The 72,089-nt window shown below is 41.1% G+C and overlaps 6 protein-coding genes and 1 pseudogene across 6 annotated transcripts; 2 read left to right on the top strand and 5 right to left on the bottom strand.

The window, feature by feature from the left end:
* Positions 1 to 1,478: 1,478 nt before the first annotated feature.
* arrb1 (arrestin, beta 1) lies at positions 1,479 to 10,202 on the top strand. The gene is made up of 8 exons (XM_078247276.1): positions 1,479 to 1,608; positions 1,960 to 2,044; positions 2,167 to 2,239; positions 4,591 to 4,728; positions 6,408 to 6,491; positions 7,589 to 7,668; positions 8,164 to 8,212; positions 8,858 to 10,202. The coding sequence occupies exons 1-8, from the start codon at positions 1,564 to 1,566 to the stop codon at positions 8,970 to 8,972; spliced, it is 669 nt and encodes a 222-aa protein (XP_078103402.1). The 5' UTR covers positions 1,479 to 1,563; the 3' UTR covers positions 8,973 to 10,202.
* A 3,954-nt stretch (positions 10,203 to 14,156) lies between these two features.
* Positions 14,157 to 15,107, bottom strand: or55e1 (odorant receptor, family 55, subfamily E, member 1). Its single transcript, XM_078247259.1, has one exon. The coding sequence runs from the start codon at positions 15,105 to 15,107 to the stop codon at positions 14,157 to 14,159; it is 951 nt and encodes a 316-aa protein (XP_078103385.1).
* A 15,490-nt stretch (positions 15,108 to 30,597) lies between these two features.
* LOC144515991 (protein NLRC3-like) lies at positions 30,598 to 42,926 on the bottom strand. Its single transcript, XM_078247240.1, is given in 10 exon segments — positions 30,598 to 34,405; positions 35,020 to 35,066; positions 35,164 to 35,337; positions 36,304 to 36,477; positions 36,565 to 36,738; positions 36,820 to 36,993; positions 37,091 to 38,832; positions 38,834 to 38,877; positions 39,379 to 39,664; positions 42,915 to 42,926. Coding segments are annotated over 9 exon segments (3,351 nt in total). The 5' UTR covers positions 39,656 to 39,664; positions 42,915 to 42,926; the 3' UTR covers positions 30,598 to 33,860.
* Positions 42,927 to 44,677: 1,751 nt separating this feature from the next.
* Positions 44,678 to 45,626, bottom strand: LOC144515947 (olfactory receptor 52E8-like; annotated as a pseudogene).
* A 6,648-nt stretch (positions 45,627 to 52,274) lies between these two features.
* Positions 52,275 to 53,204, bottom strand: LOC144515946 (olfactory receptor 52E8-like). Its single transcript, XM_078247144.1, has one exon. The coding sequence runs from the start codon at positions 53,202 to 53,204 to the stop codon at positions 52,275 to 52,277; it is 930 nt and encodes a 309-aa protein (XP_078103270.1).
* Positions 53,205 to 60,807: 7,603 nt separating this feature from the next.
* LOC144515945 (olfactory receptor 11A1-like) lies at positions 60,808 to 61,737 on the top strand. Its single transcript, XM_078247143.1, has one exon. It carries the CDS (start codon positions 60,808 to 60,810, stop codon positions 61,735 to 61,737), a length of 930 nt encoding a protein of 309 aa, XP_078103269.1.
* A 3,942-nt stretch (positions 61,738 to 65,679) lies between these two features.
* LOC144515944 (olfactory receptor 8J1-like) lies at positions 65,680 to 66,612 on the bottom strand. Its single transcript, XM_078247142.1, has one exon. The coding sequence runs from the start codon at positions 66,610 to 66,612 to the stop codon at positions 65,680 to 65,682; it is 933 nt and encodes a 310-aa protein (XP_078103268.1).
* Positions 66,613 to 72,089: the final 5,477 nt, after the last annotated feature.

Below are 72,089 nucleotides of genomic sequence, written 5' to 3'. Positions count from 1 at the left end.
TTCATGTTTTCAGATTCCTCTGAACCTGCCGTCTTCCGTCATCCGGATATTTTCGTGTCTTTTATTGAATGTTTTGTCTCTCTTTGATGTTTTTTCTACTCTTTCTACATTTTTTGACACGATGACATCCCCTAATTTAAAGGTCTTTTCTTCCTTCCGTGTGTTTTCAGATTCCTCTGAACCTGCCGTGCTCCGTCACCCTGCAGCCGGGCCCCGAAGACACCGGGAAGGTAAAGACGTGTTCACGTCCTCCTCAACGCCTCGCTCACCCTACTGAGCCAAAAAACTAAGGAAATAAATGAACATTTGTGTGTCTTCAGGCCTGCGGAGTCGACTTCGAGGTGAAAGCTTTCTGTGCAGAAAACGTTGAAGAAAAGATCCATAAAAGGTAAAAGTGAGGAGAGTGTTCTGGTGCCGGATGTCCTTCTTTTCGGTTGGATGTCCATCCCCTTCCTCTTCCTTTGTGTTGTAATTTTAAACTCCGGTGGATTCATGAGGACTATGGTTAACTGCTCCTCAGATCTCTGCAGGGTAAATCCAGACAGCTAGCTAGACTATCTGTCCAATCTGAGTTTTCTTTTGCACGACTAAAACTACTTTTGAACGTACACATGTTCCACCAAAACAAGTTCCTTCCTGAGACTATTTAGCAGAGGCACCGTGGCTCCGTCCGGAGCTTAGCACCACCCAAGATGATTGTGATTGGTTTAAAGAAATGCCAATAAACCAGAGCACATTTTTCTCCCATCCCAGAATGTTATGTGGACTAGCCAGACCTTCCTCCGCAGCGCTGTGGAGGAGGGTCTGGCGAGTGCCGAGTCATCACCAAGACCAGTGAGTGTCAAGACTGAGAAAAGCAACCCGTTCTCACTTCCATCACGCCAGAAAGTGTCACTAAATGGTCAAGTATCTTTGGCATTTGTCATTGACGCAAAAAGTCTCCTTTTGCGTCCCTTTTTGACACTCTGGGTCGGGATGTACGTTTGACTGACATGCAACACAAGAACGAAACGGTTAGCTTTAGGAGAAGATGATGGGTGGGTGTGTCATGTCCCTGTTCTTGTCCTGCGTGTCACTGAAATGTACATTTTGTAACAAATGTACATTTCAGTGACACACGGGACAAGAACAGGGACATGAACCCTGGTCTCCTGGATGAAAGTCCTGTGTTGTTTGACCCATCCACCACCCCAACCTTACATGGATTTTTGGTCAAGAAAAACAGCTGGAATCTTGCCTAAGGCACTGCATTGGTTAGGGTCAGCTCTGGTTAGCAGTGTTAGCGGGGAGTTCCCACATTTCTAAGATTTTTTTTTTTGGGACCAAAGGGCTGTGGGACCATAGGGCTGTGGAACAATTGGGCTGTGGGAACATAGGGCTGTGGGACCATTGGGCTGTGGGACCATTGGGCTGTGACCTATGATGCAGTATTATTAGCAGTAGCAGTGTTAGCCTCTGTGTTGTGGTTGCAGGAACTCGGTGCGTCTGGTGATCCGGAAGGTGCAGTACGCTCCGGAGAAATCCGGTCCTCAGCCGACGGCAGAAACCACCAGACAGTTCCTGATGTCGGACAAACCTCTGCACCTGGAGGCCTCTCTGGACAAAGAGGTTAACACATGCACACGCACTCTGGACAAAAAGCTAATACATGCACGCACACACACACACACACACACACACACACACACACACACACACACACTCTGGACAAAGAGGTAACGCACACGCACATGTCCCCCCGACTCATTTCCTGGTTCTCCTTTTCCATAAACAACATGAAATCAAGGAGAGGATTAACTTTTCCTGCTCCAGATTTCCCACTGTGGTCAGAAAGAACAGGGGAGACACTTTATTTCTCCGTTTCTGCGTAGAGCCTACGTACAATCATAAATCAGGCTTAAAAAGTACAATATTTACCTCTGAGGTGTAGTTGAGTACAAATATATGTTTCTCTCTCAGATTTATTACCACGGGGAGCCAATCAGTGTTAACGTCCACGTCACCAACAACACCAACAAGACCGTGAAGAAGATGAAGATCTCAGGTAGCTGATCTCTCTCCTTCTCTCCCTCTCTCTCTCTCTCTCTCTCTCTCTTTCTCTCGCTCTCTCTCTGTCGATCTGTGCAGCAGTTTGTGTTATTGATTGACTGGTTTGTGTTTCCACAGTGCGACAGCACGCAGACATCTGCCTGTTCAACACGGCGCAGTACAAATGTCCGGTGGCCACCGAGGAGTCAGAGTCAGTTTCATTTCTCTCTGCTTCGGTTTAAACAACACTTTCTCTCCCAACACTTATATTTAATATAAACTTAGCACAAATAGTAAGGAAATTTGTGTTTGGTAGATTATTTCTCTGTGGTAACAATGCTTTTTGGCAATAAATCTTATACCATTGGAAAGCCTGTTTAGTTCCCTTTAAAATGGTGCCCCATTTGTAAGGAACATGCATTTGACCAGCCTGGTCACACACTGCTGTGGGATGGCATCCCATTCTTCAACCAGCATTTGTCGCAAGTCAGCCAACGTGGTTGTGTTGGTCACTCTGGCACGAACAGCACGCCAAGGCTGATCCCACAAGTGTTCAATGGGGTCATCCCATTCTTCAACCAGGACTGCTGGTTGAAGAATGGGATGCCATCCCACAGTAGTGTGTGACCAGGCTGGTGACCAGCATGAGGAGGAGGTGCCAGGCTGTTGTGGCTGTGTTTGGTTCTTCCACACGCTACTGAGGCTCCTGTTTGTGAAATTAATAAATTGTTAAGTTGCCAATATGTTTTGTTTCTTCAAACTTCAATCATCCAATCCACCAAACACCAAACGAGTCATTAGCAGAATAAGCTGTTTGGCATTGGCAGAGAAGATTTGGCCAATTTTTCTTTGCTGCAACCCACATACTCAGCGCTGCTGCTCATCCCACAAATGCATGTTCCTTACAAATGGGGCACCTTTTGAAAGGGAACTAAACAGGCTTTCCAACAGTATAAGATTTATTGCCAAAAAGCATTGTTACCACAGAGAAATAATCTACCAAACAAAAATGTCCTTACTTTTTGTGCTAAGTTTATATAAAATATTTCTTTAAAGGAAAAGTTGAAGATGATGTTTTGAAGTGGGGTTGTGAGCTACTTCTCTAAAGTCAGTTTATTACCTGCAGTAGATGGCGGTCGGCACGCCCCCACTTTGGAGAAGAAAGCCTCCAGGAAGTGCACCGGGCTTTGAAGAAATTGGACATAGTGGAACTACAACTCCCGTGTCCGTCTCGTGATGCCCTCTGGCCCAAAAATACAGTTTCCCTCAGACTTACATGGAGAAAGAGACGTCTGTAAATCAGCAGATACATTTTTTTGAGCATCACAACCCCCGCGAAATGACTTGTTTCACTGTCATAATTTGATCCATTTGGTCCGATAACATTTGGAAAGTCTAGAAGAGCAGCACCATTAAATCATTTAATGCCCATTCAAGTTAGCGGAGCGCTAAAGAGGACGTAGCTGGCTTCTCCTGCAGGTTCGGAGAAGCCAAGGGGGTAAGCGAGCATCTGGAAAGTGTACCTCCTATGGGGAGATTCTGAGTCTACCAACCCATCACCTTCTGCTAGCATCCCATTGACTGCCATTCATTCTGATGTCACTTTGACAGAGAATACCTTTACATCTGAAGCGTTTAAAGACTCTATTTGTCCGTTGTTAATTCCTAAAGAAACACGACAATGTATAAAAGGCTCCATTACCTTGTAGCTCACGTTATGGCTCCGTAGCAGACGTTTTTATAACAATAGGCTAACGATTGGGTCATAACCACGAGACTTCCTGTCTCATAGTAGAGGAGTTACCGTATAGTACAGGAGAAGCTCTCAGGCAGTTTGGACTTCCATCAGCTGTTTAAGTGTAATGACTAATGTTAACTATCATTTTAGTGATCAATAATGAGCCTGTGTCTATGTTATCTCCTTACATATACCTACGCTCTCCGTCTCTGCTAGATTGGGAATGATTGAGATTTCTCTTGGCACAGCTACCAGAAGACTTCCAACTTTCAGACAGGTTGCTCACGTCACATCTACGTCTTCAAGCTCAGTTGGAGGCTGCTCAGTAACGCTCAGCCATCACCGGGAAAGAGACGTCACTGGTCTCCGTCGAAGTCTGTGGCGTCTCTGTGTCCATTTATTTTACTGTCTATGGGAGAAGCAGGCAGGAGTACCTTTTACCTTGAAGAACAGTTGAACACTTATTCACTGTCCTTTCTTTTCCTGACCCGAAATAAACCATTGAGGTGACCTATCAGACATCAGAAGAATCAGTTCTGTGAAATTATTGCACTTGGCCCCAAACACCTCCGAAGCTACTTTACCAACGATATAGCTACACTTATCTTTGTCTTTGATAAAGTTATCTTTTATGAGGATATATCCTTTAACGCCCACGTGAAACTATCTTCAAGAACAGCCTTTTTTCACTGCGTAACAAAGCTCTTAATGGTCAGACACCATCATATCATCATAATGCATTGGTACCCCAGTTTGAATAATTTGAAGTGAATCAAGTCAGAAGTTGACATCTGGGTTCATGTTTCGTTTGTTTCCGTCTTCAGTGACGTCGTCGCTCCCAGTTCGACTTTCTGCAAGGTTTTTACTCTCACTCCGTTTCTGGCAAACAACCGAGAGAAACGAGGCCTCGCTCTAGACGGAAAACTGAAGCACGAGGACACCAACTTGGCCTCCAGCACACTGTGAGTCCAACAGCAGTCTTGATGCCTTCCAGGTCTGTAGGAAAGTGGGAAATTCTGACATCATACTTAAGGGGAAAAGTGAGAGTGGCCCTTAAGAGTGTACAGCCAGATTGGAGAATATTTTGGAGATATTTTGGGGAATTTGAGGGATGTTTCAGGTACAATAGTAACATTATTAGCTCACTTAAAGAATAATTAAGTCTTTAATTATAGGAGGAACATTTGTTAAATCTGTTACAGGAAGAATGTTGAAAATTTGAATTTGCCAATTTAACTTTCCATATCCGAACAGAACCGTGCGTTCACATCTGTCTCAGAGTGTATGTGGCCCTTTAAAGTGCTCATATTATGCTTTTTGGCTTTTTCTCTTTCCTTTATAATGTTATATATTTTTTTGTGCACGTTATAGGTTTACAAAGTGAAAAAGCCCAAAGTACATATCAAAGGGACTTACCATCTCCAACAGAAAACACTGTTCACAAACTGCTCCAAACAGCTCTATTGTAGTCCAGCCTTTACTTCAGAGACAAACGTGGTCACTTTGGAACACACGTTATAATGCTCACCTAGCTGCTAGCATGGCACGCCCTCATACTCTGCTTCTGACTGGCTAGTAGTCCTTACCTAGGTACTGTCAGGGCCCTCATACTCTGCTTCTGACTGGCTAGTAGTCCTTACCTAGCTACTGTCAGGGCACGCTCTCATACTCTGCTTCTGACTGGCTAGTAGTCCTTACCTAGGTACTGTCAGGGCCCTCATACTCTGCTTCTGACTGGCTAGTAGTCCTTACCTAGGTACTGTCAGGGCACGCCCTCATACTCTGCTTCTGACTGGCTAGTAGTCCTTACCTAGGTACTGTCAGGGCACGCCCTCATACTCTGCTTCTGACTGGCTAGTAGTCCTTACCTAGGTACTGTCAGGACACGCCCTCATACTCTGCTCCTGACTGGCTAGTAGTCCTTACCTAGGTACTGTCAGGACACGACCTCATACTCTGCTTCTGACTGGCTAGTAGTCCTTACCTAGGTACTGTTAAGGCACGCCCTCATACTCTGCTTCTGACTGGCTAGTAGTCCTTACCTAGGTACTGTCAAGGCACGCCCTCATACTCTGCTTCTGACTGGCTAGTAGTCCTTACCTAGGTACTGTCAGGGCACGCCCTCATACTCTGCTTCTGACTGGCTAGTAGTCCTTACCTAGGTACTGTCAGGGCACGCCCTCATACTCTGCTTCTGACTGGCTAGTAGTCCTTACCTAGGTACTGTCAGGGCCCTCATACTCTGCTTCTGACTGGCTAGTAGTCCTTACCTAGGTACTGTCAGGGCCCTCATACTCTGCTTCTGACTGGCTAGTAGTCCTTACCTAGGTATTGTCAGGGCACGCCCTCATACTCTGCTTCTGACTGGCTAGTAGTCCTTACCTAGCTACTGAGAAAGTGCGACTCCCAACAAAGATTGAACTGTAGCTAAAACAGAGACCTGAACACAGGGTGAAAAGAGGAGCTGCAGAAATGTGCAATACAACAAAAATATGGTGTTTTTTGAAAATTAAACCTATTCTGGTACAACCTCTAAATACAATTATAAACCTGAAAAATAGCATAATATGAGCACTTTAAGGGTGGAAGGAAGGAAGGAAGGTGCTGATTGGTCAAACTGAATGTTTTCTGTCTTGATCAGGTTAAGAGAAGGAGCCAATAAGGAGATCCTTGGCATCATAGTGTCGTACAAAGTCAAAGTGAAGCTGGTTGTGTCTCGAGGCGGGTCAGTGCACTTTGTCTTTAACTTCTTTATCATATAATCATATCTTATCCGCTGAGACGAGCTTTAAAGGCCAATTGGAATCAAAATACATATTTTGCTGTTATTTCAATATTCTGTATGTCGTTACCCTGTGACTTTGTTCGTTACCCTGTGACATTTAAGTATGACTTGAGAGCTCAGTTTCAGTGTGAATCTTAAGTTTCTGTTCATCTTGCAGAAGGCTTCACAACTACATACTGTATGTCTAAATCCGATGATTAGTTTACAAAGAGTTGCACATCTCTTATTGTAGTTTCTACCCTGCAGTGATGCTCTTAGTTTTCACGGTTAGAAATGAATGTGTGATTCATCCTGAGACCCAGGTTTGATTCCCACTGCGATACATCAACCAATGTGTCCCTGAGCAAGACACTTAACCCCTAGTTGCTCCAGAGGCGTGTTACCTCTGACATATATAGCAATTGTAAGTTGCTTTGGATAAAAGCCTCAGCTAAATGACATGTAATGTAAATGTGTATTGATTTCAGGCTCCTGGGAGATCTGGCGGCGAGGTAACTCACTGAGATTTACAACGGTCACCTGAACGTCTCACGATAAGTGTCTGTGGATTGTTATTATTGGTGTTTTTATGATCCGGCATTAACCAATTTGGTGCCCTAGGCAAGATTACAGAGTTTTTGTCGGTGGGTTTTTTTTGACGATTTGGACGCTATTTCAAGACTTTTTTCGACGACATTTTTGATACTTTTTTGGTCGTTTTTTTTTTAAATAAAAAAAATGATGCTTTCTTCAACGTTTTTTTCAACATTTTTGCCGCTTTATTGGTTTTTTTGTTGCCTTGTTCGACGTTTTTGACTATTTATTCATAGTTTTTGTCACGTTGTCAAAATAAAAGTACGCTTTTTTTCAACATTTTCTGCGACATTTTTGTTGCTTTTCGGGCGTTTTTGACACTTTATTCTTTGTTTTTGTTATCTATTACCTTTTCTTTACTCATGTGGACTGCCAGCGCACCTAGCATTTGTCTATATATATTTTGACTATTCAGCCTATACCAAGGGCTGGCCCTGCTGTACATCGAATGGTTTGTTTTTCAGCGATGTCTCCGTCGAGCTGCCGTTCACTTTGATGCACCCGAAGCCGCTGGAAGAATCCTTCTACAGAGACGGTGAGTCGTGTTTACAACAAGTTCACGTATCAGAAATGTTGTTTCAAATGAACTTTTAACCCTTGTGTTGTCTTCCCGTTGACCTGCAACTTTGTGTTTTTCTGGGTCGAAATTTCAACATTTAGTTGTTATTTTTCGACACTTTTCTCGACGTTTTTGTCGATTTGATTCCAATTGTTTTGTCAGTTTCTTTCCAATTTTTTGCCGTTTTTTTTAATGATGTTTTTGTCAATTTTTTTGTTGCTTTTTCTGATGTTTTTCCCCCAATTTGTTGTCACTTTTTTGAACAACTTTTTGTCGATGTTTTGATGATGTTTGTTTTTTTTGACTTTTTCTGTTGAGGTTGCTGACCCTACGGGTTATGAAATGAAGCTTGGTTGCTAAAAGTTGCATTTTCGGCAATTTGAGTAATTAGCATAATAAGCTAATTAACACACTAGGCACTGCACTGTAGACAGTTAACGTCTGGGATCATCTTCTAACCTTCGCTCTCTCTCGCTGCAGCTCCAGATGAAGCTCCCATCGACACAAACCTGATCCAGTTTGACACAAAGTAAGCTGCCGTCTGTCTGTCTGCCTGTCTGTCTGTCTGTCTGTGTGTCTCTGTCTGCCTGTCTGCTTGTCTCTCTCTGTCTGTCTGCCTGTCTGTCTCTCCCCCTGTCTGTCTGTCCGTCTGTCTTCCTGTCTCTCCCTCCTTGGTTCTGCTGTGTTTTACGGCCTCTTTAGAAACTGTCAGGAAGCAGAGAGCTTTTTCTCTCCGCCTGCTGAAGCATTATCTGTGATGGCCTCGCCTCCAGAGTCTCTTCCTTAATGCATCTTAATGCTCGCTGCAGGAAACACGCTGTAAACTGGAAGCTCATCCTGCTGTCAGCAGACAGAGCATCATAAAACCACTCCTGAGTGAGCCCACAGACAGCAACTCTGCTGCATTTTACAGCTCATTACTTCACGCTCACACAGTGTTCATTTACCTGCCCAGAACAACACTTCAGTTCAGTTTGAAACAAGACAGAATAACAGATCCATAAACTACTATCCTGAAAAAAAGATATATATAAATACATATTAGGGCTGTCAAACGCTTAAAATATTTAATTGCAAATTTATCGCATGTTTGTTATCTGTTCTAAATGTACAAGTTTTTAATGCTCAAGTGGTATTTTAGACTCAAGTAACTACAACCCTCTCCCTCCCTCAGCGACGATGACATCATCTTTGAAGACTTCGCCCGCCAGCGGCTGATAGGTGGAGCGCCGGACGACAAGGACGAAGACGAGGAGCCGGTGGACTTGCCCAAACTCGACGACAGATAAAACCTTTTGAGCGCTGCCTTTCCGGACACCTTTCAACGCTCGGCGGTGCCGTGTTTGTGTTCTCGTTCATGTTCGTCCTCTGCGTCCTGCTGGGGTGTAAAAAGCTAGAATACCACATCGTTTTCAGACGGAGCAGCTCTCCACTCCTTCACCCGCGCGCCGGAGACTTGAACCGGCGACCGCGGGCGTTGTAACAACGGCTGGTAGCATGCCTCTAATGTCACTTTGTTGTACGTGTTTCCATTAGGGACCGAGCAGGAGTAGCGTTGTGTTGAGATTAGTTTTCGATGTGTCAGTCAGAGGATCTTTATAAACAACAACACCGGAACAGTTCAGCGTTCGAGGCCGCAGCGTGGACGCCGGCTGACCGAGGTCTTTGTCGAAGGTCAGTCTGTGCGAAGACAAAGAAGACGTCCCGACAGAGAGAGCCACCAATCAGCTGAGAGCAACTGGTGGCCCCGTTTGCATGAAATCCATCTTTATATGATTTATTAATGTCATGGATATTCAATCTTTGTAGAGGACAGCTGTGATTTTAAAGAAGCACAGAAGTGTTTGTTTTTGTGTTGGAATTGGCTGGTTCACACTTCTGTAAAAATCTGCTTTCAGAGTTCAACCTCTATGCTTTCTGATGAGATGTGTGCACAAAACTCAAACATGTCTCTCCATCAAACATTTTCGACAAAGCTGAAAACATTATTATGTATATTTCTCAAAGTCAGGATACTACACAATAGGAAGCATCCAACCAGGATGTTACACAATACTTTTAAATGCCTAGAAGCTCATCAGCTAAACCCAATCACATAGCTGCACAACAAAGATAGCCATACACAGACTGACTCACCATTTGAAAAGCCTAAACAGTAGGCCGCAATCACGCCCAATTACCACGGTGCCAGAAAACACTACAACGCCTAATTAACGCACGCGATGCAGTGGCCCAAGGACGTGCCACGAAAACACCACGACGCCCAATTAAAACAAACCTGAATAGCACATGCCAACGTTCATATCTCAGATGATAGCTCCCAATTGTTACAAAGCTAAAGCTAAATAACACACGCCAGCGTTCTTATGTCGGTGGTTTGTTCCCCCCCCTCTAATCCGACCCACAGGAGCGTTTCCTAAATTAGCACCCCCTAGTGGTGGCAGGAAATACATCCTCATATCTAAACCAGAGAAGGTAACGGTCGCGGTTTTAAACTTGTAACGTTGTGAAACGTAGGGTTGGGCATCGTTTGGATTTTAATAATTCTGATTCCAAAAGTGATTCTTGATTCCTGATCTTTGAGGCTGGAGTTGTCGGGTCACATGCTTATTTCACAAATAAGAGGAAAGTTTTATTTTGATTCAATTGGTGGTTTGCAGTTTTTCTGGTTTTTCAACGTAAAATAACGCCACACTAGAGTTCCGCTTACTGTGCTCCAAGGCTGCAACACAACAAGCGCCTGGCCGCTACGGAAACAAAAAGTTGCGCATATTAAATTTGGAACGGATGATTGGATTTGAAAACCAAATCCTCCAAACGTTTCCAATAAAAAGATTCCAAGTAGGAATCGGTTCTCGATGCCCAACTCTAGTGAAACGGTCCCAGTTTGGTTAGATTTAGGCACCAAAACTACTGAGTTAAGTTGGTAAAAAGATGGAAGTTTGGGTTCAAATCAGATGTGACTTCACTTCCTGGAGGTTACCATGTGATGCAGAACGTGACATAGCTACGTTAGTTCCCTAAAGTCCTTTTCTTTTCTAACGGGACATGAACACCGGTCTCCTGGGTGAAAGTCCTGTGTTTGTTTGACCCCCCCCCAATCTTCCTCCTTACCTGGACGCAAATTTACGAATATATACTATGGCCGCGCCAAGACCCGCCCTACGAAGCAGCTTGATTGGTTGGGGTTAGGCATTTGACCTCGAGTGGTTAAGGTTAGGATAGCTGATTGGTCAGAGGATATGACCTGAACAAATGGGGTTACGTTATCTTGGGTAAGCATGGACGCCTGGCCAATAAATGCTATTGAAGGGCGGGTCTTGGCGTGGCCATAGTAGGATTCGTAAATTCGCTAACTGGACATTTGGCGCTCTTCTACTTCCTCACTTTACTTCCTGCTTTGCTCCCATCAGAACTACTACGGCCACTAGAGGGCGTCGCCACTACAAACATCAATATAGGTCAGAGTGATGCTGGAACAAACCACTTATGGGAGAGTATTTCGGAGGAGAATAGTCTCTCTTTACTACAAGAGCGTCCTTGGTTCAGTGTTCCAACAGTAAAGCATTGAGTTAGTCAAAAACTGATGGATGATTCAGAAAATGACAAGGTGATGTAAACAGGAAGTGTTGATGTGTATGGCCCTTTAATGAACATTATGAGACTTGATGAGATGAAAACAGCATTTAATTACTGAACTTCAATTTAACATTCAAAGTAAAACAGGGACTGAAACATGTGTGTGTGTGTGTGTGTGTGTGTGTGTGTGTGTGTGTGACTGAAACATTACAGGATAAAAAGATTTTAAAGACACCCAAAAACATCTTTATTATTTTTAACATTATTTGAATAGGCTTTTATTTTGACAGGGCCAGAAGGAAACCTATATATTCCTCTGCATCTTTAATAAAAAGTAAGTTTGTGGCAACCTGTGTGTGTGTGTGTGTGTGTTTCGGCATTGTGATGTTTCTGACGCTTACATCAGCCAATATTATTATTAATATTTAACATCAACTCATTTTTGATATTGTGATCTGAAGTGTTTGGGACATTTTTCACTGTATAAACCAATCACCATCTAGTGGACAAACTCAGTAACTACATGACTTTACACATTTCTGTAAGATGTATACAATCAAATAATGAATTTATATGAAGGCGCTTCAACATTGGCTTTACTTTTCAGGGTCGGAAATTTCGTCATTTTTTATTTTACAGTCTATGCAACAACCTGATCTCACAGAATTCCATGAAATGAACACGACCCCTTAACTCAAAATCTGTGGCAGTTTCACGGAATCACCAAAAATTCCTTGATGGGCCCACGGAAGAATTCTGTGAAATGAACACGGCACCTTAAGTTTAGGAAAAGGTTGTGGGTGGGCTTACGTTTCCATGACACACGGGACAACAATGGGTTTAGGAAAAGAAGAACGGGACGGTTGGGTTTAGGAAAAGAAGAACGGGACGGTTGGGTTTAGGAAAAGAAGAACGGGACGGTTGGGTTTAGGAAAAGAAGAACGGGAGGGTTGGGTTTAGGAAAAGAAGAACGGGAGGGTTGGGTTTAGGTAAAGAAGAACGGGAGGGTTGGGTTTAGGTAAAGAAGAACGGGAGGGTTGGGTTTAGGAAAAGAAGAACGGGACGGTTGGGTTTAGGAAAAGAAGAACGGGACGGTTGGGTTTAGGAAAAGAAGAACGGGACAGTTGGGTTTAGAAAACGTGACATGTGGGACATGATCCCCAATCTCCTGGGTGAAAGTCCTGTGTTGTTTGACCCATCCACCCCCCCAACCAACCTCCCTATGTGGATTTTCGGCCTTTCATACTACTCTCTACTGTAGTCGCTCTTAATGCTACGTCATCTTCTCATTGGCCCTCATTTATGAAATGTGCGTACGACCTAAAACAGGCGTAGGACGGGTTTACACCGATTCCTACGCAAAGCAAGTCATTTATCAATTTGAACGTGAGCGTAGGCTGCGATAAAATCTCACATCTGGTCTGAACTCGTGTACGCAAGTTTTGGAGTCAGTGTGGCCTTGCGGTGTAGCATATAATCAGTTTAACAGGAGAAGGAGAAGTCATCAGTTGATCACTTATCAGCAATGGCAGATCTGGCTCTTTTAGAGGACCCCTACGCGCCGGTACAACAGTGCACACGTACGTGCACGGGCCACGGTGGAGTGCTCCATCGGATTGATTAAAGGCAGATGGCTCTGTCTTGCATCAGCGGGGGGACCCTAAGTCTGCAACATTGTTTAGCCTGTGGGGTTCTGCACAACATCGAGCAGGAAAACAGGGTACCATAAATGTGGTGATGGAGCCAGATGTTCTGATGCCCAGAGAGCAGAGTCCAGCACAGCTCCAACTGGGGGCTATACGAAGGAGACAGGATATTATTCCTCGCTTTTAAAAGGTATAGTGTTATGTTTGGCAATGATACACAAGAAACATGATGATGCACAACATTTTTATTTATTCTTCAGGTTTTCGTTTTTTCTTTTAAAGTATCGTTAATGGCCACAAGTGAACGATTTATTTCTGCCATTGACCGAGTTATTTCGGCTTGTTTTTCCAGCCCCTCTGCTGTCAGGAGACAGGGTCGGGGTGGTGGTCCAGGGGGGCGGAGGACACGCGCTCTCCCTCACAGCTGTTGCCTGGCTCTGACTCATGAAAAAAGCACGAGTAAAATAAAAGACACCACATAAACTCTGCTACTGTGTGTTTATTTAAATATAGTTAGGTGTAGGCCTAAGAGATTGCAATATAAGCCTGTATATTACTATTAGGACTATAGCATACATATGTCAAGGATGTATAAATTAAATAAACTTCAGCTGGAGTCCGATTTACCACGACAACACTGTTGACTGCATCAGTGATCTCTTTCCATTCCGCATTCTTTCTGCAGCCTTTTATTACAGTTTTCAGGCTGCCAGATAGTACACACGTTAGTGCAAATGAACCTGAGAGATCAGGGTTTCAATCTCCACCTCTGAAAAGTGCCGCTTCTCAGCCGGATTACGTGTAGGGGCGATACCTCAAAACCCAGAATATATTGGGGCGTGATATGTAAATTAGGATCGTTTCCAGCCGCTGCATTTATCAATGTACGACCATTCTTACGTTCTGATTGCTGTGATACCAACGTTTGATGAATCACACGTGAAGCCTGTCGTAAGATGATTTCTGTGCTCATATCTGCGCTGGTTTCTACATTAGGTTGATAAATGAGGGCCATTGACTTTACATTGGCATTGTTTTCGTGGTGGCCACACGGAATTTTCACACACTCCGTTCCACCACCACGTAATGCGTTGTTAACAGTTCGTGATCATTTCACGGAATTCTGTGAGACCAGGCTGCTATGCAAACACCACAAACTGAGATTCACAGGCATGTTTGGTCAGAAAAAATGTTGCCATGTTTGTCCTTTTCCAGCAGGAGACACCTTCCTTATTGTCACTCTATTCCTTATTTCACTCTGACTTTAAAAATCCTAAAAAAAACCTTCCGAATTTCTTTAGTTCGAACTCCGTAGATGACGGGGTTGACCGTCGCCGGGAACAAAATGTACATGAGTCCCATGAAGGTGTTGGCGTCCGTCGGTATGGGGATGTTCAAGTTGTGCGAGAGGAATGTGACGCTACCCACGAGGTAGAAACACATCATGGCGATAAGGTGAGTGCCGCATGTATGGAACGCCTTCCAGCGTTCCTCGCCGTCCGCTGTCGCTCGCAAAACCACGCTCAAAATCTTCATGTAGGAGAGGAAGATGAGTGGTATGTCCACGCCCACGAAGCAGACGATCACAGCGAGTCCTGCCGCTCTGTTTTTCTCCGTGCTGCCGCACGCCAGGCTCACCAGCGCCATGTGGTCGCAGTAGCAGTGCTTGATGGTGTCAGAGCCGCAGAAGCGCAGCGAACCGGCCAAAGCGACCAGCGTCGCCATGATGGAGCCGCTGCGCACCAGAGCGAAGGGCAGCAGCTTCGCCAACGCGGAAGAGTTGATGATTTTGGCGTAGCGCAACGGCTGGCAGATGGCCACGTAGCGGTCGAGTGCCATCGCAAGCAGCAACGTCGACTCCAGCGAGGAGAGGAAGTGAGTGAAGAACATCTGAGTCAAGCAGCCGGCCAGCGAGATCTCGTCCCAGTCGAAGAGGAGGCCAAGGAGCATGTTGGGGATGATGGCGGTCGCCACGAGCACGTCGACGACGCACAGCATGCAGATGAGGAGGTACATGGGGCTGTGCAGGCTCTCCATGCTGCGGATCACGTACACCAGCAGACAGTTTCCCAGCAGCACCGTCAGGTAGGAGGCGGAGAACGGCAGCGCCAGCAGACGGCGGTGTTTCTGCAGCTCGGGAAAACCTCTGAACACGAACGTGATGTGGGAGAAGTTTCCGCCCAGCGACCCCTCCAACATGGCGCCTGCTTCACCTAAAGCAAACAGAAGATGAAAAAGGCTGTGATGCTCAAAAAATGTACCTTTAACTCTTGTGTTGTCTTCCCGTTGACCGTGTGTTAGGAAAATTACATTATCAAAGAATAGACAGAAACCACTGGAATTATCTCAATGTTCATTTTTACTTGCGAACACAAGGAGCCAGTTTCAGCACTACAGCATAGTACAGAAACTATCTAACCTAAGGCTCAAACAGTAGCTTATTTATGAGTGAAATACAGTCATAATACAGAGTCGATGTCGTCAGTTGTTATCTTCAGTCATGGAGGGCATGTTCTCCACAAGGTCAGATTAGTGGTGTCTCCCAGAGTTATCTTGTGAGCGTGCCAGCAATATTTTGACTAGTTGTTATGCAAACAGTTTAATAATAACAAGACAGAAAAACTTTCTAACACCATGCAACTTTTAGTTTTTCTGGGTCAACATTTTAATAAAAACTCTTCTTTCAACATTTTGTTGTTCTTTTTTGACACTTGACGATTTCCCCGCTGTTGTGTCACTATTCACAATTTTTTAAAGGTTTTTCCCAATGTTTTTGCACACTTATTTCTCCAAGTTGTTTGTTACTTTTTCCAATGATTTTGTCGATTTTTTTTCCAAGTATTTTGACGTTTTTGTTGTTTTTTCCCCCCCGTGTTTTTGAAGGTTTTTACCGACATTTTTGTTACTTTTTTCAATGTTCTTTTGTCATTATTTTCTCCAAAATTGAATAAAACACCCAAATGCAATGAAAGTAGTGAACTGATCATTTCTTTGACTTGTGAAGAGCGTTGTATAGAACCATCCATGTGACTTTCTTTGACAATTTGGTTGAAAGAAACCCAAATTTGCAACGGCATACATAGAAACCTTTTTAAAATGGGTCAAATTAGACCCGAGGACAACAGGACGGTTAAATTAGAGATGGTCCGATACCATTTTTTCCTTCCAGAAACCGATTCCGATACCTGAACTTGTGTATTGGCCGATATAGAGTACTGATCCGATACCAGTGTGTCTTATATTTTATTACAGCTGTATACTACTATCCCTGTATGTAAGTGATATGATTTCCATCGTCGTTGTCAGGTTTAACTCTTTGTGAAACATGAACATTTATGAGTGAGTCTATACTATGACTTTTTTTGACATACAATACTATGACTTTTTTGGGACTTTTCTTCGACATCTTAATGGAAAAAGAACATAAATAAGCTAATTTAATGTAGATTTTCTTCTGAGCTAAATTACGTGATAACGGATTGGTGCATAAACTCCAGTACTTTCCGATACCAATTCCGACATTTTAGGCTGTATCGAAGGCATATCAGACATGTCTACTTTTAATACATTAGCAGGAAAAACAACATGATTTTATGCTATCGCTACTGTTCATATTCATGTGTTTCATTGTAAATGACAGCTGACATTTTGTTTCGATAACTGTTATAATTTATGAGCCATTATCACTAATAATTACACACTTATATGTGAAGAAGCTCATTACATTTTATGATTTATTATGAGTTTTAAAAGGTATTACAATCTATAAAGGCCCATTTAGGAGCATCAGGTTTCTTCATCAGTAACCTAGGATAACAATGAAATAATTCATATAAAAGTCATAGAATAGTACGTTGAATGATTTTCACATACTATACTATGATTTCTTTAGACATACTATACTATTTTCCAACATATTCTGCAATGTAAAAATATATGATTATTACATATATGATTTTTTCTGTGGTTGCAGGATGGCTTTGGTTTGCACTGATGCACATTAGACCAGCAAGTAGATGTTGCAGCCCTGAACTCTGGTTCAATTCCCAAATGTTTCTATGACTTTTGTCTACATAATATATTATGACTTTCTATGACTTTTTTCGACATACTATGACTTTTTATGACTTTTTTCGACATACTATACAATGACTTTTTAATGACTTTTTTCGACATACTATACTATGACTTTTTAATGACTTTTTTTCAACATACTATACTATGACATTTTATGACTTTTTTTTGACATACTATACTATTACTTTTTAATAGTTTTTTCCAACATATTCTGCTATGACTGTTTTCTATGTGTATATTTTGGTTCCATGATGGCTCAGAGGTTTGCACAGATGCAAATTAGACCAGCAAAGTAGGCTCTGCAGCTTTGAACTCTGGTTTGATTCCCAACTGTGTTGGTGTGGAGTTGGCATTTTCTTTCAGACTTTTTTCAACATATTATACTATGACTTTTTATGACTTTTTTTTGACTTTTTTTTAATATGACTTTTTAGACATACTATACTATGATTTTTTATGACTTTTTTCAACATACTATACTATGACGTTTTTTTTTAAAACTTTTTTTCGACATACTATACTATACGTTTTTTTGACATACTATACTATGACTTTTTATGACTTTTTTCGACATACTATACTATGACTTTTTTATCATTTTTCAACATGCTATACTTTTGAGTTTTTTTTTTGAGTCAAAGTATAGTATGTCGAGAAAAAGTCATAAAAAGTCATAGTATAGTATGTTGAAATAATTCATATAAAAGTCATAGTTAGTATGTCGAAAAAAGTCATTAAATATCATAGTATAGTATGTCGAAAAAAGTCACCAAAAAGTCATAGTATAGTATTTCGAAAAAAGTCACCAAAAAGATATACATATAAGCCAAACAAATTGGGATTCAAACAAAGAGTTAAAGGCTACAGAGTATATCTGCTGGTCTAATTTTTCATCAGTGCTCTGAGCCATCATGGAACCAAAGTAATTATGTAAAAAATAGCAGAATATGTTAGAAAAAAAAGTATTGTAAGTGTCAAAAGTAATACAAAGTCATAGTATAGCATGTCGAAAAAAGTCATGAAAAAGTTATAGTATAGTTTGTCGAAAACAGTCACAGTATAGTATGTCAAATAAAGTCATAACAAAAGCCATAGTATAGTATGTGAATGAAAGTCTGGAAGAAAATGCCAACTCCACACCAACAAACCCAACACAGTTGGGAATCGACCCAGACTTCAAGGCTGCAGAGTCCACTTGCTGGTCTAATTTGCATCAGTGCAAACCTCTGAGTCATCCTGCAACCTGAATATGTATGTAAAAAACAGTCATATCAGAATATGTTGGGAAAAAAAATAAAAAAGTAATAGTATAGTATGTCTAAAAAGTCATAACAAGTCATAGTATAGTATGGTGAAAAAAGTCATAGTATAGTATGTCGAAAAAAGTCATAAAAAGTCATATGGCGTTTTTCCACTACATGGTACCTGCTCAACTCAGTGATACTAAAACAAGTACCTGTTAGCAGGTACCAGGGACTTTTTTTCGTAATGGAAAACCAAAAAAGGCGAGTAGTAATGTAATGGAAAAACGGCAATAGTATAGTATGTCAAAAAAGGTCATAAAAAGTTACAGCATAGTATGTCGGAAAAAGTGATAGTATAGTATGTCAAAAAAACTGAGAAAAAAGTGATAGTAAAGTATGTCTAATAATGTCATAACAAAAGTCATAGTATAATATGTGAATGAAAGTGTGGAAGAAAATGTAAACTCCATACTATAAAAGAAAAAACAGTTGGGAATCAAACAAGAGTTCAAGGCTGAAGAGTCTACTTGCTGGTCTCCTTTACATCTGTGCAAACCTCTGAGCCATCCTGGAACTAAAGTATATATGTAGAAAACAGTCATAGCAGAATATGTTGGAAAAAAATAAAAAGTAATAGTATAGTATGTCTATTTCTATAGTTAATCGTGATTAATCACATATTTTATCACATGATTTATTATTTTGCATTTCAGAACAGTTTTTAAGTACATACTAACAATGGAAAGCAATTCTTACCAGCGTATATTGATTGGGAATCAAATGAATGCAAAGAAAGTTACTTTACGAACTTGATTTTAAGATTTGTATTTGTTTAGTATTTATTTACTGTAAACAAAAGAAAAATGTGTGAATCTGTCATTATTGCACAATTCCCCCAAGTACCTAACTAAAAAACTAAAACTCCCTGTCCTTACCAGAGTCCATCTAGTGTTCAGTAACTCCTAAATAATGTAGATTCCTCACTGACGTCCAGTGATCAGCGGTTAATGAGACAACGTTTGCATCACTTAGCAGCAGTTCCAGTGTGGCTGCTGTCTCCGTGTCATACAGGCTGTGTATCCGTGAAAACTACTGTCCCCCTTGACGGCAACGAGACAGGTCAACCGTAGTACCTCTTTAAGACCCGAGTCCTCTACGATGCTGACACGGATCTGCAGTTAGTTACACCTGCTGTCCGCAAGAGCTGTAGTAATTTCTTTGGGATTTGGTTTGCCATCCACGAGGTCGGCAAGTAGCACTCTCCCAAAAATACTGCTTTGCCTGGAGTGGGTAGCATGCTGGTGGGTAGCATCAACCAGAGTCACGTTAATTAGCTCAGTAGCTGGTAGCTCAAAGCTTGACGTGGTCGCGGTGATATTTTGGTGACTTTACGCAGCGTTGCATAGCAGAGCATAGGCTTTGAGCACGAGCCGTCTGGGAGTTTTGGAAAATAAAAAGCTCCATTTAGGATTTCATTGCTGCTGTGTTTCTCCATCATGCTGCAGCCTGCAGCAGCAGGATGTGTTACGAGGAAGTGGCAGCTTGATGATAAGTAACGGTGCTGCAAAGGGTTAAAATAGTAGCCTGTTAGGCACCACGCCAAGCCCAAGTGAAGTGTAAAATACATTAATAAATGCCGACATGTGATTAATGCGATTAAAAAAAAAATGTTATGCCCGGCCCTTAATCGCATCACGATTAATGCTTTAATGCTGACAGCCCTAACCAAAAGTCATAGTATAGTATGTCGAAAAAAGTGATACCAAAGCCATATTATAGTATGTCAAAGAAAGTGTGGAAGAAAATGCAAACTCTACACCAAAAAACCCAAAACAGTTGGAAATTGAACAAGAGTTCAAGGCTGCAGAGTCCACTTGCTGGTCTAATTTACATCAGTGCAAACCTCTGAGTCATCCTGCAACCTGAATATATATATGTAGAAAACAGTCATAGCAGAATATGTTGGGAAAAAAATAAAAAGTCATAGTATATAAAAGGTCAAAAACAGTATTTTGGAATAAGTAATTGAAAAGTCATAGTATAGTATGTCGAAAAATAAGTAATAAAATGTAGAAAAAAGTCATAGCAGAATACGTTGGAAAAAACAATTAAAAGTAATAGTATAGTACATCTAAAAAGTCAACAAAAGTCATAGTATAGTATGTCAAAGAAAGTCTGGAAGAAAATGCTAAATCCACAGTTGGGAATCAAACCAGAGTTCAAGGTCTACTGGCATCTGTGCAAACCTCTTAGCTATCATTGAACCGAAATATAAGGGTAGAAAACAGTCATAGCAGAATATGTTGGAAAAAAAATAAAAAGTAACAGTATAGTATGTCTAAAAAGTCATAAAGAGTCATAGTATAGTATGTCGAAAAAAGTTCATGAAAAGTCATACTATTGGAAACGAATCACATTTTCTTCTGTATTGTCCGTATTATGATGAGTTAAGAACACCAATCTTATGTGAAATGTCTGTCTAAAAGCCTGAAATGTTCTGGTGCACAGATGATGACCAATTGGATCAGTTGTTTACATTGAATATATTTAAGTTGGCGACTTTTGTTTCTAAAGCTTGGCAAAAAAGACTAGAAGGTTTATTTTTCAGGGTATGTTGTTGACTTTTCAACAACAACTTTCGTTGACTATACAATGAGTTTTTTTATGAGTTTTTTCAACATACTATACTAAAACTTTTAATGCAGTAGCACAATATCTCTGAGGATAGCACTGATGCAAATAGGAAAAACAAGTAGTCTCTGCAGACCACCGGTTAGATCCCCGGCCGGCCAGGTATTTTCTGTGTGGAGTTTTTTTGACATGCTATACTATGCCAATTTCATAACTTTATTCGACATACTATAATATAACTTTATGACATTTTTCAACATACTATACTATGACCTTATCACTTTTTTCTTCATGCTCTATAATATGATTGTTTTCAACATACTATACTGACGTTCTCATTACTTGATTTGAAATACTATAGTATGATTTTTTCAACATACTATCTATGACTTTTTAATCAGGTTTTTCGACATACTATACATACAATACTATGACTATATTCAGTGTGCCGCAATATTAGCATACTTGATATAATTCTTTTAATATTTCTGCATTTTCGTAAATGTTTCTCACAGCTCTCTCTCTTCTACTTGCTCATACTTTCAGCTAGAAAATAAATTTGAACCATACAATGTTCTACATCTTTTGGCATTATTGAACTTAAACGTTAAGTAATTAAGTAATTACTTTTTCAGTTTCAGTTTGGTGTTATTCCACATCTTTTTTTTACATTAGTAGTGCTATTCAACTTTTCAATGAAATTCATACTAATTAAAACCATTCCCACTTTTCCAGCTATTCTCAGGACTTTACCTTAATCTTACACAATTAAGTCAGCAATCCAGTTTAGCTTAAGCAATTTGGCTTTTTAGCATTCAGACGCATTTTCTGCAGGAAATGCATTTTCTAGTTTAAGTTGTAAACATGAGATCATTAAAGAGCAAGTTAGCAATCATGTCAGGTAATTCAGTTTTAAATTAAAGTACGTTCTTATGCTCATTAAAAACGGTTTCATCAGACTGTAACCAATCACTACGTTAGCGAAGTGCTGCAACACCCAAAAATGTATCAGTATCACGTTATTACGTGAAAACGTTTTATATTTTAATAAAGTTGTTGTATTTTCAATTTCAACATTACAACATACAAACGTATCACGTTATACCAAGAAAATGTTCTTGATATTCAGTGTAAATTAGCTATATTTTGCTTTTTTTATTTATCGGTGAGCATATCATGTCTTCATTCAAATAGCAGTTTGATGTTTTAACAAGATAAATTGTCATGTTATAACTTAAACATTATACAACATTATAAATTATCACATGTGAAAATTTCCCCCCTAATAAGGTGATCATTTCATGTTATAACATGATAAATAGTATATTGTAATAGTATAAGAAAGTTTTCTTGGTATAACTTGATAAGTTTGTATGTTGAAATAATGTGTAGATATTGTGTGTAAATGTGAAGTTTTTCCATAAGCTTCTGTAAATCACAATCAGTTATTTTCAAAATCATTAAGTAGCAGTGAGCTGTCCTACCTGCTGAGGTCCATCAGCCGTTGTTAGGAGGAACTTGGTCCTGTCTGGCTTCATCTTATACCCGCAGTCCAAACATCCCCCAAGACGACTGATCCCAAACATAACAGCACTCCGATTGGCTAAGCCCAGTTTGAACCAATTAAAAAGTCCCTGAGCCTATTAGAGGAGATTCTCTGGAGTTTAATCAACCATCACTTCATCTTCCCTTTGTTTCAAATCTGATCATTATCACAGCAGAAATCCTTCAGTCTTCCAACAGTTTATTTGAAACTGTGCTTCCCCGAAAAACACTCCCAGAGGTTGTTTGTTCAAGCAACAATTACAATTACTATATTTAAGTTTATGACGGTAGCAAAGCAGGAAGTAAACTGATGAATGAGGCAACCAAACAGGACTTTAACCCAGGATATCTAGGTTTGAGTCACATTTGAAAACAGGGGTGATTCTAAGATCAGACCTTTAGGGGGGGCTCAGCCCCTAATGAGAATGTGACACGGATACAGTGTCTTGCAAAAGTGTTACCCCCCCGCTAAATCAGTTATTTCATTAGCCAATAATCTCTGAGCTAGCTACTGAACAATAACGTTAGCTAACGTTTTTTGACACTATGATGGAACTAAACCTGACACTTTATAAGTCACAGTAATAACGACCAATTTCACAAAATGTTCTAACATTCAGCAATTTTAGTTGCTTACGTTTCAACGTGGTTCTAATACTTACCTTTGAACCTGTAATTGTTTGTCCTCTGTAACTAACAGACAAGTTTGCAAACTCTAACTTGAAGCACTAAAATAGATATAGATATAGATAGATATATTAAATTCTTATTGTTTTTTATTATTAGAATTTTTAGGGGGGCTGAGGTGAAATTTAGGGGGTGCTTTAGCCCCACTAAAAAGGGTCTAAAATCGGCAATGTTTGAAAATAAAAGGAAATGGAAAGTTTTTTTATTCTTAAAGGTCCAATGTGTGGGAATGTCTCCCGTCTAGCGTTGAGATCATATATCGCAATCAACTCTCTCGCTCCACGCAGTTCAAAGTACGTATTACAGCTACGGTGGCCTTCACGCTTCAAAAAGGGCCGGGAAGCTACGATACCCGTTAGCAGCATTAGCAGCACCTGTGAGTTTATCATGTGACAGCGAAAACGTGAAAGGTGGAGCAGTATGTCCTGTATGTCCCTTACCGGCTAACATATTTCAAGATGGAGCATGAATATGGAGCGTCTACCTCAGTTCATGCTAACGCTAATGTAAAATGTCAAGCCAATAGGAATACTTGGAATTGACAGTGATATATTCATGAAAAAGGACAAGTTTGTGAACAGGCAACACAGATTTTGATAGTGAACAACTAAAAACGTTACACACTGGACCTTTAACTTTATTCTTGTCTCTGGTAGATGTGGAAGTTTTTTAAATTTCTTATGTATCTTCTTCCTACCCCTTTTGAACATGAACAATATTATTTTAAAGCCCCTTCACACCAACCCGGCCCAAAAAGATGGAATTTGGTTTGATGAAAAGAGAATTTGTTCTCGTTCTGAACAAATTCAACCATGGTCCGGTTTTTGGATGGGTCAGACGTTTTGGACCAATTTCATAGCTCAGTGCTGTGTGCAGCGAGTGTATGGTTGACCACAACACACGAGTGATGGTGTCAGCAATCAGAGCAGAGAAGAAATTAACATTTAAGTTGTTACTGTAAGTCACCTGTCAAAGTCATGTGACTTAGTGTTACCATGGAAATGTTTACCGTACCCACGAACCGGCGACTGCTAGAACGAGCCGCTACCATTAAAGTCTATGGTAGTTTCTATACAAAGTCTTTATTGCAGATTTCAAAAGGTGTTTTTTTGCACAGAATCAAATGTTTTATGGTTACAATTCCTCTCGCAGCTGGTTGGCGTAAAACTTTTGAAGTCAGCAATTTTTGAACTGTCAATGGAGCAATTGAACGGGGAAAAACACTTCCGACACTGGAGCCGTTAAAAAAGTGGGCGCTCACTGTTGAGCTGTATTTCCTCTGCTGTTTGTGATGGTTAACAGATCTGCAGTGTTTCAGTTGAGTCCCCTGAAGTGTTCATTTATTAAAACTGAAGTCACAAAAATCTCATTACAGCTGCAGCTCTGAAGAGACTTATTAAGCAGAGCAGATAATTAATCCCAGCGTCCTTCTCAGAGGAAACTAAACTCTAGCTGTTTTGACCTCCGGGCCAATTAGCTTCAAGAAATGACAACAAAAAACTCAGAATCCTGAAGGGATGAGCCACAGACTAATTAGATTTTGCAGTTCAAACCTCAGAGGGAACATGTTCCTTCCTCTGATGCACTGTTTCAATATTTTAGCACAAGGAGATGTTTGTTTGATTTCAGTGATGTGCTTTGAGCAAAGGATGAATATTGAATTTTTTATCCTGCTGTCTATTACACATTGTTCTCATTGTATTTTGGAAGCGACAAATAAAGTTGAAGTCAGTATGATATCAGCCGAAAACAGAACATTAATTAAAGCTGTAAGCAGCGTTGAACGGGCCCTCGCCCCTCCCAGCACGTCGGGGGTACTGGCCATGGCCTCAGCGGAGCACGGGGAACAGCTGGGCCAAGTTTCCTCTGATTCAGAACGAAGTTGGTCCTTTATAACTTGGTAATTTTTTTAACTATCACAATTATTTTGATAACTTTTTGTCATGAGGGTCGACCGAGTTTACATTCAACATTTTGTGCAGATTGGATTAATTCTCTAGATGGAGTTAGAAAAAGCAGGTTTCGCATGCATTGCGATTTGGCTAATTATGCAATGCTCAATGGCCCATGAGGAACAACTGTGTCAAATTTCATAGCAATCGGGAATAAATGTTGCTAAAATACGCCACTTCCTATTTCGACCGACCCCTACAGGAAGTTGGTCCTCTATAACTTGCGAATTTTTTGGACTATCAAAATTCTTTTAATTACTTTTCGTCATGAGGTCCTCCGATGCTACTTGCAAAGTTTCGTGAAGATCGGAATTACGGCCTAGGCGGAGTTTGACAGAATGTAAACACATGGAAAATGCATATTATTAAAGATGGCCGACTTCTGGTTGGGCGGAGCTAATGAAGGTAAATAGGAAATATGTCCGAAATGATTAGAGCAATGTGTCTACTAAATCTGGTGAGGATCGGATCAACTATTTTCAAGTTAAGCTCTTCCACGCCTTAGGGGGTGCTACGGAGCCCGCTTACAGGTATGGGCCAAATTGCTGTACAGTCTCGCAAAGCTACCAGGTGTTTATGTGGGCACCAATTTTTGTGAGTTTTCGTATATATTGAGGCCGTCAAAAATGTGCCCAAGGGCTAAAACCAAGTAGGGGGCGCTATAGAGCCACCATACCACTCCCAAGCCTAAACGTGAACCATTCTGCACATGGCTACACAATTTTGAGAGTTTTCGTGCATCCTAAAGTCCTAAAACACCTGTTCTTAAAATGAAAAATGTTGCACGAAAACCAAGATGGCCGACTTCCTGTTAAGTGGGAACATTTCAAAAAAATGCTCCATGGACTTCAAGATGAGAACTATGTTCCCTCAAAATTTGGTATATTAACTTCTCATTTTTTTCAGAATCATGGAGCTCGTTAGGGGGTGCTATTGAGCCCCCTGGCAATGCCCGAGCACAATCACTACTTTGTAGTTTTCGCCAGGTCTGACGTGTGCAACTTTTTCCAGCATGATAAGCCCCTCAAAAAATACGAGTGACATGGTGGAATAATAATAATCCTTAGAAAAACAATAGGTTCCTCTCACTTTCAGTGCAAGGCGTTGAGGCCTTGCACTTTGGTGCTCTGGCCCTAAATATGGTATTTCCGTTAGTTGTTCATAAAGAGTGACCTCGACTAGTAAAAAAGTTATTTATTACATTTGGACTGGTATTTAACCCTTTATAACAAGTCCAGTACATTAGCTGACGCAATAGTAGCAAGTCAGGGAATGTTAAACCTGATTTTATAGTTGTGTTAAATGCTAATAAATTAGCTTAATTTACTAATCTAGGTCACTCTGTGAAACCTAGAGTTTGAACTCTGAGTAGTAACAGTTTACAAATCTTCTTTGTAGCATCCATGTTTGTTGTTATGGTTAAAATCAACATTCCGACTTTCCAACTTGAGAGCACGTGAACACACCGAAGTCGGAAGAACAACTTCCAATCTCGGGAACTCAGATCAGGGAGTCAGTCCAGGTGAGCTGACAAGCTGAAGGAGAGGGCCAGGCCTTGTGTTCAGAGAACCTGTTATTGTTTCAAACTGTTGAACAGTTATTATTATTTATTTCTTCTTCTAAGGGTGATTCAGAGCTGCTGAGGACAGACACAGGTTCAACATGTACATCTCTGAAAACACTTGAGGGTGAAGAGGATACCTACAGCAAACTAATTTCATGATGAGAGATGACTGAAAGATCAACAGTCTATTCTAATAAGTCGTGGGAAATGATGTGCTGCTGTGTTTCTTTACGCAGATTTGACAATTATTTTAACAGTTTGTGCCATTCTCCCAGTGTCAGTAAAATGAACCTCCAGGTCATCCTGGCAGCAGCACATGGGAGCAGCTTAGGACTGAGAGGACTTTGCAATAGACCTTTTTCACAGACATAGACAGGCCAAGTCTGAACAACCATCATTGTCCAGTTGCCCTTCAATTTAACCTTCCTTTGATACCTACAGTAAAAAAGCAGTAATCTTTTTAACTGATTTGTATTTTTGAGGTTCACATTTTGAAAAGCACACTTGCTGCCCTGTTTCTATCCAATATTAGTAGTTTCACTGAAACTGTGGGGAAAGTGAGGTCAGGAAACTGCTGAACGAATATCATTTATTAATTCTTCCCAGGATGATTCAAAGCGTCTGCACAAGTTCAAAATCTTCTCAAGGAGAGGCGGACACCTGTATCTTTATATACTTTTAGGATTAGGGTTGGCAGTGAAATCAAATAATCCCCGAGCAACGAGGCAGGAGAGATGTAATGGGCCCCAATCCCAATGTCCACACTCACAGACACAAGGGTATAGTCCAGGACAGAGGCTATTTACCCCACACACACCTCTTCACAGGAGTCTTCTTCTTCTCCGCCCACCATGGCAGTTCCCAGTTCAATTACCCTCACCAGCTCCCCCCCCTGTGGCCTGACATGTCAGATTTAACGTTCCCTGACTTGTTAATCAAGGGTAAATGCTAATACATTCTAAAACATTGCTTCAGCTAATGTGCCAGACTTGTTATAAAGAGTTAAAGGGGAACTATGCAGGTTTTTTTTAGCTTAATTTACCTTAACTGAACAGCTTCAGAGTTATTGGAATGGTTATATGACTTTCTTCGTGTTGAATGGTGGTCGTCTCGCTCCCCCCTAGCGCCTGTGAGCGGAAAAACCACACTTGGGTTTGGGCGAGTCGCCGGCCACAGCGTCAGGAAGGATCGCGTGATATCAGGTCTCGCAATGTAATGAATTGCTTCACGGCACTGCACACATAACGCCCATTCAGGAACCGGCTAACAAGGTAGTGATGGAGTTTTTCACACTATCGTCATGGCTGAGCCGGCAAAAAAGATGCAGAAAGCTAGGAAAGCATTGTCGGAGGAACAGAGAAAGAGGAAATGGCAGACTGATCGAGAGAGGAGTCAGACACGAGTAAACATAGGAGCTGTAGGGGGGCTCTATAGAGAAACCTGTAGGGGGGGCTCTATAGAGAAACCTGTAGGGGGGCTCTATAGAGAAACCTGTAGGGGAGCTCTATAGAGAAACCTGAAGGGGAGCTCTATAGAGAAACCTGTAGGGGAGCTCTATAGAAAAACCTGTAGGGGGGCTCTATAGAGAAACCTGTAGGGGGGCTCTATAGAAAAACATGTAGGGGGGCTCTATAGAGAAACCTGTAGGGGAGCTCTATAGAGAAACCTGTAGGGTGAAATTTATGAACATGTTGGATGGCCTTCTCTATCAACACGGAGACTTCAACATTGGCATACCTTCATATTCAAGGCTATTTTAGGTCTCCTTCCATACCTTCTGACCTATATCAATGTAAATAGTACCGGGGCTTACAATCTTCGTTCCCAGGATCTTTTCCTTCTGTCTGTTCCAAAGGTTAGAACTGAGCTGGGAAAAAAAGGCCTTTAAGTTTGCTGCTCCCTCTGCCTGGAACAAGTTACAGAAATCCATGAAACTTACTGAGCTGGTCTCATTGGTCGCTTTTAAGAGGATGATGATTGACTTGGAGGCAGAACATCTGGCTGCAGATGTTCTGCCTGAGGTGTTTAGGATTGTGGTTGACTTTGAAAGATTTGCTGTGTCAGTTGTTTTATGTTTTTTGGTGTTTTTGCGTATTTTGTGTTTGTATGTACTGTATGTGTGGTGGTACTGCTGCCTGTCTTGGCCAGGACACTCTTGAAAAAGAGATTTTTAATCTCAATGAGTCTCTTCCTGGTTAAATAAAGAAAAAGAAAAAAGTGGGGTAAAGAAATCAATACTGTAGGCTACTTAAACAGCCCATGAAGCAGCCAACATTACACACACGTGTGTGGTAAAAATAGTCTGGCAGCACGTTTATGGTTTTTGTTGCTCCGCGCTGCAGCATGCTACAAGATAGCATGCTAACGCTACAAGCTAGCATACAAAACAAGCAGCATATGCTAATTTTTAAACAGTGGACAAATGTGAACGTCTAACATGACTGTGTGTGTGTTTAGTCTGTCAGCCTGTCTGATCACAGAGAAAGGCTGTATTTCTCTGGCCTCAGCTCTGAGCTCCAACCCCTCCCATCTGAGGGAGCCGGACCTGAGCTATAATCATCCAGGAGACTCAGGAGTGAAGCTGCTGTCCACAGGACTTAAGGATCCTGACTGGAGACTGGAAACTCTCAGGTATGGACAGACAGACAACTTCCTTTGTTACAGAGGAACTCTGGTTCATGTTTAATGTAGCAATGCTTAATTTGTAAAGTGGGAGGTCCCGGAGCGCAGAGGGGGGGTGGATCCGGCGACTCAAAACGGGGGTTGGAGGTAACGGAACCAAAAAAAAAAGTAGCTTCTCTGTCTCTGACTAAAAAAGCCTAAACAACGCTGTGTGTACATCAGGGCAATGTTTATTTTTATTTCAGAACGTGCACTGCATCGGTGCGAAATGTAAAGAAAATTAAAAATACACTGCAACGATCGTTTTTACAAGCAGCAATTATCCATCGGACAAATAAAACAAAAAACCCACCGTGGTCTCCACATTCTTGATCGGCAGAAACGATTTTTGCTTGTTTGGGATCCGACTGGCCAGCGTATTTGAAAAAGTTAAGCAAACTTTGTTTTCTTTTTGACATTTTTTTGTTGAGTGAAATGAGGCTATAACAGCAGTCTCAACCAGCACAAGCATTGTGTCACTTGAAGTGCAGTGCCGCGCTGTTGAAGTGCCTCGCCTCCCTCCGTCCCTCTCCCCCCTCCACCTTACCCTCAAAATTCACCTCAAAACGCATTGAAAATGCAAACACAAGACTTTTGTGGAACTCCAATGGGGAATAAAGAGTAACAAGACAGATAACAACATTGAACACTACACAAACAGTAGTTTATGTTTTTCATTTAGGCAATTCATTTTTCATAATGACACAGGAGGTGCCGGATCCAATAAAAAAGGTTCCAGGATCCAACGTCAGAGGTGCTGGAACATGTTCCAGCTCAAATTAAGCCCTGGATCTGAGTGAAGGTGTATGAAGTTGATTGTGACTTTGTTTCTTCCTGCAGGGTGGACCATGGTGGACCGCAGTGGTTGAAACCTGTTTGTGGAAGTGTGAGTTAAAGTTTAATTCCTGAGAACTCTACCGAGTGTACTTTTACTTTGATTGCCTACTTTAAGTACATTTAGCCAATATCTGTGTACTTTTACTCTGATCCTTTAAGTACATTTAGCCGATAATATGTGTGTACTTTTACTTAGATTTTTTAAGTACATTTAGCCTTTAATACTTTTACCTCAGTACAATTTCAAAGCAGAACTTTAACATGTACTTACAGTACTTTCACAGTATGTTTTGGTAGTTTTACTGCAGTACCGAATGAAGATAAAGTGATTCAGATTCTTTCATGAGCAGAGCTACATTAAAGTTATTGTACTGAATCAGCCTCATAACGTTTAGCATGGTTAGCTCTTGTTTAGCTGGTGATCCTGAGCATGGTGGCTAGCAGCTAACTGTTGAAACAGAAAAAACAGACCAGATCAGAAATCAGCTGAAAACTGTCACTTACCAAAAGTTTAATCTGGAGGAAACATCTGCATCACAACACAGAAGGAAGTTAAAGTAAAACACACACACACACACACACACACACACACACACACACACACACACACACACAGGAAGTAGGGGAGAACATTTGTGCCATTTTTGTCTGTATCTGGGAGCTCTTTTCAAAATGTGATACAAGCTAGTTACATGCATCTGCTGTTAAATGGTGCAGCTGTTAGAATAATAATAATAATAATAATGATCAACTTTATTTCTGTAGCACTTTTCTTAACAAGTTTGCTGTTGTGAATATGTTACACTTCATTCTGTAAAAACTGAACAAAGACTCTCATCTGTTTTGACTTGTATTTTAAATTGAAAAAGCATTGTAAGCAGCAAAAAAGTATCCAAAAAATATAATTTAAGTAATTAAGTAATTCTTTTTGCAAAACAGAAGGTGATAATATGTGTGTACATATGGGCGAGAGGGTTTGAGTACACACTTACCGAGCCCTTTCCGTGAGTCTGCATCGATGCAGACTTCACCAAAGGGAATTACCCACAGTTCAAAGCGTTGTGACGTTTACCGCGGATACCATAGGGCAATCCGGAAATTACAAAAGGTAAACAACAGCACGACACACGACCACAGAACACAGACCAGCCTGTTGTCCAGCTTGTAAAACAAGAGTTTGAAAAAATTTGGAATCAGGCAGCCGTCTCCTGTGCCTTGGCCGTGTGGAAAGCAACAAACTTAAAAAGAAAATTCCCAAACCGGCAAGTGTCAGCAACATCTTTGTTATTAAACGTCGCCAAGGTAACATGTGATCTCGTGAAGTGCTGTCCCAATCCCATTTATACCTATCTGAGCCCATGTGGCCTCACACACTCACTCACTTAGCACCTGAGATCAATTAAGTCTGTGATTCTTTAGTCCTTAGTCCTCAGGGCTCACTTTGGGATTGTGCCTAAATGTCTGAATGCTCTTTGATGAAAAGTCCTCTTTACAAATAGATGTGTTCATTTTGTACAAAACGCTGTACAATGGTTTAAACAGACTGCCAACTGAAAGGGTACCCTGGCAATCCAGAGTTCTCGCGAGAGCACAATTTGAATTTGCTCAGCAAGTCACTCTGGCATTGAGTAATGATGCTCATTAACTATGATGCTCATTAACTATGCCCTTCACCAATCACATCGGTGTATCTGATATAGGCTGGCCAGAGGCAAGCTTAACAGTTGACGACAGTTTAATCTGCCAGTTAGCTCCGCTGGTAGCTAAACGTATGGGGCTCTGGATACGTCACCCTGTGTATTGTTGTGATGGGTCGTAGTGTTATCCAATTGCGTGCAGTGAGATTTCAAATGCATGCTTGGTGCTGCCCATCGAGTTGGGACATTTTCATTACCCAATGCCAGACCCTTAATCTTTCGGATTTGGGTCTGGATTTCCAGGCTACTGAAAGGGCAGAAAGAGACAAACATCCCTCTGAGCAACAGTTGAATTAGAAAAGAAAAAATCAGCAGTCAGTGGTTGAATGAAATATAGACCATGAAAGACAACAAGGCCCGAAGGCCTGAGTATCTGACTCCAATTACTAATTCTAACCACTGTATCTGACTAACCACACTAATTCCAGCGCGTCTGTTGATTTATGACACTAGAACTCAAAGAGCAAATCTGAGACGATAGATTCAAGTCAGGCAAAGTTTACTAAGTCCAGCAGTTAAGTCTTACAACACATATGTGGTTCACAAATGACACTAAGTTTCCCTAGCTTCAGACACAAGTGTCCGGAGCTCAGTTCAGCAAAGTCTCTATCAAAATTGTGAGCCCTGCCCTGCAATGTCCCTCAACCTTTATCCTCTTCCTTGATGGGGTGTCCTCGTCCTGTCTCCGGGCAGATCCTTCTGTTGTCACATACACACACAAACACAAGGGTGGGGGTCAGTGTGGTATGACTTCCTCTTCCGGTCTGACGAACACAGTAACATCCGGTTCCTGCTTTTCTTCTACTCTGTGTGGTGAACAACACTATATGTGGTATAAACTATAAGTGAAAGCTTAAGCTAACTCTGTGCATCAGAGTCTAATCCTTGGGGATGCAAGTGTGCCCCACCTGGAACGTGTAACCACTTCCTCTATGACTGCACACAACTCTTGCAATAAGCACACCAACTTTAAATGTAAAGCAATACTGATACTAATATTTCCACAACAGTACTGATACTAATATTTCCACAACAATACTGATACTAATTTTCCTACATGGTAAAAAAAAAAAACTTGCAAGCTTAGCATCAAAATATCTGCAGATTTAAACACAAACCGCTTCCTGTTTCAGTGTGAAGGTCACAATAATGCAGCATATAACATGCTGCAATTAACATTTAGCAAAGCTCTTTGAACACACATCCTCCCTAACAGCATCACAGGAGCTGCTTGTCCTCTAAACCCGAGGACACTGCGACAGTGGAGGGAGGAGAAACACTTCAGGCTGAATCCTGATGATGTCTAATGAAGCTCAGCGTAAATTCTTTCAGGAAGACTTCTAATAACTTCAATCACCGCTCTCTTACTAAACCTATTCAGTTGTTTAGAAGGCGTTCACTTTTCAGTAAACCAACCAAAATTGGCCACAAAATTCATGATCCAATCACAGCATGACATCCCTGCTTTAAATCTGTTTCTCTCTCTGCTGCTGTCAGCTGTCATTTCAGGCAAAGCGTGCAATCTTCCTCCTCCCCTTCCACCTCCAGTCACCATCACATGCGGCACCCCGGGTCTTCCTCCAGCAGAAGGCTTTGTCGACTCCTTCAGTCTGGTCTTTGGGCTCCTTCGCCGCCGCCATCAGTGTCTAGACTCCATCAGGGGGAATATGTCTTGGCTTCTCTACCCCTTTCAAAAATTATTTTATAACGATGGAGTCTAATCTCCAAGACTCTGTACATTTCATATTATGTACAAGTAATCTTTGCATATCTGTAACGAAGTCTCTCCTGATTGAAATGTGTTGAAACTCAGTAAAGAGAGTCAACTGATTACAGAAATCATACAAGTGATCAAATAAAAAAAAAGATTGACCTCAAGATGGGAAGTAAACATTTGATTAAACATCCCAAAATATAGTTTAAAAATGTTGCTCAGACAAATGAATGTTTTGTGTTTGAGTCTCAGATCTGCTTCTCAGTGCAGAGTGTGTGTGATGGTGAACAGACTGATTTGATTTCAGCAGCTGATGCTCAGTTTCTGTCCACAGGAGAGACTCTCATTCCTGCAGAGGACACAGAGTCACGGAGGAACCAGGTTTCCAGACACCAAACCCAGGATAAAGAGGTTCAGTGAATGTGGTGTTGAAGGTGTAGATGTGGATCAGTGAGTCAGAGGAGACTGTGTAGAAGGACAGAATGCCAGCAGGACAGTCCACATACACTGCTACTCTACCAGAGACAGAGGAGGAGGAGGAGGAGGGGATGTATTGTTCTTTGTTATGGTGCCAGACAAAGTATCCACTATCTGAGCGGTCCAAACACCAGGACTGATCATTTCCTCCAAACAAACAGTCTTTACTGTCTCCTCTCTTTCTGATTCCTCTGTAACTCACTGATACAAAAATCAGACCTCTGCACTCGACCTCCCAGTAACAGCGACCAGTCAGACCATCTCTACACAGCAGCTGAGACCACCAGTCAAATCTGTCTGGATGATCAGGATATGACTGATACTCCACCACACGTGTCACCTTCCTGTTGTTGTCAGACAGTTTGAGGTATCTGTTCACTGTGTTTGTATCCAGTTCCAGTTCACAGACATCTGATGGAGATAACAAGAAACAATACAGCTGCATGGTTATCATCTACTGATAATTAACAACAATTACAGAAAGAAAAACATTCAATTATTTATTTCATATTCAGTTGTGAATGATCTTTAACAAACTTTAACTTCAACAATCCAGCTATTACAACACGAACAGTTTCCTGAACATGTTGACCGAATAACGTCTCACTAATAAAAATGTCATATCAGCTTCCACTGCAGCACAAAGTAGTTCTGAACCATCTGCTTTCTACAACATGTATTAGCTCAACCAAAGAGCTCACTTTTAGCACAAAGTTCATATCTTTGAAAATCAAATCTCAAACTGTTGTCTGCTACAGAGAAGTTTCACTGAGTCTGAATGAATATCAGCAGACTGTGGGTCCACCAATTGGCTTAAAGGTAAATTTCACTGATCAGAGAGCAGATGCAAACAACCATCTGTATGCTGGTCTGAAGTCAGTGGATTTTAAATTGAGTTCTAACATCTTTCCAGCCACAAAAACAGAAACTAGAGAAATTCATTTTTGTACATCAGTCAAGGAAATGTAGAAATCTAATATAACATGCAGCTGAGTTCATAGGAATTAAACTTTGAACACACTCACACTTCCTCAGACCTGGTTTCAACCACTGTGGTCCACTAGGGTCCACCCTGCAGGAAGAAACAAAGTCACAATTAACTTCACACACCTCACTCAGATACTCCATTGAAATTGAACCACAGTTTCTCAGTAACTGTCTGTCCATACCTGAGAGTGTCCAGTCTCCAGTTTGGATCCTCCAGTCTAGCAGACAACAGCTTCACTCCTGAGTCTCCTGGATGATTGTAGCTCAGGTCCAGCTCCCTCAGATGGGAGGGGTTGGAGCTCAGAGCTGAGACCAGAGAAGTACAGCTTTCCTCTTTGACCAGACAGCCTGACAGACTGAACACACACACGCAATGTCATATTAGACGTTCATTTTCATCCACTGCTTAAAAATGGGGGACCTATACAACCAGCGATGCAAGAAGAAGGCCAACGGGATTATCAGAGACACAAATTCACAGGTTACCCCAAACTGTTCTGCTTGCTACCGTCCCGCAGACGGTCATGAGCACCAGGCTCAGGGACAGCTTTTTTCGACGTTTTTGATGCCTTTTTTTCACAGTTTGTTTTTGCTTTTTCCAACGTTAGAAATTGTTAAATTTTTCTTCTACATATTTTCAGCGCTTATTTCTACGTCCCATATTTTCTTATATAAAACAAAAATTAAAAACGGGTCAATGTGACCCAAAATCAACACAAGGGTTAAGTCCAGTTTAAAAGTTTGAAATTGTATTAAAGCATAGCACTTTGAGATAAACCATCTCATTCAAGGGACTCCAACATGAAACAAATAATACAACAGACACAATCACATACAACGTACATGCACATCAAGGCTCTCATTATTCAGTATACCCAGATTACTTCTTAATTTGTTGATGGTGCTCTCAATATATTTTTTTAAAGGAAAGCAGTGGATCAACTCAAAGTATTTGAAAAATGTCATATATTCAAGGGGTAAACCCTCATTAAAAGAGATATAAAATAAAATATAGAATAAAATGGAGACTCACCAAGTGCTTGTCTGGTACCACATAACATACTTTTTTGTTAAACAGAAGTTTGTTGTATGAGAACTGATTATGGAGTTAAATTTGTGTTATTGGGAGTTCTGAGTTTTAAATGTATTGGCACTAGATGGCATATAAAAGTACTTGACAATTACATATACACATTTTTAGATCGAGAATAAAATAGGGGTGAGAGGTTACTGTTACTGAACCCAAAAGGATTAAAAAAAATGTTCATTCAATATTTAATAAATGAAGAAAATGACAACTCATAAAACAGATGAACACCAACCTGAGAGTTTCCAGTCTGCAGTGTGGACTCTTCAGGCCACAAGACACCATCTTCACTCCTGAATCCTTCAGGTTATTGTTACTCAGGTCCAGCTCTCTCAGACTAGAGGACTGGGAACTGAAAACTGAGGACAGAGCTTCACAGCTTCTCTCTGACAGGTTACAGTCACTCAGTCTGAAATAAAAAGTCAATCCAATAATTTACATATGATGAAAATAGCGGCTTCAGAGGGCCGTAATTTTCAAATAGATAAACCCCAACCTGAGAGTTTCCAGTCTGCAATGTGGACTCTTCAGGCCACAAGACACCATCTTCACTCCTGAATCCTTCAGGTCATTGTTACTCAGGACCAGCTCTCTCAGACTAGAGGACTGGGAGCTGAGAACTGAGGACAGAGCTTCACAGCTTCTCTTTGACAGGTTACAGCCACTCATTCTGAAATAAAAAGTCCAATAGTTAACATATGAAGAAAAGAATAACTCAGATGGTCATCATTTAACACACTTAAACACTAACCTTAGAGTTTCCAGTCTGCAGTGTGGACTTTTCAGTCCAGCAGACACCAGCTTCTCTCCTACATCCTTCAGGTTGTTGTTACTCAGGTCCAGCTCTCTCAGACTAGAGGACTGGGAGCTGAGAACTGAGGACAGAGCTTCACAGCTTCTCTCTGACAGGTTACAGCCACTCAGTCTGAAGAGGAATCAGCACAACACAAGAACATCATTGCAAGTTTTTTTTCTGAATATAGAAAAGTGCATTTAATCTGGATAGTTGTGTGTGCACATACAGAGCTTTGTTGGAGGCTTTGACAACTGGCAGCAGCCTAAGAAGAGCCTCCTCTGAAGCAAAGTATTTCTTCAGGTCAAACACGTCTAGGTCGTTTTGTGATGACAGTAAGATGAAGACCAGAGCTGACCACTGAGCAGGAGACAGTTTATCTATGGAGAGACTTCCTGAACTCAGGGTCTGTTGGAGCTCCTCCACTAGAGAACGATCATTCAGTTCATTCAGACAATGGAACAGATTGATGCTTTTCTCTGCAGACAGATTGTCATTAATCTTCGTCTTGATGTACTCAACTGTTTTCAAATTGATCCAGGAGCTACTTTCTCTCTGTGTCATCATACCTTGCAGTAGAGTTTGATTAGTCTCCAGTGAAAGACCCAGTAGGAAGCGGAGGAATAAGTCTAAGTGTCCATTTGGACTCCGTAAGGCCTTGTCCACAGCATTTTTGTAGAAATCTTGTTGAAACCAAATGGATGATTCTGCTTCTGCAAGTAGGTTGTCTCCAGAGTTGGTGAATGTCAGATGGACATGAAGAGCAGCCAGAAACTCCTGAACACTCAGATGGATGAAGCAGAACACCTTGTCCTGGTACAGTCCTTTCTCCTCTTTAAAGATCTGCGTGAACACTCCTGAGTACACTGAGGCTTCTGTGATATTAATGCCACAGTCTCTCAGGTCTGATTCATAGAAGATCAATTTGCCTTCCTGCAGCTGCTCAAAAGCCAGTTTTCCCAGAGACTCAATCATGTTCCTGCTCTCTGGACTCCAGTGTGGATCTGTCTCGGCTCCTCCATCATACTTTACATTTTTCCGTTTGGACTGAACCACTAGGAAGTGGATGTACATCTCAGTCAGGGTCTTGGGCAGCTCTAATCCCTCTCTGGTCTTCAACACGTCCTCCAGAACTGTAGCAGTGATCCAGCAGAAGACTGGGATGTGGCACATGATGTGGAGGCTTCGTGATGCAGGAGATGTGATGTGGGAGATGATTCTTCTGGCCTTATCATCATCATCATCTTTGAATCTCTTCCTGAAGTACTCCTCCTTCTGTGGGTCAGTGAACCCTCTGACCTCTGTCACCATGTCAACACACTCAGGAGGGATCTGACTGGCTGCTGCAGGCCGTGTGGTTATCCAGAGGCGAGCAGAGGGAAGCAATTCCCCCCTGATGAGGTTTGTCAGCAGCACATCCACTGAGGTGGACTCTGTAACATCAGTCAGGATCTCAGTGTTGTGGAAATTCAGAGGAAGTCGGCACTCATCCAGTCCATCAAAGATGAACACAACCTGGAACTCTTCAAACCTGCAGATTCCTGCTTCTTTGGTTTCACTAAAGAAGCGATGAACAAGTTCCACCAAGCTGTACTTTTTCTCTTTCAGCACATTCAGCTCCCTGAAAGTGAATGGAAATGTGAAGTGGATGTCCTGGTTGGCTTTGCCTTCAGCCCAGTCCAAAGTGAACTTCTGTGTTAAGACGGTTTTCCCAATGCCAGCCACTCCCATAGTCATCACTGTTCTGATTGGTTCATCTCTTCCAGGTGGGGTTTTTAAGATGTCTTCACATGTGATTGTTGTTTCTGGTCTGTCCGGTCTCCAGGAAGCTGTTTCAATCTGTCTGACCTCATGTTCATCATTGACTTCTGCGGTCCCCCCCTTTGTTATGTGGATCTTTGTGAAGATCTTATTCAGAAGGGTTTTGTTTCCAGCTTTAGCAATTCCCTCAAGCACACACTGGAACTTCTTTTTGTGACTTGGATTTGAAGTTTCGCTGGCATGCAGCAAGAATATCTGAATGAATACAACAATGAAATCAATGAGGCGGTGTTCTGTTGAATGTGAACATTTCTGTATTCATGAAATCTAGTCTACTCATTTGACGACCATGTCCTGAATAGATTAACTATTGTAAAATTACTTAATATTCCTCTACAACAACTGATATGTTGTGCATCTAAGTCATGCACCCATGAACTCTGTGGTGTGTAAAGAAACCAGGTCTATGACTTAACTACAGATGTAATTATTATATGTAATTAGTGTGTGCACATTTTAACCAGCAGAGGCAAAAACACAGGATTGTCTGACTTTGTTTTATCAACTTTTGTTCTCAGAGACACCTTTCTCTCTGGTGGATGTTTGCTTTGGTAGCTTATACTGTTGTCAGCACAAAATACTGTATGTGTCTATCTTTGTGGAGACATAGGCTACAAAGCTACTATTTGTTGATGACTTTGTGATATTCAAGTTTGTTACATCCATTCTTTTAAATTCATACTGATTATGACTCACCTGCAGGTTCTGAGATGGTGTTTGATAAATTCTCTACTAGATCATTTCGATTGATCTTCACTAAAACTATTTTGGTCACTTTAATGGTGTTCATACTGTAGGTTGAGAACATCAGGTCCACTGTCTTCACCCTGTTTACATTCTCCAGTTTGCTCTTTGCGATTGCTGGGAAGCCTTCAAGGCCCCCATTCATCTGTAGGTACCACTGAAATGTTTGAAAGTCCTCAGCTCCCAAGTCTTCTAAAGTTCTTAAGACGACCTCTTGAGGCGTTGCCATCTTTTGTCCCTGCAAAGATCCAAAACATTTCAAAAGAACATAGTCACCTTATAGAATTATCAAAACAGACCAGTTTTGTAGATTGAGTTATGACATGTCTACATAGTAGAAGTAGAAAAAACATTGATGTGGAAATCTGTGCACACAGATTAATAATTCAAGAGCATGCATAAATTACCCAAGAGTCCAGATAAGCTTTGTAATTAGGTTGCACCACGGGGGGGGGGTTCTAGAGAAAGCACTGGTAGTAAAAGACATTCTTGTAGAAAGTTACAACCAACATCCCAGATAGGTGTCAACACTCCGTAAGACACAAGCCTATCAGCCCACCATTTGGTTAATGGTCAATGTGCACGTCAATGCATGGGTCCACTTTGTGACAAACCCTATGGATCGTTCCACATGTATGCATATTTTGACAGAGTGACAGTGTAAGTGAAGAAATAGACAACAAAATGGAACGAATCAGAGAAGAGAAAGAAAAGTTGTGTTCTGTTCTCTTTGATTATTTTATACTGTCCAACCAGTAAAACATGTCCTGTTCTGTAGACATGGTCCTTATTTATATATTTTATACAGTACAACCAGTAAAACATGTCCTGTTCTGTAGACATGGTCCTTATTTATATATTTTATACAGTACAACCAGTAAAACATGTCCTGTTCTGTAGACATGGTCCTTATTTATTTATTTTATACTGTATAACCAGTAGAACATGTCCTGTTCTGTAGACATGGTCCTTATTTATATATTTTATACAGTACAACCAGTAAAACATGTCCTGTTCTGTAGACATGGTCCTTATTTATATATTTTATACAGTACAACCAGTAAAACATGTCCTGTTCTGTAGACATGGTCATTATTTATATATTTTATACTGTACAACCAGTAAAACATGTCCTGTTCTGTAGACATGGTTGTTATTTATTTATTCATGTTGTACCAGTCCAATATGACAGTCAGTTGTAAGAAAACTTGTTTAATTTGTTATGAATCTATTTTGATGCGTTTTCCCGTAACTTTTGTAATTTTACATACGTTTAAAAATATTGAAAGTAATATCGATATCGCAATATTCATACTCGATATCGCAATATCACATTTTGTCAATATCGTGCAACCCTAACTCAGGGTCAACTGCCATTCCTTTGCCCTGATTTCCTGCCAGGTTGAACTCAACCCCAAGCCACCACTGTCTTACTCATCACAGTGGGGGGGAAAAGCTCCCATGCTGTGGTGGTGTGAATCACAGATCCAATTGGGGGCCTACTAAACCTGCCAACCGGTCTAGGTCGCCAAAGTTAATGAGAAGTGTTAACTTGGACTGGACTTTCTGTGTAGGGCAAGGGCAATACTGGACTTCAACACACTGACCATTATGTTCTTTCTGAGTGACCCCCTCATTCCCAAAATTGACCGACAATGTAGTTGGGGTAATTGACGTGCAAGTGAAACCTACATGTTCTCCAGATCCTACTCAGGGGGAGGCCCTTTTGCAGAAAGCCTTCGTCCACTACCAGATGACAACCTCACAGCAGCAGTTCCACTGGAAAATAAGCCGCATTTACCTGCAGTTATACAGACCGAAAGTCTAGCCCTGATCCCTGAGAGTCTACAGCCAGTGCAACTGTCAAGGACAGAAGAATTCTGAATTCATATTTGTAAGTGGGATATATATATATATATGTATATATATATATATATATATATGTAAGTGGGATTGTCTGGATTCTGGCAATATAATAACCATTAAGGTGGGATACATTGGCTAAGAAATTACCAAAAATGTCTGTGCTGACATAAATAGTTTACATGAGAATACATTATAATGTTGGACCTCTCTATCTGTCAGAGGGAGAGCAGGAGACGGTTGTGAAGAAGTTGGTAATTTCATGTTGCAGATTAACACTTTTGCATGCACTGTATCCGTATCCGTATCTCATTAGGGGCTGAGCCCCCCTGAAGGTCTGATCCTAGAACCGCCCCTGCTGCTACTTCATACTTGTACTCCACTACACCTCAGAGGGAAATGTTGTAATGTTTACTGCACTACATTTATCTGACAGCTTTTGCTTGATTGCTTCACGCTGGGCTTGTTTCTGCAACAGCTCATTGAGTATCAGATACAGTTAAAACTATTGAGGAAATATTTTCCTTTGACATTGGTCCAGTATTAACGAGATCGCTGCAGTCGGCAACGGTGAAACAAGCTACAATGTAAGTTAATGGACGTCAACTGTCCAGCTTGTATTTACGTTCATAAAAGTGCTCGTTTTGCCGCTGACAGACTCAGATTAATATTCTAAGTGTCTGACAACATTATGGAAAGGATTCCTAAGGAGGTCGACCTTTCTGTTAAAGAGTAAGATCCTTTTTTAAAACATAAAAAGTCCGCAAAATTGCGTTCGCTGAACCCACCAGACTCCATGTAAATTAACAGTGATTTTAGCATCGTAAAATAGGTATTCTAAAACATTTCTGAGGCTTGCTCTGGCTGTCTTGAGCACTATTTCATTCCAATTTCGGGTCTGTCAGTCACAGTGAAAAGCGGGGACATTTCCAGGGACAGCTCCAGCCAGGGACAGGTCACCAAAACCGGGAACTGTCCCCGGAAACCTAAATGTTTTTTTTTAAGTTTGATAATTAGGCCATGAAATATTTATGAGGTCATGTTGTCTAGGTTAATGTCAAGTTGTCATAACACAAACATCTCAAACAATGCTAACTTTGCATTTAAAGTGTCATAATTTACCAAATGACACTAAATGGCAACAGTCAACATTCATAAAGAGTCCTTCATGACATGACAGGTGTCATGTCAGTCTTATGCACACCCCTTCAAATAAAGTGTGAAGCTGCATAATCAGGAATATTTGGTTATCATTCGCAGTAACTTAACACAACCCCAACAACAGTAAAGTACAAACAGGAAAGAGATATTATAATATTATGAATCATTAAGCAGAATGGGTCATTTCAGAAATCAGCAAAGGAGAACTGATAATACCTGTGTACTTTTACTTTAATACTTTAAGTAAATGTAGCTCATAATACTCAAGTACTTGTCAGCAGAGCTATATTTGAGTTGTGTACTAAATCAGCTCCATAACGGTTAGCAGTGTTAGCTCCTGTTGTTTGTGCAGCCGGTGATCCTGAGCACAGTGTGTAGGAGCTAACTGTAAGCACAGAGCTAAACTCTTTGACACTGAAACATTTTTACAGTTTGATGAAACTCAGCTGAATAGTGTCACTTACCAAAAGTTTAACCTGGAGGAGACATTTGTGTCACCACGCGGGAGGAAGTGAAAGTAAAAAGTGGCTGACACACACTCACACACAGAGCAGGAAGTAGGGAGGAAGGGTGTAACATTTGTGCCATTCCTTCCTGTATCTGGGAGCTCTTTTCCAAATATTTACTTATGTGTTTGCTATTAAACTGAGCAGCTGTTAGAATAATAATTATAAACTCTATGACTGTGTCTCAAACCTCCTACTGTCACACTTCAAACACTTAGTTATAAGTGTATAGTGTAGATAACGCAAAAAGTCAGAGCACTGAAAGTACCAGGATGACCCCCTAAAAACGGTCAAAAAGTTCAGTGTGGAACGATGGACCCTACTCGCACTAAACGGGCGCCATCTGGGTTACAAAGCGGAAAGGAAAGGGGAGGGACCAGGGACGTCGACCGGCAGCTGATTGGACGAACGCATTACGTGGATCTGGCTCCTCCCAGATTTCACAACCGAGCATAGCACGTACTACTGATATTAATTTATTAATTGCATTAGGCTTTAGTCTTCCTCCTTTATTTTAGTACGTCCACAGTTCTTATTCATGTATCGAGCATTTCCCTCTGGGTGTGATGCCACAACAGATGACCTGTACTTAGGAATGTAATGTTGTCCATTGTCTGGATGTAAAGAGGACTCACTATACTTACACAGTTTGAGTTGTAATTTGTTTTAGTCGTACTTTAACGCCCTTTAAAAGGTCAAGAGCAAACCTTCACACTTTACTTTAAATATCTGAAAACACTTAATGAATAATGTTCACAAAGTTCTCTATTTCTTGTTTTGGAATACGTTCATTCAGTAGTACTCTACACACAGGCTTGAAAGACAACTTTAGTTCACTGATTTCACTTTACATAATTTCCTTCAAACTTTCAATAACTTGAACATATTCTGCTACCGCCACACGGGAGCGCCAAAGTGCAAAACATCCAACCACAATTGAGAGGTCTGAAGTCACCTCATAACACAAAGGTCATGAGTCTGAATCCACCAGCCAACTTTGTAGATTTCTATGATATACATTGACTATGTTTATAAGCACATATTTTTGCCCTTATTCTTAAAAAGACAATTGCTGGCTTGTTGGAGCATGTGAACACAGCCTTCTTCTTTCATTCCTTCAACCACCTTCTTGAAAAGGTTGGCGTAGCAATGTTTGTGCATATCTAAAAACCTGTTTATATCCAAGTCTTTGATAATGGTTACAAGTAGCTGTGTTACTCCTTCTTTTCTTTTGGCCAAGCATCTCTACCGCAGCCCTGAAAACAGCTGGTTGGTTTGTGCACAACAACCATATCAAAACACAGAGCTGACCATAAGCCGTAAACACGCAAGAGGCTGTAAAATGTCACAAACTACAGCAAAAAAAACAAAAAAAAACTGATTGAGATGTAGATTCTAAATCTGCTGTATACATGTCCAAAGAATGCTTCTAAAACCTGAATAATACTGGCATATCCCACATGTCTTAATCTGAAAATGCTATATTCAGAAAAGGCCTTATTATGAATATCCAAACTGAATATTCTATTTGCATGACCTGGATCAAATTTTGACAATTGTCATCTTTGGAATAATAGTGGAATATTAATGTACATTAACATACTCAATGTTGTACAATAGTTTTGATCTTTGGCATATCAGCATTTCATGTTCAGCATACTTTTGTCTGGAAAAGGCAAGACATTTTACATCCCAGAAACAATTTAAATAGAAATAGATTCTTAAGAATGAGTCCCAGTTCGGACAAAGCGAAAGCACTTCAGTGTGTTCATGATCTGCTGTCTTATTTCGGCGGTTCTGATGCCGTAGATGATCGGGTTGAAACAGCTTGGAAAGAACAAGTACATGGTGCTGAAGAAAACCCGAATGGCTTCAGGGAGACCGTTTCTGATGCGATATGACAGGAAAGCTGTGAGTATGATGGTCAAACTGACACTCATGACTACAATGTGGGTGACGCAGGTATGAAGCGCTTTGATACCTGACTTTCCAGAACTCAGCACGGAGCTAAATATGACGATGTAAGAGGCAGTGATTACAATAAAGTCAGCTACAGGGATGACGACCACTGACAGCAACCCAACCAGGTTGTTGATGGCGATGCTTCCACAGGCCAACTCCACTAAGGCCATGTGCTCACAGAAACAGTGGCTTATCACATTTCTGAAGCAGAATGACAACTTTCCTGCCAGGCTCACTAACAAGCGAGACCATGAACACATTTCTGAGCACTAGTGGGATGATAATCTTGAGGAATCTCGTTAACGCCATGCGTTCATGATAGTAGAGTGGCATGCAGATGGCAAAGTAGCGGTCCAGCGCCATCCACAGCAGCAACGTCGACTGAAAAGCTCCTAGCAAATGAATCAAGTGCATCTGAATCAGGCAGCCAATCAGAGAGATTCCCCTCCAGTCAAACAGGAAGCTCAGCAGCATGTGGGGGACGAAGAACAGCGGGAGACTCAGGTCCACACATGCCATGCCGGCGATGAGGATGTACATCGGTGAGTGGAGGCTTCTCTGTGAAATGATGACGTACAGCAGCAAGGAGTTGGCCGACAGCGACACGACGAACATTACGAAATAAGGGATGAAGAGGACGGGCCTCAGTGCTCCGAGTTCGCTGAAGCCGTCGAGGATGAAGTGTTTGTGTGAAGAGACGTTCTCCATCCTTACTTCTTCTTAATAACCACCTTCAGGTTTTGACTTTGATCAGCCTGAAAACAGAGACAAACATTTGGATAGTTAATTCACTTCTCCACAAGTGTGTTCCTGTGTGTGTGGCACAAAACCACTCTAAGGGTGTTTTCACACCTATAGTTGGTTTGCTCTGGTCTGAATCAACAAGAACAACAAAGTAAATACAGGAAGAAGGTCCTGTGTTCTGGACGTGTCCACGGTCAGACCAGCTAATTTCATTGACATCATTTTTCACACATTGTTTTTACGTCTGCTGTGCTCAATGAGACTTCGCTCTGCTCTGCCGGTGTCTGTCTCTAACTTAAGCGGCGGCTTGTTTGACCACGGAGATGCGAGTGATAGAAGGCAAGCTTGACCGCAGTCTACTTCTGTGAGAGAAACATTGAAGCTGCGTCAAAGACTTTATTTCCTGCCTTCTGATACCCTTTTATGCACCAAGTTTTGGTGGGAATACCTTTATTTATCCGATGAGAAGAAAAAAAGATGACATTCAAATATATCAAAAATATAATGGAATATAAAGCAATAAGGGGGCTTTCACATCAGGGACCTGAGCCTGGATCACAAAAGTTGACCCCAAAGCAACAAGGTCAAAATAAAATAGGCTATTTATATTTGTCTTAAATGTGTGGTGAAGGGAGGATACTGGCATTAGTGTACGGATGGTGGAGCATTTGGGCCCGGTCGCTACGCACACACTACAGACTGCGCTCAGTGAGGAGCGGGTCGATGAAAGATGAGAAAAGTCTCTCTGCATGTTCTACAGTGTTAGTTTAGTTTGCTGTTACTCAACCCCGTATTTGTGAATACAAATATCTGTATAAGTGAAAGTTCTGTCACAAAACTATGTTGTTGCGTATCATTGCACATTTTTAAGTGGGTATATGGAAATCCTGGACATTTCTTAGTGGGTATACCGCGTATACCTGCGTATCACGTAAACTATACCACTTCGAGGTCGGATCAAGTTATCACCACAAACAAACCACTCCAGAGTTGGTCTGAAAGCATCAAGGTGGTCTTGGTATGCTCCTTCGGTCAGCTTTTGGTGCACATTCGAGTGTGATTGCTGTATTCACACATGCCCAAACAAACTGCAACGAGGGGGAAAACCAACTCTAGGCCAATTAACGCAACTAAATGAGGCAGGTGTGAAAGTCCCCTAAAAATGAAATGCTTTCTATGGGGACGCACACTACAGTTATCTTTATAGGATAGGAAAAAGTAAACCTTGGGCTTCAGCCAATCCTGTTTTGGGTTGGTGATTGTCTTTGTTATATTATGTGGAATGGATTGGTGTAAACATGTATAATAATGTTTTTGTCAATTGCACATTCACACAAATTGTCATGCTTTGTTCATTACAATGCAAACCGAAATACACCATTCATTCATTCAGTCACCAAAATTGAAACCACAATAATGGAGCCTGCTGTCACTCTCAAAAGGTATTTTAAAACAAGGACCTGAACTACAACTAAATCTAAGTTATTTATGAACTAGACTGTAGATTGGGAGACCTGTTCTTGGTTGTGGTACGCAGTGAATTTATGATTAAGTTTAGGGTTAGGGTTAAGGTTTGTGTTTAAAATGCAACGCCCGGGATGGGCACTGCAAGGGGCACGGGCACAACGGGACCACTGGTGTGAATAAAACACTTAAAAAACCAAGTTCGGTTATATAAAAGCTGTTCAAAAGAAAGCAAGATATTAAAAGCCGGTTAAAAGAACCACTGGACAGGACGGACAGCGGGAGAATACAACTTTAAAGAAAAGGTCATCTCCAAACCTGCCCTGGCCTCTCTCCTGGAGAGATTACAAAATAAATAATTACAAAAATAAATTAAATTATGAAAACAAAAGCCCGTAGCAATATAAAAAAAGCAATCCCAATGTTAAAGGACTATTATTTAACATTAAAAAGGACTAAAAACATTTAAAAAGTCTAAAATACTGTCTGAATTACTTGCCCTTGAGGTTAAAAAGTACAAATACCATTATAAATTAGCAATAAGTGCTGAGGTTTAAAAGTGCTTAAACACACAATAAATAACCATAAATATTAGTCAATAACAATACATAATTTAAAATACATCATAGAAAAAAACACACTGTTAGTCCTGCATAAAACCAATGGCATGTGTATTATCATGTTAAAATCATGAGGCAAGTAATTCAATGTGTAATAATAAATAATAATAGTAATAATAAATATGACAAAATAGAAAAAGAAACAATAAAATTATTAAAATATATATAAGGCAGAACAAAAATAATGGACAACCAAGGCATCTTTAAATTTAATAAAAACATGTTAGGTGGGACCCCCTCTGCATGTGGAAGTTAACCCTCGAAAAGGAAAGAATAATAAAATCTAAAAAGCATGCTATAAAAGATATAAATATGTAAATATAAAAACAAATACACAGTTATTATTGAACATAAATATGGATTAAAGCAATAAGAAAAGTCATATCATATAAAAGAGAAATATTGTATAAAAGAGAAAGGTTAGGGTTGGGTTAAAACGTAACGCCCGAGATGGGCACGGGCACAAGGGGACCACTGGTGTTAATAAAACACTTCAAAAACTTCAAGTTCGGTTATATAAAAGCTGTTCAAAAGAAAGCAAGATATTAAAAGCCAGTTAAAAGAACCACTGGACAGGACGGACAGCGGGAGAATACAACTTTAAAGAAAAGGTCATCTCCAAACCTGCCCTGGCCTCTCTCCTGGAGAGATTACAAAATAAATAATTACAAAAATATATTAAATTATGAAAACAAAAGCCCCAGCATAGCAATATAAAAAAATCTATCCCAATGTTAAAGGACTATTATTTAACATTAAAAAGGACTAAAAACATTTAAAAAGTCTAAAATACTGTCTGAATTACTTGCCCTTGAGGTTAAAAAGTACAAATACCATTATAAATTAGCAATAAGTGCTGAGGTTTAAAAGTGCTTAAACACACAATAAATAACCATAAATATTAGTCAATAACAATACATAATTTAAAATACATCATAGAAAAAAACACACTGTTAGTCCTGCATAAAACCAATGGCATGTGTATTATCATGTTAAAATCTTGAGGCAAGTAATTCAATGTGTAATAATAAATGATGATAACAATAATAATAATAATAATAATAATAATAATAAATATGACAAAATAGAAAAAGAAACAATACAATTATTAAAATATATATAAGGCAGAACAAAAATAATGGACAACCAAGGCATCTTTAAATTATTCATTAAAAAAAAGTAAAAACATGTTAGGTGGGACCCCCTCTGCATGTGGAAGTTAACCCTCGAAAAGGAAAGAATAATAAAATCTAAAAAGCATGCTATAAAAGATATAAATATGTAAATATAAAAACAAATACACAGTTATTATTGAACATAAATATGGATTAAAGCAATAAGAAAAGTCATATCATATAAAAGAGAAATATTGTATAAAAGAGAAAGGTTAGGGTTGGGTTAAAACGTAACGCCCGAGATGGGCACGGGCACAAGGGGACCACTGGTGTTAATAAAACACTTCAAAACCTTCTTAAAAATTCAAGTTGGGTTATATAAAAGCTGTTCAAAAGAAAGCCTTAGGGTTAGGGTTAAGTAAATAATATGTAAATATAAATAATTATAAAATATAATTCAAATTAAAACTTAGGCTCTAAAAAATACAATATCCCAGTTTTGGTGCAACAGACACACAAAATATGTATGAATATAAACAGCTTTGTGAGGACTCACTTGCTCAAATGTTAAGTAAAGGATAATGTAGAGCGAGCCGGTCATTATTATGAATTAGAACCCTGACAGCCTGAGGCAGGGCCCCGACACTAAGCCTAAAATGCTGGTATTGGTATCGGTGAGTATTGGAGTCTATGCACTGATCCGATACCACGTAACTTAGCCATGACAAGAATCTACTTTAAAGTAGTTTGATTATGTTCTTTTGACTGATGTCAAACTAGTTAATAAAAGAAAGTTCTATGGCATACATCCTTTGTACGTATTGTTCATATTTTACAAAGAGTTTAAGCTGAGCTAGGCCATACAACGATAACAATTTCATCATAAACATACAGGGTTAGTAGTTTACAGCTTTTTTTGTAATGCAATGTTATCGTATTGTTACTCCGTATCGGCCGATACGCAAGTTCAGGTATCAGGATGGAAAAAATGGTATTGGAACATCTCTATTCATAACTGAAGTTACCTGAGGATGTTGAACGCTGAACCTTACTTGTTCTCTGTGTTCGTCAGTAAATGTGTCACGTGCTGACTCTTCTTCATCCATCCCTTCGTCTTCCTACAACTCAGCACTTTAATACCCTCCGTCTGACGCTGCCATTGGCTGCACAGACAAAGTTCAACAACTCATCATCTTGCAGCCAATTGACTGAGTGTAAAAATCAAAGAGTGATGACAAGTTATGGCTGCTCACTAGGGCATTATAGGGCACGAATAGTTTTAGTTAAAAGTTTAGACTACTCCCCAAAAGTCGATGAAAAGTCGAATATAATCTCGGCAATAAACATGAATGTCCCCAGATTTCCTTTATTGAAAAACATCAATAGTGGCTGACACAGCGGAATGAGCTGTCATTAGGTCACTTTAGGACACAGGATTATTAACACATTTTCCTCAGATGGTGAGTGTAAACAGAAAATAGGCAATAAACATGCAAACAGAAATTCAAATAGTAGCCTACTCACCACATATAAACACGGCGTAATGAAAGTGCAAAAATAGAAAATACTCAACATCTGTGTGTAATAAACTAACAGTTACTCGCTGTCGCTTCTGTCTTCATTGTTTATCCTCATTTTGCACTTCTGGTTAGCAACAAATGGCCGCTTCTTTACTGCCTTGCACTTCAATGACTTGTTTACCCACAGCGCCTCCTGCTGTATATCTGATGTAATAACATGGCTATCTGATACATACATTTCTGCACCATGTTAAAACCACAGATGAACAGATATTCCACAATAATGTGCTGCTACAATGAGCAGTTTTAATGGTCAAATATTCAAACAGTCGACTATTCTGGAGAACCCCTAATGCTTACAATGTCTCATCAGCAACTGTAGTACTGTACTGTCATTTCAAGCTGTATTCACATTGCTTGGTTTGTAGATGTCGGTCGTAGCAGCAGTCACATTGTGAGAATTTGGTCCTAACATTTTTAGTTTTTAAGATTATATTTTGGGCATTCTAGGCCCCCATTTTTACAGGACAGCCTAGACCTGAAAGGGGAGTGAGAGGGGAGAATGACATGCAGCAAAGGGCCGCTGGTCGGAGTCGAAACCATGGCCGCTGCCATCGAGGAGCAAACCTCTACACATGGGCACCTGCTCCACCAGCTGAGCTACCCAGGTGCCCAAGGTCCTAACATTTTTGACACTGTTAGAATTTTGACACAGGCTGACTTTGGTCCAAAGCAGTAAAGCAGTGGATCTTTGTCTCAGTTCAATCCAGGATCACTGTTTTGTCACGACTGCCAACTAAAGTCTAAAATGGACCAAAATCTACCAGTGTAGGGAGGCCTTTATTTGAAAAAGATGGTCTTTTGCTGTGTTTCCACAACATTGTTCGGCTCTGCTCGTCTGCACTAACTTTTTTGGTTCCAATACTTTTCTCTTTTCGTTTGCCACTAAATATGGTACTCCCCTTAGACTAGGGATTCCCAGCTGATCACCATAATGATGGCTTGTGATACTGCTGTGACATCATCTTCAACACGACACTTGCTGAATCCTTTCATTGGCAACCAAACAGAGTCAATTCGTCAATTTATGGTGTAGTGTACGTAGAATACGCCATAGTTTTGCGGGCTGCCTTCTTTTAAAATCTTGGTCAGGTGAATGAACAAACTGTGAATCTGTAATGTTGAAACCGAGATCCCCTGGTATTGAGGTGGTACCAAAAAAAAGCACCGTTTCTATCAACAATTTTTGCTTATTGAATTGTGAAAATAATGTTCTAATGTGTAACCAACTCAACTCAACTGGACTGGACTGCTTGGTGGAAAGGCAGCTTTGGTGTCAACAACTAGCAAAGCAGTCTGACATGACAATTGACCTTAACCCCTCAAACCTCCCTGTGTCATTCTGCTGCTTCAGGAGAAGTCTGGAGAACCCCTTGGAGACTTAGGTTACCACTACAGCAGGCAGTAATGACTGTGTGACCTTCATTTTAAGCAGTCACCTCCACAATATAGGCTTTAAAAATTGCCCACTGATTCTACGTCCCTAGACACCCCCGGCATGTCAGAAACATTCTTCCAAAAGTGGGAGTTAAAGTTACGTAGTTTCAAGAGTTGTAGAGTTAGGACGCCACCTTATAAACCTAGTGAAACGCTTCATAAATTCATAAATTCATAGATTCATAAATTTTAATGTCTTGTTAATGGGCACATGCTGTTATTTCTACTCTTTAACATATATCATTCATTACCCTCTGTAGCGCCATTATTTTCATGCAGTTTTGTTGAATATAAATATTGTTATATTATATTTGACTCATTTCATTGTTGCCATTAACATCTGATCTTTTTTAGTCATTTTACATTTTAAAATGTTTCTTAAGAATGAGTCCCAGTTCAGACAAGATGACAGCGCTTCAGTGTGTTCACGATGTTCTGTCGGATCTTGGCGGTTCTGATGCCGTAGATGATCGGGTTGAAACAGCTCGGGAACAGCAGGTACATGGTGCTGAAGAACACTCGACTTGCAGCAGGGAGACCGTTTCTGATCCGATACGACAGGAAAGCAACAAGTGCGATGGTCAGGCTGACGATGATGACCACGATGTGGGTGACACATGTTTGGAGTGCTTTGACCCCGGACCCATCGGACTTGGGCACAGAGCTGAATATGACGATGTAGGAGGCAGTGATAATGATGAAGTCAGCTACAGGGATGAGGAACACAGTCAACAACCCAACCAGGTTGTTGATGGCGATGCTTCCACAGGCCAACTCCACTAAGGCCATGTGCTCACAGAAACAGTGGTTCATCACGTTTCTGAAGCAGAATGACAACTTTCCTGCCAGGCTCACTACAAGCGAGACCATGAACACATTTCTGAGCACTAGTGGGATGATAAACTTGAGGAATCTCGTTAACGCCATGCGTTCATGATAGTAGAGTGGCGTGCAGATGGCAAAGTAGCGGTCCAGCGCCATCCACAGCAGCAACGTCGACTGAAAAGTTCCTACAAAGTGAATGACAAACATCTGAACCAGGCAGCCAATCAGAGAGATTCCGCTCCAGTCAAACAGGAAGCTCAGCAGCATGTGGGGGACGAAGAACAGCGGGAGACTCAGGTCCACACATGCCATGCCGGCGATGAGGATGTACATCGGTGAGTGGAGGCTTCTCTGTGAAATGATGACGTACAGCAGCAAGGAGTTGGCCGACAGCGACACGACGAACATTACGAAATAAGGGATGAAGAGGACGGGCCTCAGCGCTCCGAGTTCGCTGAAGCCGTCGAGGATGAAGTGTTTGTGTGAAGAGACGTTCTCCATCCTTACTTCTTCTTAAAACAACCTTGCAGGGTTTTAGTTGGATTACCTAAAAACAGAGAAACATTTTGAGAAGTTCAAGTACTTCTTTCACAATCTGTAATCCAAATTTATACGATGGTCTGGGTGAATACTCAATTCTGATTGCCTGAAGGGTGTCTATTAAAAAGTGTTATAGGACACCTACTAAGTAGTTGTAAAATGAATATGTGATTTAGAGTGCGGATCGGGACGCATTTTTCTGTCCGAGCCCGGCCCGCGTCCGACAGAGCAGTAACCGAACCCGACCCGAGCCCGACAGGCATTAAGATATTTATGTCCGAGCCCGACACAGTTAAAATCTCATTTTTTTCTCATACTTATGACACACGTTTGTTTGTGTGGAAAGCTTTTATTAAGCAATTGTAGGAAGGCATTCGGAAATGTGAACAGATGAGGCATCAACGCACACGGGGCAACAAACACAATAACACAGACACGCACCTACATAATAAGCTGTTTTAAATTTAAAATGTTAAAATGCCTTATTGCGCTGATGTGACCGAGCCCGACCTGAATCCAAACATCATTTCTAAATATCTGTCCGAACCTGGCCCGGCCAGTCGGGTACCGTTGGGTCCCGACGGGCTCGGTTTGGGTATCCATCCTCTAATGTGAGTATGTTATTTCCAACACTGTGTGTAGCCGACAGTAAACATGGAGGACCATTTGTTCGTGAAAATCTTTATATTGATTTGGGGATAATAGTATGGCTGGATAACTAGCGTGTCTTGTTGTTAAACATACTGTCAAATTATATTTACTGATTGTCAACCGTACACAATGTTAATGACTTTAAATCTTGATAGCATATTGTCAGCTTTCTGGCTTGTAGATGTCTGAGCTGAAGGGTTAAATTGGATAAATCCAACGTTCATACATGTGACTTTTAGTTGATCAATAATAAAGAATCGACGGGAAAATGTCCGGAGTCCCATCGAAGCTCGCATCTCTCCTAACAGGCCTCAGTGACTGCTGTTATACTGATAACACTAAAAAGAGTATTTATATGTCTGTGGCATTTGGGTTTGGCACCACAGATGAATAATGTACATCAAAATGTACGTCTATCTCTTAACCAGCTCAACAATAAAATGCTGCTCATATATTTTTAATGATAATCCAAATAAAATATATATAATGACACTGACAAGAATGGACGAGGTACTTTTACTTCTGATATTTTGAACCACAGGGACCAACACTGGACAACAACTAAATCATTAAATTATCATTGTTTTTTATGCTGATATACTGTATGTCTGTTTAAATCAGTGATTTTAGTAAACCAAGCAGGGCAAACATGACACAATTTTCATGTATGATCAACTGTTTATACCAAAGCTGCAACTACACTATCACAAACAATCATACACCGCATAACCTCAGTAAATCTGGCGTAGTTGATTCATCTTTGCAGCTCTAATAGGCATAGTCATTTTTGAATGGTCTCTCTTGTTGCAAGATACAGACACATATTTCCATTATAGGTTCTGGGAAAATGTTGAAATACTTTCACAGATTTCAGAATGTTTGGTTGAAATGGTTGAAATTGTGATTTTTGTGTTATGAATTTTGTTGGTGGGGCTACCCTTGTATATACATTTTGACCGGTGATTGTACCTTTAAAAATACTCTCCTAAATCCCTACATTTGGTTTCATCTGTGTTGTTTTAAGCACAATAACTAAACTTAGTAGCAGAAAAAGCAAGGTCTGTAAAATGAATTACATGAGAATCTACTTTTCTTCAGTGAGCCACAGAACAAACACATTACTTCAGAGACGGATAAAGCCTGTAGACAGTTTTCAAATTTGACCCCAACCTGAAATTCAAAATATTTTCACCTCTTGACTACAGGACATACCTGTCTCCTATACATCATCTTGTTCCAACATTATTGCAAGGGTTTTATTGGCTTGAACGTGATCTTTACTGGATTTAGTAGCTGCATTTCAGAGGTTTGAATGATATAAGTTAAGAACCTCCCAAAATTGTGTTAGAAGGATGACAACAGATACTGTAGTGACTCCAGAAGAGGCTGAGAAATCAAGTAATATAGCAATGGCAGGTGTCTGTCTGCTGGCTGAAGTAAATATTTGTCAGAGAAAAAACAACACATTAGTCCCATGAAACATTTTAGGATACAAACCTTAGTAAAAAGCAGCGCTGGATCATCTTTCTTTGGGGTATTTGGTCAAGAATCTCTAAGTCATGGTATCTAAAATGGCATAAAAAGGCAGATCACTTGAATCCAGATATATCACAATCACTCACAGAAATGTCTGAAAAAATTTCAGGTGAAATAACCTTCTCCCCACTGTCTGACTGTTTTGCTATCTGAAAAGAATGTCAGATTTCAGGACTCAAACACAAAGAGTTCAACACGAAGAGCTGCTGACAGTTCAGCTCTGTAGAAAAGGAAGGGGTTTTATTTGTTCTTGTTGTTTGGGAGTTCGTCAGTAAATGGGTCTTGGGTTGATGATGTCAGCTGCTGACTTTCCTTATCCATCCTTCATCTACCTGTCCCTGCTGAACGCTGACTCAGCACTTTAATGCCTACTGTGTAAGGGTCTGTCATTGGCTGCAGAGACAAAGTCCAACACTTCGTCATGCTGTTGGTGTGACGGACTGAAAATCACAGCGTATTGTTCTTTTTAACCCTAACCGTATCACGTCCGCCATTGTTGTTGTGTCGCGGCCATCACACACACACCTAAAGCATGCCCGTAGTAGCCAGTAGCATGACGCCAATGAAAGCTGAAAGGAAGTCGCGCAGCTGATCCCCCTCCTTACAACTGTTGAAAAGAGCAGTGAATATGTCACAACTGTTGATTTATACACAACAAGGTTTCACTCAGCTATGTTTATACTTATAATACACTGGTATATTTACATTATAGAGCAGGGGTCTTCAATGTTTTTCAAGCCAAGGACCCCTTAAGTAAAAGAGAGACGGATCAGGGACACCCTACTACATACATTGTATAAAATGAATTTGCATATTAAACTCGGCACGAGCACAAAGAAAAATCCTCAAGCGGCAATGTATTATCTATCATTTCACCGTGTGGGGAATTGGCAAATTGGCGTCCCTGCTTGCTGAGAAGGTACCGTGCACAGAGAAGCTGTGAAAAGGGGAAAGGGGAGGGGGGAGCGGGGGACAGTTGACCTCTGGGTCGAACGGGTTGCTGGGCATAGGCGCCGATACCGTTGGTGCTTCGCTAATACTGAGCACCAGCAGCAATGTAGAACTGCCCCTGCCTTCAACTAAAATGCATGTTTAATGCTTTCATATGTCACCACTTTGACTAATGTTAGCTTGGAGAGCTAATTTACCTGTTGGGCCACATACCAAAGCAAATGACACCACCCAAACTAGCAGTCAGTCCAACCGGCTGTGAGAACATGCTGTTCATAACGTTAGATTTGGTTTATCAAATACACTAGCAAAGCAACACAGTACTGAAAAATAAGCACAGCAGAGACCACAGAAAGGTCGGACCATACATCTTTAAATGTTACAGTTACCGTTAAACATAACAGAAATAAACACGTTTTCTGAATTCACACATCTCTGCAATTCAAATCGGCCATTTATCTACGGGAAGTCATGTTGTGTTAGTGCATCGTCACAGTGAATCGGTCTATTGTGCTTGATGTAAACACACTTGTTATTTTGCTGTATCTTTAGGAGAACATTAGTGCAGAGTTCATTCAGCATGAGGCCGATGTGTCTTCTGTGTCTCCGCATCAAGAAACAAACTTTCTGGAAATATCTCCTGCCAGAAGTTAATGATGCTCAAACACTAACACATATTACGTCAACCAGGTAAAGGTCAGTGACAACTTTATTTCCTCTACAGGCCCAAGATCTTAAACATGTATTACATTGTTTGTGCTACAGTGAGATGTATGGTGAACAGAGAGCAGGCAGTGGGGACTCTGATGTGTCATTTGCTCATGTTTACTGTATCGTTTGACAGTAATGAGCCCCGGCAGATTTTCTTTCTGTGTCAGCGCCATCAACAACAGCAGCAGTTATTTCCATCTGTACCACAACACAAGGCCAGACCCCAGAGGCGTCTGTGGACACTTGGAGGCTCCAACCAGCTTCACTAACAGGCCAATTAGCACACTCTGCATCATGGGAGGGCACTCTGCTGTTGCGATGGTTACTGCTGGAAACAGAGCAGCTTCAGGTGCTTTGCTTTGGGTGTTTGTGCTCCTGTGTAGTGACCACAGGAAAGTTCATGTTTTGTTTCTCCGGCAGGGGTTTGGTGGCAGCCACAACACAAATGTATTTCTTTGAGATTAGAAAGATAAAAAAGTGAAGAGGATAAGGGCCACTAAAGTGTTGATTTTTCATGTTTTATCCAAAGTATATATCCAAATCATCAATTTTTTTTACATTGATTTACTTCCAAAAGAGCCACTATTTCATTTCATCTTGCCAATAAATAATCCATCACATAACTAACCTTTGTGTTTGAAAGAAGTCCACCTATACTCAAACATCCAATCTTCAGGGCCTCTAAAGGTCTGGGGTCACCAGGACAGCTGCCAACTTTGCCTGGTTGATAATCCAGCCTTGGGTCTGTGAATTACAACACTATTAAGGTCTTTTTGAACTGTTGTTTTTGTCATTAGTACGTTAAACCAGAACATGAATATTACGCGGTGATAAAACAATTATGTTTTTTTTTTTTTTAAATGAGGTTGATTTCTTTGAGCTTTCGTTCCATGAATAAAGGCATCAACCAATCACGTTGTGATGTTTACATATGATGATTGTGAAATATACAACGGCCATTTTTTCACATTATCACGGCCCCGGTGTGTAATGGCCTTTACTGTTGAAAAGAGCAGTGAATAAGTCATAGCTGTCGCATGAAGTTCACTGTTAGAGAAAACAAAACAAAAAAATCAGCCATGCTAATAAGCTGTTATTACACGATTTCGTTGAATACTTAATTCTTGATTGGTCATTCCATGATCTGTTTTTTCTTTATAACAGACCATTGCTATGTAGAGCAGACCGTTCTAGCGAATTGCTGCTGCTCTGCACTGCGCACCACCTGGGTTGGGCTTCTGTCGGAGATCAGCTGATCACAATGGAGAAGAGAAAGGTGAAAGAATCAGGGAGAGCTAACAGTGCTAAAGGCTACAGTGCAAACAGAGCATTAGTTAGCTCCATGGTTAGCTCACACGCTCACTGGGGTGACTTGGCTTCCGTTTGAGAGTGGTGCTCATCTGCGTTAATGTAAACCTTTCAGCGTGTGACCTCTGTATGAGCCCCGATTTCCTGTGGAAGCCCGGCCTGGGCAGCATGTAGTGCCAATCAACCAGCCAGTGAGACATGAACATGAACGGGGGGGGGGCAACAGTTTCAACAACCCGTTCTCCTTCCCAGGTCGTCAAATACAGATGCCAATAAAATCTTTTTTAAATCAATAGTTTATGTCAAATTATTATTATTTCTTTAGTAATTGGCCATGTAATAATTGGTCACAAATGCGAAATTCTACATTACTGTGGACGTCGTTCCCATACGGCTCCATATCTCTGTTGAACTATGTCCCATTCCTTCCAGGTTATGAGTTTTTCCAGGTGTCCTTTTCATCTTTTCCTTGTGTCTTATGGTTTGGACTCTGAAAGCCTTCTCTCTTTGCTGGTAAACCATCTTTCCTTGCCCCCTGTGTCTATTTATCAGAGGTTTCTGGGGGCTTTGGTTGGACACCTGTCCTAGCTTCTCCATCACGTTATCAAGTGCACTGCACACTACTGGGACATGAACACCACATTCTGTTTTGATTTACCTCGGGATCCCACTCACATGGAAGACCTTCCCACATCTGCATATGCTTGACTTCCTGTCCCGTACTATCTGCCATGTGCTGAATTGCTGCGGAGCTCTCCGGCGTTCGGCAAAAATAGAAGCTCTGCGTATCAGCTCCGGAGGGCTGTGGACCCCTGGAGCTGTGCCGGAGTCGGAACGCAGCCATTCTGCAGTCAGTGGAAATACACACACTGACTTTAATTCTGCCTTCCCCGTGAATGAGTTATGGGAACAAACAATGAAGTTAAAGCATGTGGGCTCCGACTGGACTCCAGGGTGCCTTCAAGTGCACTTCGTAAACACTGAGAAACCAAACTGTTTATGTAAAGTACCCTTCTGACATTTATTGGCTCTTATTTCGGCATTGCTGTCACAGCTAAAAAGAAAATGTTTAAATCAAAAAAGGAATTGAATCATGACATTAAAATCAAAAGTCAATTAGAATGGTGGATGTGGAGAATCTTGACACCCCTAGAACCTTTCAAATCCAATAAAATCAGAATCAGAAATACTTTGTTGATCCCTGAGAAGAACTTGGGTACCTGGTGTTAAACAGAATATATATTTGAGACTGACAAGTCACCCTGGTCACCCTGTCACCATACTCACATGGTTGCCCCCTAGTTTGTTCTAGTAAACACCGGGTCTCCAGATGTGAATATCAACAAGCTGATGGGATCATCACAGCCATCTGACCGTCCAGAACGTGTGTTCAGTGCTTTTTGTGATACTTATTTAGGTTGTTTTAAGTAGTACCACTGTTAGAATTATGTCACCACAGCTAGCTCACCCAGTAGAGTGTGCGTGCCATATAATGTAGGCTGATTCCTTGGAAGCGGCCCAGGTTCGAATATGTTTGCTTCCCTGAGTTTGATTCCATGAGCTTTTTTTTGAGTGGAGTTTGCATGTTTTTCCTTCAGTTCCACGGTTTCCTTTAACATACCAAAGACATGTAGGTGTCTTAAAATTGCTTAGGCCTGGCGGACCGCCGTGCTTGCAATACACTGTTGGTAACCCTGCCTCGATACAGCATTTCCATATCAGTTTAATAGATAGAGGGATCGTCTGTTTATTTCATAGTATTGAAATCATCTTTTGACATTTTGAAAAAAACTTTGTATATCATAATGCCTTGATACCCATAGTGTGCACCAAGCCCTAACCACTGACCAACAACTACCAAAAATGGGAATAGAGTACGGGTGGATAAAAGTGCCACAATGAAAACATTAGTTAGTATTGAAGTAAGAACATAACCTACCAAATAACCAAGCGAAGGCACTCCACAAAGGTAACTTTTTTTGCTGGCATTAATTAAACATGAGTATCAGTCAGTGGGTCCTTGCGTAATGAGGTCACTCCGCTGCTGTGGGCGTCCTCTGACTTCTTTTAAACTCCAAGACAAAGTTGAGTTTCAGCTTAATTAGGAGGGACTCACATTCTACAGCAGGTGAAAGCTCACATTTACACAGTGTCACAAACTACTTCTCTAATATCTACTTCTAACCTAAGCATTATATTCACAAAGAAATGGTAAACTATGATGACTCTATTTAGTACTATTATGCTGGCCACTGTTTATTTGTGCTTGATGTTTTGGCTGCAAATTGTGTCAAACAAGCAGATGATTAAAACAGGCGCATTATAACCGACACCACAACTAAAAATGTAACAAAAGTTTTGCTTTGTGTGCACAGCAGCAGATTTGCTGTGAACCAGAACAAGGCTCATGATAAACTCCACTCAGGTTTCATATTTCATACTTGGTGCCTACTTTGACACCGGGCTGTTTAAATACCTATGTTTCATGATTGTTATGTCTCTATATGTTTTTATTATTTGTGCCAATCTTTTGCTGATTGTGGTTATCTGTATGAACAGAAGCTTACATGAACCTATGTACCTTTTTCTGGTCAGCCTGTTTGTAAATGAACTGTATGGTAGTACAGGGTTGTTTCCATTCCTTCTGGTTCAGATCCTCTCTGACATTCACACTGTTTCTGCTCCTTTTTGTTTCCTGCAGATTTTCTTTGTGTACTCGTATGGAAGTATAGAATATTTAAACTTAGCCGTAATGTCTTATGACAGATACCTTTCTATCTGTTATCCTCTACAATATAACACACGTATGACATATAAGAAAGTTGCCAGCCTTATAGCCATAACATGGTTACTCGTATTTTTTGTGAATTTTTGTACACTGCCTTTGATTGTTCCTCTACAGCTGTGTGGGAACATCATTAACAAAGTGTACTGTGACAACCACTCTGTTGTAAAACTGGCCTGCTCTGACACGACAGTCAATAACATTTATGGACTCATCGTTAGTGCCTTGTCAGTCTTTGTTCCTCTCATTTTAATCCTTTACACTTACATTAAAATCTTTAAAGTGTGTTATTCTGGTTCTAAACAGACCAGACAGAAAGCTGTCAGAACCTGCACACCTCACCTCGCTTCTCTGATCAACTTTTCCTTTGGAGCTTGCTTTGAGATATTACAGAGCAGGTTTAATATGAGCAGTTTACCCATTATGGTTCGCATTTTTTTATCGTTATACTTTCTTACATGCCCGCCAATCTTTAACCCTGTAATGTACGGCCTGAAACTGTCTAACATACGTGTTGCATGTAAAAATCTTGTAAGAAATGTAGGCTTTTAGTATTTAGCAGCCACCTAACAGATGTGGACCTTCGTATTGTTCTGTGCATTGTGTTATCATCTTAAACAAGTAACAAACACAAAGATATGACGTCCACAGTAGTAATGCGGCATATTTATTTTTACAGCACATTTCATACGACAAGAGTAGACTCAATGTGCTTGAAAATACAATGTGAAATATCATACATGACAAAAACATTTGAAACATATTTTGATCAGCACTTTTAGTGGACAGAAACTGAAGGTGCATAATTGTCCAATAAATACAAATATTTGTTCCCATCAGTCATTTTTAATACATAGTATAAATATCAGTGGGGGGAGCTGTTTATTTCACAACATTTGTTAATGATATTTACAAGTTAGGGACGCCTGTATCGGCCTTGCTGGATACATCGTGACTCTGTTTGGGGATCTCCTGATCGCTGTGGATTACTTTTTTTTCGTGTCATTGGATTACGGCAAAATACGGATCTTTTTTCTCAACGTGTCTTAACGTTTTATGGTGTGACTGCACTGCGTTTGGAGAGGCATCTCAACAGACTGGAGGGCCAACGCTGATTGGTCACCGTTACATTTTAGTTGCATTTAAGCGTCTGTCTGTTGCGTTCCATGACAGCTGTGCTGCGATTGGATTTCATCAGGGGGAATTATTACATTGTTACAATGTCATTTAAAATCTGCTTTAAAAATAAACATATGTGTTTTGGAATATAATGTTCAGCTTCGGCACCTTTAACTATGTGCTAAAATATACAATGAGTGACGAGTCCATAGCAACCAGTGTTGATTACCCAGTGTCCTTTGCTGAATGGTCTCAATGTTTTATTGTTTTATTTCATGTGAATACTAGTTTACTAGAGGAGTAACTTAGTATTTGAAGTAATGCAGTAATGCAGGAAGTGTACATTTAGTTATTGTGTTTCCACAACAACGTTAGTGAGTAAATCTACTGAAGTGGCCCCCCCACCATAACAGAGGAGTGGGATGTGTAAGATGAGAATGCAGAGGTTTACTCCTGTACGTCAGGGCTGTAAAAAATCAAATGGCATCTGTACTTCTTTGCTAAGCGCAAGCTAGCACATAATGGGGGGGGGGTCATGCCTCTTTTTCAAATCATTTTGGAGGGTCATAGGAAAATTATTACTGATGAGGGGAGGGTCAAGTCTTTTTAGGTTAGAGGCCACAAAACTCCTCCAGTGGCCCCTTAAATAAATAATGAACAGTCCCTTAACAATATTTGTACAAACTCATCTAAGAAGGTCACTCAGTCTCAGATTTGTGATACATCAGAATGACTTTGATTAAAATCACTTTCACATTCATTGATTATTGTGTTATTTTTTCAGGTTGCACATCATTCTGTCAAATACCAATCAAAGGCGAATTTATAAACTTCATTTTAAATTATTTATGAGTGATGGATTTCATCACTTTTTAGCATCATCTCCCTGTGCATGATCATTTAATTTGATCCTGAATTGTGAAGTACTTTGTAAAGTCAGTTTCAAAATATATTGAATCACTATAAACTCACTATAAATATAATAACTTATTGATCATCCTTCTGTCTGTGTACGTTTAATAATAATAATGACGATTGAGATTTTACTGTGATGATGGTTTGCAGAAACGTGATGAATTAGTGATACAGACGCTATAAATAGCCACAGCCGTGCAAGCGGTCACGGATAATGACAGCTGCTCTGGCATGTTGGGAAACTGAATTTTCTTTGCCATATTTCTAACTGACAGGTGTAATGAGTGGTTATGCAAGCAATGTTTGGGGGCATTTCTAAGTGGGGAGTGGAAATGAGGCCTGTGTGTGTGCACCTAGCTCCACAAAGATTCAGATTTGTAAAACAGAACCAGGCGTACGTGCAGCTTTATAAATCGAAGCACGTGCATATTATTGTCTTTGGCTCATCAAAAAAACATGAAACTGTATTGACAAAAAAGAGGCAGAGGAGAAAACAACAAAGTCAGCTGGAGTAGTGCGAGCGGGGAATCAAGGCCAGTGGGACTGCAGGGCATATCATCTTTGGAGGGTCAAAAGGCCAAACTGAGGATGCAGGGCGGCCATGGCCGTCATGGCTGCGGTGAATGTCCTGCCCTGTTTATGAACCACTTCTAAAAGCCTATACCAGAGTGTGGAATTCTAGTCAGGTTATGTTTGATTTTGGAATCCAGGCTCTAACAATAGGTGGTGTCTAAAGATTGTAAAGCCCTCTGAGGAAAATTTGTTTGTGATTTTGGCCAATATGAATAAAATTGACTTGACTGAATACTGTGCTCTGCCAAATGTTGAGAATTTTATTTTCAATATGCTAATGCTGTTATGTCCGTAACATGGGTGATCATCCTTCCATCCATCCATTTACTGCGGCTTATCTGGGGTCTATCGCCATGGCAGCCGGCTAAAGAAGGTAGTTCAGACATCCCTCTCCTCAGCAACATTTTCTAGCTCCTCAGATGAGCCAGATGAGATATATAATCCCTCCAACAAGTTCTGGGTTCTGCCCCAGGGTCTGCTACCAGTTGGACGAGCACGAAAAACCTCCGAAGTAAGGCGCCCAGAAGGATCCTGATCAGATGCCCGAATAACCTAAACTTCCTTTCAGACACTTGTGTCCCACAATCTCAATCTTTCAGTCACTACCCATAGGTGAAGGTTAGAATGAAGATCTACTGGTAAATTAAAAGCTTTTCCAGTACAACACCTGCATTATTGCGGACGTTGCACAACTCCACCTTTTGATCTCACGCTCCATTTTACCCTCACTCGTGAGCAGAACCCCGAGACACTTGAACTCCTTAACTTGGGGCACTCTCAGCCACGGCTCGACTACTCAAGTCCAGTCTTCCAAATTAAGCTCAGCTGAATTTAGTGTAGGCTGACAACCAGAGATGACTAATTTTGTATTCTCATAGTTGTTAGACCAAAACATTCTAGCAATTTGTCCTCCCTCATTATATATACATGGAACTCAGGATACATTTTATTATAACTGCAAACAAGTAAAAATAAAATAACTGTTACATTTTTTCAGCTTTTCAATCTTTTTAGCTTGGCACAACAGCAGACTGGGCTTAATGTCATGTTCTTGTCACTCAAATGTCTTGTTTTGTCCACAACTCAAATATATTGAGTTTACTGTCACAGAGAAGAGAAGAAACTAAAAAACATTCATATATTTAACAAGCTGCAATCAGAGAACTTTTACTTTATTTCATAATAGGAAAATACTTCAAACTCTAGACAGGTGCGTTTGAGAGGGACGAGCAGGTCGAAAGTTGGCGAAGAAACTCCTGCACACTGTCTAACATGCAAAGAAAAAATGTAATGACTGGCAACGTGTCCGTACCTTTATTAGATAAAATGATGATGATTGTGCCTGATGAAGGCTTAGTACCGAAATGTTGCCAGCTATTAAATTTATCTTTGCAATTTAGACAGTGTGTGGGAGTTTCTTTGCAACTTTTTTTTTTCAAAACAAATGACTGATTCATTGATTATGAAAATAGTTGTAGTAACTTCATAGTTGAAAACGGATTGATTAATCAATTAATCTTTGCAGCTCTAGTAGCCACAGTGTTAAAAAGTAAAGCCAAGGGGTCCTGACCGAGTTGGGAGTGAGAATGTGTTGGCCTTGCACTTTCATTCTAGGTCTATAGGCTGAGCAGGACATTTTCTATGCTAGATACCTTGGTTTCCCTGTGTCTGTCCTTAAAGTAACTTAGGACATTTACTTGATTGTTGTACTGAAGTACAATTTGGAGGTACTTATATATAAACGTATAAACAGCATCGGAGGTTGAAAAGTTGAGTTAGTTAACTTTATTTTTCACAAAATAAAATGCACAGTTCTACATTAGAGAACTTCTAATGTCTAATGATTAAATGAAAGATTAATAAGTAAGTCTGTTGAACAACTTTATATTAATAGCCTACATTTGTCATCAGACTTTTGCCTATGACACGGATTTTGGACATTTTGAGGCCATACATTACAGGGTTGAAGAGTGGCGGGAATGTAAGAAAATATACTGATAAAAATATTCGCATCATAATGGGTACATTGCTCAAATTAAACCTGCTCTGTAATAATTCAAAGCTGGCCCCGACAGAAAAGTTAAAGAGGGAAGCGAGGTGAGGTGTGCAGGTACTGACAGCTTTCTGTCTGGTCTGTTTAGAACCAGAAAAACACACTTTAAAAATATTCATGTAAGTGTAAATGATAACAATTAAAGCCCCAAAGATTACACCAAAAGATAAAATAAGCCCCAGTGCATTAACTATATGTGAATCTGAGCAGGCCAGCTTCACAATAGAGTGGCCATCACAATACACTTTGTTAATGACGTTCCCACAGAGCTGGGAATGGGAGTGCAAATATATACTATAAACAATACATGCAATCAAAGGGTATAACCATGTTAGAGCAATAAGAGTGGCAATCTTTTTAGATGTCATACGAGTGTTATATTGTAGAGGATAACAGATGGCAAGATATCTGTCATAAGACATGATGGCTAAGTTTAAATATTCAACAGCTCCATAAGTGTGTACACAATAAATCTGCAGGAAACAGAAGGGAGCAGAAACAGTGTGAATGTCAGAGAGGATCTGAACCAGAAGGAATGGAAACAACCCTGTACTACCATACAGATTATTTACAAAAAGGCTGCACAGGAAAATGTACATAGGTTCATGTAAGCTTCTGTTCATACAGATAACCACAATCAGCATGATATTTACACTGACAATGAAAATATATAAAGACATGACAATCATAAAATATAAGTACTTAAAAAGTCCTGTGTCTAAGTAGGCAGCAAGTGTGAAATATGAAACCTGCGTAGAGTTCATCATGATTATTCTTTAGGTTCACAACAATTCTACTGTGCACATCAAGCAATAATTCTGATACCTTTTGTTAAAGATTTGTAAAAAAAAATTAAGTAGCTTCAACTTGGTCTTGTCTGGCACAATTTGCAAACTAAATATAAAGCACACATTAACAGAAGTCAGTGTAGTAATGCCAAACAGATTAACTATCATGGAAATAGTTGTATAAAACATCCCTGGGTGGACCATTTTCTGTTCAAAGTCACAATAATGCTTTGGTTAAAATATACAAAACAAGTCAGTGACATTGTGTGAATTCACCTGCTGCCTCGCTGAGATCATCCTGTGAGTCCCGTCTAACTGAGGGGGTGTTATGAGACTTCAAAGTCTTATAAAACATCTGAAGAGGGAGGACACCGCAGCAGCAGTGTGACCTCAGTACCAAAGGTCCCAATGATTAAAAACTTTTTTTTAAATCAATGTCAGCAAAAATAACTCTTTATAGTCTCCATCCATCTTCGTCCGCTTATCCGGGGTCAGGTCGCGGGGGCAGCAGCTCCAGCAGGGGACCCCAAACTTCCCTTTCCCGAGCCACATTAACCAGCTCCGACTGGGGGATCCCGAGGCGTTCCCAGGCCAGGTTGGAGATATAATCCCTCCACCTAGTCCTGGGTCTTCCCCGGGGCCTCCTCCCAGCTGGACGTGCCTGGAACACCTCCCTAGGGAGGCGCCCAGGGGGCATCCTTACCAGATGCCCGAACCACCTCAACTGGCTCCTTTCGACACGAAGGAGCAGCGGCTCTACTCCGAGCTCCTCACGGATAACTGAGCTTCTCACTCTATCTCTAAGGGAGACGCCAGCTACCCTCCTGAGGAAACCCATTTTGGCCGCTTGTACCCTGGATCTTGTTCTTTCGGTCATGACCCAGCCTTCATGACCATAGGTGAGGGTAGGAACAAAAACTGACCGGTAGATTGAGAGCTTTGCCTTCTGGCTCAGCTCTCTTTTCGTCACAACGGTGCGATAAATTGAATGTAATACCGCACCCGCTATGCCGATTCTCCGACCAATCTCCCGCTCCATTGTCCCCTCACTCGCGAACAAGACCCCAAGGTACTTGAACTCCTTCACTCATTCCCTACCTGGAGAAGGCACTCCATCGGTTTCCTGCTGAGAACCATGGCCTCCGATTTAGAGGTGCTGATCCTCATCCCAGCCGCTTCACACTCGGCTGCGAACCGATCCAGTGAGTGCTGAAGGTCACAGGCCGATGATGCCATCAGGACCACATCATCTGCAAAAAGCAGCGATGAGATCCCCAGCCCACCGAACTGCAACCCCTCTCCATCCCGACTACGCCTCGATATCCTGTCCATAAATACTACAAACAGGATTGGTGACAAAGCGCAGCCCTGGCGGAGGCCAACTCTCACCTGAAACGAGTCCGACTTACTGCCGAGAACCCGGACACAGCTCTCGCTTTGGTCGTACAGAGATTGGATGGCCCTGAGAAGGGACCCCCTCACCCCGTACTCCCGCAGCACCTCCCACAGTATCTCCCGGGGCACCCGGTCATACGCCTTCTCCAGATCCACAAAACACATGTAGACCAGTTGGGCATACTCCCAGGCTCCCTCCAGGATCCTTGCGAGAGTAAAGATCTGGTCCGTTGTTCCACGACCAGGACGGAATCCGCATTGTTCCTCTTCAACCTGAGGTTTGACTATCGACCAAACCCTCCTTTCCAGCACCTTGGAGTAGACTTTACCGGCGAGGCTGAGAAGTGTGATATCCCTGTAATTGGCACACACCCTCTGGTCCCCCTTTTTGAAAAAGGGAACCACCACCCTGGTCTGCCACTCCTTAGGCACCGTCCCAGACTTCCACGCAATGTTGAAGAGGCGTGTCAACCAAGACAACCCCTCCACACCCAGAGCCTTAAGCATTTCTGGACGGATCTCATCAATCCTGGGGCTTTGCCACTGTGGAGTTGTTTAACTACCTCAGCAACTTCCACCAGGGAAATTAACGACAATCCCCCATCATCCTCTAGCTCTGCCTCTACCATAGAGGGCGCATTAGTCGGATTTAGGAGTTCATGAAAGTGCTCCTTCCACCGCAATATTACCTCCTCAGTTGAGGTCAACAGTGTCCCATCCTTACTGTACACAGCTTGGATGGTTCCACCGCTTCCCCCTCCTGAGGTGGCGAACGGTTTTCCAGAAGCACCTCGACCAAAAGTCCTTCTCCATGTCTTCTCTGAACTTCTCCCACACACGCTGCTTTGCGTCTTTCATGGCAGAGGCTGCAGCCCTTCGGGCCCTTTGATACCTTGCAACTGCCTCCGGAGTCGTCTGGGATAACATATCCCGGAAAGACTCCTTCTTCAGTCGGACGGCTTCCCTGACCACTGGTGTCCACCACGGTGTTCGTGGGTAGGACACCTAAGACCCTAAGACCACAGCTCCTCACCGCAGCTTCAGCAATGGAAACTTTGAACATTCGCCGGAGGTGTGAGTTGAAAGTCTGTCGGACAGGGGCCTCCTCCAGACGTTCCCAATTTACCTGCACTACCCGTTTGGGCTTACCAGGTCTGTCCAGAGTCTTCCCCCACCCCCTGACCCAACTCACCACCAGATGGTGATCGGTTGACAGCTCCGCCCCTCTCTTCACCTGCCCAGGTCTGGTCCGTCGAGGCCCCTGACCTTCACTGCCACCCATATGGCAGCGCACCCGACCCCAGCGGTTCCTCCCACAGGTGGTGGGCCCATGGGATGGAGAGATAGGTGCCACGTAGCTTTTTTGGGCTGTGCCCGACCGGGCTCCGTGGCAAACCCGGCCACCAGACGCTGGGCGTGGCTCCAGACGGGGGCCCCGGGCTTCCTCCGGGCAGGGTCACTCCATCTCTACCTCGTTCACTCATAGGGTTTTTGAACCATTCTTTGTCTGGCCCCTCACCTGAGACCACTTTGCCTTGGGAGACCCTACCAGGAGCACAAAGCTCCAGACAACACAGCCCTCAGGTTCATAGGGACACACAAACCTCTCCACCACGATAAGGTGATGGTCCCCGGAGAGGTCTTTATAGTCTGCTGTTTGTAATTTCTAACCCTGACACCAGACAGTTTAGGAATAGTCCAATTTAATTTACCTAAAAGAAGGTGTTTCAGTCTATTGCATTCCTTTCATCTATACCTGTTTATCCCTGGTACCAGGGTCAGTTATCTGGTTTGGTACACCTGGCACTGAGCAGGGCATATCGAATGGCTAAGTTGTATCTATTCCATCTGTTCAGTGTTGTAGTACATTTTCCTCCACCAAGGGTTAATGGTTTTATCTTTTAAAGAGGCCTGTGGAGGCTGAGAGATGTGTGGTATCACACTGAGCACCTTTTGAACATCTGCATTATTGGTAGGGTTTCCTGGCCATCCAAATTGTTCCTTAAGCTTGCTATATGGTTAAATCTACACCGTAAGTACGCAAGTCAAATGTATGTCCCCAAAAATTTAAATTCACATAGAGGCAAAGCAGACCACAACAACTGTGATTGGCTAGCTTGACCATCTCTTGGTAGCGTCGCATTTCCTTCTATTCGTTCCCAGGTTCTCCTTCTACTTGAACAACATGAGTTCGAGGAGAGGGTTAACTTTTCCTGCAACAGCTTTCCAACCAAGGTCAGAAAGCACAGGGGAGACGTAAGCTACGGTGTAAGCTCTGCATAGAGTCTACATACTTCTATAAATCAGCCTTTATGGTTCCTTTAGATTCTGCTCATGGGAATCTCCACACTGTAAAAAAAAAGTTATTTCACTGGAATTCACTATATAATTTTACGGATTTTTTCCGTTTTTCCTACATTAAGTGTTAATGCCAGAAAAATACAGAAAAATAAATTTATTGAAAAAAAACACATTAAATAAAGGTTTTAGTCTGTAAATTGATATAATGAGATAATGTAGTTGTTTAACAGGATAATTCCATTGCTTAATGGTCTTGAAAGTTAAATTACATTGAATTTTATGTAAAAAGACAAAGAAAAAACATAATTTTACGGTGTGTAAAATTGAGGCTTCTTTCTGTTTTTTTACAGTTAAATCTGAAATTTAATGTAAAGAAACGTTAAAAAACAATCGTGAAAAAACGGTAAAAAGTCTGGCAGCAAAAGTTGCCAAACACCGTGAAATGACAGTAAAAAACCTTATGTTATTCTACAAAGAATTTCTTTTTAAAATACAGATATCTACTGTACATTTTCTGTATTTTCACACTCCAACTACTGTAGAATTAAAAAGAATTGTAATCAAAAAACATATTTCGAGTGTTAAACAAATGTATCTGTACAAACTAGAGCTGTCAGCGTTAACGTGTTAACGCGATGCGATTAAGGGCCGACGAGATGCGATTCATTTCTTTTAATCGCATTAATCACATGCCGGCATTTATTAATTTATTTTCCACTTCACTCGGCTTTGCGTGGTGCCTAAGAGGCTACTATTTTAACCCTTTGCAGCACCGTTACTTATCATCCAGCTGCCACTTCCTCCTAACACATCCTGCTGCTGCAGGCTGCAGGATGATGGAGAAACACAGCAGCAATAACTCTGAATGGAGCTTTTTATTTTCCAAAACTCCCAGACGGCTCGTAGACAAGTCAAAGCCACATGCACGTTGTGTAAAGCCGAATTAAAATATCACCGAAGCAAGCTTGAGCTACCACCTACGGAGCATAGTAGTACAGTTAACGTGATGCTAGACCACCGGCACTGGTTGGGGGTGGTCTAGCTGAGGTTGGGGAGAGATGAATGTTCGGAAATAAGAGGTTGCTGTGGCCCGCCGTACAGGTTAGTTGACCAGCGGGCAGCAGTGGTGGCCGGAGCGAGCAGCAGCAGCAGCAGCTGCGGCGGGCAGCGGCCGGAGCGGGCGATCACGGGGGGATATCCTCAGCGGTGAAATGCGAACGGGGGCTGGAGTATAACCTAGCTAGGTGGAAAGCTAACGCTAGCCGGCCACCGGTTCCATCAATCCTGTTCGCAAGTGTCCGCTCATTAGACAAAAACTGGACTACATCCAACTTCTACGAAACTCCCAACGCGAGTTCAGAGACTGCTGTGTTTTTGTTGTTGTGGAAACAACAGTGTAGCGGACCATCCAGCCTGTTTCTCTGGTAAGAGTGGAGATGGGCTGTGTTAACACGGACTGGTGCAGAAATGAGCTGCAAACCAGTAAGAGCCATTAAAAAGGAGTTCCACACTATTGCAGGTGAATGATGTAAACCCTTTGAAATAAAAGATTATGAGTCATAATTATGTTAATGATGGAGCTGCAGCCTCAGAATGGGATTAGTAGGTTTAGGATTTTTATAGATTATAGGTTCAATACCATTTCACCAGTAATATTATACTTATGATTAAATATGATATACACTATATTGGAACATACTCATTTACTCTAGCAGCAATTTTCTCCCACGCAAATTGTCTCTTTTACAGCAGCCGCTGGG

The sequence above is a fragment of the Sander vitreus genome, chromosome 3 (genome assembly GCF_031162955.1).
Source record: "Sander vitreus isolate 19-12246 chromosome 3, sanVit1, whole genome shotgun sequence".
NCBI lineage: Eukaryota > Metazoa > Chordata > Actinopteri > Perciformes > Percidae > Sander > Sander vitreus.
Note: the sequence above shows the minus strand (reverse complement) of the source record. Positions and strands in the feature narration are given on the sequence as shown.

What these genes read in the sequence shown, in the direction of transcription:
- LOC144515946 (XM_078247144.1), bottom strand. Translation starts at nt 53,204, where the DNA reads ATGGAGAACGTCTCTTCACACAAACACTTCATCCTCGACGGCTTCAGC.
- LOC144515945 (XM_078247143.1), top strand. Translation starts at nt 60,808, where the DNA reads ATGATAAACTCCACTCAGGTTTCATATTTCATACTTGGTGCCTACTTT.
- arrb1 (XM_078247276.1), top strand. Translation starts at nt 1,564, where the DNA reads ATGTCGGACAAACCTCTGCACCTGGAGGCCTCTCTGGACAAAGAG. An exon ending in CTGGTTGTGTCTCGAGGCGG is followed by an intron (nt 6,492 to 7,588) that starts GTCAGTGCACTT and finishes TTTGTTTTTCAG; the next exon opens with CGATGTCTCCGTCGAGCTGC. An exon ending in CTGATCCAGTTTGACACAAA is followed by an intron (nt 8,213 to 8,857) that starts GTAAGCTGCCGT and finishes TCCCTCCCTCAG; the next exon opens with CGACGATGACATCATCTTTG.
- LOC144515944 (XM_078247142.1), bottom strand. Translation starts at nt 66,612, where the DNA reads ATGATGAACTCTACGCAGGTTTCATATTTCACACTTGCTGCCTACTTA.
- or55e1 (XM_078247259.1), bottom strand. Translation starts at nt 15,107, where the DNA reads ATGTTGGAGGGGTCGCTGGGCGGAAACTTCTCCCACATCACGTTCGTG.